Here is a 60516-nt window from a genome sequence, read left to right on the forward strand (position 1 = left end):
ACTCTTCATTATTATTTTTATTCTACTTTTTTTAAAAAAATTGGAATTACAGAGTGTGACAAAGAAAGAACATGAATCAAGGGAAACACACACGACACAACTCTTTCTTTCTTCTACTTTTATCTTCTTTTTATGCTCTCTCTCTGTCTCTCTCCTCTCTCTCTCCCTCTCTCCCTCTCTGAAAAAGTGAAAAAAAAACACCCCAATTTGAATGCATACCACAGAGAAAGTAAGAGAAAGATGTGACATGGGGACCTCTCTGTAGGAGCTTTCTTTCTTGTTCAACAGGCAAAACCATCTTTTTTATCTCTCCAACCCAAAAAAAATGTATGTTCATTCAATTCTCTAATAATAATATCATCCATCTTTGACTGTATATACAGTTATAAACCCCCACCACCAACCTAGTCAAATTTTGAATCCCTTCCTTCTTCAGCAAATATATACGCATATGAATATGCATTTTTCTTTTTCTATTCCCTATACACCCTTCTCTAAAACCCATAATCATCCACACAAAAGTGGTACAAAAATAAAAGAAAAGAAAAGAATATCTCATCACATGCCTTGTGATGATGATGATTGCATTACATCTACAAACTAACTGTGACAACCTCTACCCCTCAATATAATAAAATAAATTAAGCACCTTGCATATTCCACCATATCCAATTTGCAATGGCTGAGAAAAATTTAGCCATCAACAAGCAAGGCCACCTTTTTCCAATCTTTGGATTTTAATGTTAGTAACACCAGCATCTACGATTGAACTTTAAATCACATCCATATTTGCTCCATATCCATATTTAGTGCTAAAGTGTCACTTTGCCAAAGTTGGTCCCTGGTGGCCGGTTTGATTCCGACCATCTTTCTCTTTGAGCATGTCATTTGTCCTCTACAAAGATTCTGTGTATGAAATCCCTAAACCTTTTAGAGTATAGCTTTGGATCAACGGCCGAGATAGAGGAAGAATCCACTTGTAGTGACTTGTATGCATGCTCTAGTTTTTTGGTGATATCGTAATCTTGGAGAATGTCAATGATACCAAAGTAGAGAATTACATCAGATATCTCGCCACTGCTCTCTGGAGGGGTAGGATTAATGCTTCCACTACCTGTGTGCTGAAGCTGATCCAATCTAGCTTTACATACTCTCTCAGCTCTCGCAGGTGTGTTCGTTCCTAGCCGGATTAGAGGTCCCCTGGAATATAGAGAATTGCAATATATTATGCAAAAATCAGGATGCAAACATATACTTTAGGAAGATAGCAAAATTGAAAGAAGATTACTAAAATTAATAGGTTGATTTTGTTTTTGTTATAGTTAATTATTGATTTCCTTTTTTGACTAGACTACATAACAAAGTGCATTACTTGTAAGATGGAACTATATTTTGTAAAATAATACGAAAACTACATGTTAACAACTAAGATTCTAATCCTAAGTTCCTAACAAACACCACTGCTCCATTAATATCACTGTCAACTTAACAACTGGCTCGAAAAGGAAGGTTTTCCCCAAGATACTGATTAAAATGACCCCACAAGCATTTTTTGTCAATAGAACAGCCTCAAGTCATTTTCCGGTCCATCTGAACAAACAGAATCAAATTTATGAAAGGAGATCCCCAATTCGACCACTACTAAATCGCGGATGAAAGGGATTGTAGAATGCAAAAATGATGCACTTCCAATTGTATACACATGTGTCATAACGAAATTTATTTTAGACGCATGCAATTTGCTTGTTTGTTTTATGCCCTGGTCCAGACACACTAATAAAGTTCAAGGACAGGGCACATGCAAAGAACTGAAAGCAATGGCCACCGATGGGTCAATAGAGACAAAAATGACATATCACCTCTAAATCTATTAATAATAACGATGTAGCAACTAAGGCTGGTACATGTCTGCACAAATCCAAGTTCCCTTAATTGAATTGATTTCTGCCAGAAATGCCGGGTCGGAAAATATTAACTAAAGATGGTCCATCTCTACGCAAATCCAAATCCCCTTGATTGAATTCATTTCTACTGGAAATGCCAGGTTGGAGTTTAGGTAGTGGCTTAAGCCTCATACTAACATAACTGTATCCAGATTTCTATGCACAATCTTTTGAAAAATGCAAGCAAAACTATCATAAAATAGTTCCCTTTTGAAAATTCATCACAATTTATTCTATACTCTCTTACTAGGGCAGTCAGATACAGAAGTGTTAAGAATTATTAAGAGGAAATGGCATACCGGCCTATGGGAACCCATTTCATATCCTGCACCTCATCATTTTGCATGTCTCTCTTGCCTGCCAAATCCATAATTCCACAGATTATTTATCTCGTCATGATCTAATAATAAATTCATATGAAAAGGAAAAACAAAGCTTGTACCTGAACACAACTCATCTTTTGAACTCTTCATTTCCTCAACTGAGTAATCGTCACGGAAATGAAGACCAATTAGAAGACTATAATCCATAATCCCCTCTGCTTCCAGGAACTCACAGTCTCTATCAAGTTGGCTGAGCAGAAGTTATCAAAAGAACAACACTAAGAACATCATAAAAGAAATGTTGAAAAGTAAAAGCATCATGCAACTTGGCTGCAGATTCTGTACCATATAAGCTCTTGAAACCAAGATTGTTCCAGGCGAAAGACAAAGTTAAGATCAAGGTCTTTGAGAGTGGTTGTCTCATCAATCTCCTCCTCGGGTTTATCCGTAGTACGACCATGAGAAGATCCTTTGAGATCAAACCGCTTATGAATCCGATACTCCGAACAAAATACATTGCCCATTATAATAAAGCGAGTCTGATTTTTCAAAATACCACATGTTCATTATCTTGTGTCAAGCATTTGGATAGTATATCTCAGTTTACAGCAAAATTCAATTTGAAATCATACCTTCTGACCTCCAACAGGTTTGACGCAATGAACACCAAGAAATTTCGTGACCAGGGAGTTCTTGTACTGGCAAACATGTTGATAGTAACTTGGAAGCATCCTGATGAGTACCTAAGAGAGACACAAAGTAATTATTACAATGAAGAGAAAATAACATTGTTACCAAAAGCTGAAAGTGAAATGTCACCTTACACAACATAGGTTTTTGTAGTTTTTCATATCACAATGCATAAAAATTGTATAGCAAGTGGCCACTGACCTTGACTTCAGCCTTCTTCAAGGTCTTGATCATAAACCGGTCATCTTGAGTGAGGTAAAACAAGCTTCCACTTTTTCCAGGGGAAGACATCTCTCTAAGTGTGTCATTGCCGCAAATAGCAAGCATGTAATCCGCAGGATCTATGGCGAATAATTCCCTTAGATGTCTAAATATCCAATAAGACAAAAAAGCACCCACCAAGACATAGACATAATTAGTACACTATATACAAGATTTTCCTTTGCCTAGAAATTACAACAAAATCAGTCAACAGAAGAAAATTGACATAGCCAAAAAAATATATTGACACCTGAACACCATGGGGCAGTAATCTTTCCACCTGAAGTCTACGGATTGATGCGGGGGCGTGAACTTAGACCCTTCTAGTGGAAATCTTGTCCAGAACTTCTCCTTAGGATCAAAATCTCCCGGCCTAAGCTCTCGCCGTCCTGAAGCATGCTTCCCAACAGAGTACCTATAACAACAAAAAGAAACAGAAACAGTTCCTCAAAACACAGAAATCCACAACCATTCCCAAAATGAACTAACCAACAATTACCAAAAACTGTATTATTGCAACGGCAAAGAAGATAAGACAAATACCTTATACCCAATTGAAGGTTAAGCATCAAATCATAACTCCTATGCCCTTTAGACACAGTGTTACCAGGTTTCTTCACATCCCCATCAACTAAACAAGGACTCCTCTGCAAGTTCCAACCACCATCATCGCCACTGCCATTGCTGCCACCACTCTCAAACTCACTCCAGTCTTTATAGAACATAGAAGCCTCCACATTATCCACAATATCACAGGTTATATCCCCAGCTTCACCATCAAGCTCCCAAATGCAAATCCTTGGAAAACTCACACTCCTCCCACCAAGACCACCATCAACAGAGACCCTCTTCTTGACTACCATCTCCACACTCCTCCTCCTACTCCTACACCTCTCTTCGTCGCTCACAAACTCCTTCCCCCAATTTCCGGAGCACGTGCTCCCATCACGCCAGGTAAACACACCTTTCCCTTTAGGAATACCATTCTCCCAAAACCCTTCATATCTGTTCCCATTCTTCCAAACCAAAACACCCTTCCCGCAAATTGCCCCGTTCTTCCACTCTCCAATGTACTCGTTCCCATTCCTCCATACATACTTTCCCTCACCTACATTGCACAAATACATATACGAGTATTCAATATGATTTCAATACATTAGTTATATACAAAAATTTGATGGAAAATCAGTCACAGGTTTAAGAAACTTTCGAACTCAAGATAGAAGTAAATAACATAATACGCATTTGTGAGGAAAAAATGAACTAGGTGAGCTTCTTTGTCCTCACCTTCTTGCAAATTGTGCGTCCATGAACCTTCATAGACATCACCATTAGCGTAGCGTTTCTCGCCGAAGCCGTGTTTCTTGTCGGAGAGCCATGATCCTTTATACGTGTCCCCGTCAGCTCCGACGAATGTTCCAGTGCCGTGCATTTTTCCGTCGGAGAACTCACCTTCGTAGGTTGCTCCCGACGGCCACGAGAACCGTCCCTTGCCGGAGGCTTTTCCGTCGCACCACTCCCCTTCGTAAATGCAACCGTCCGACCAGAGATATTTTCCGGCGCCGTCGGGGACGTTCCCAGTTAGGGTTCCAGCGTAGAGGTCACCGTTCGGTAGCGATCTGACTACAGAACTCAAACCGGAGTCACTGAAGGTGACGGCCGGCGTCACACGCCGTGACCCTGGAGGTACTCGCGGCGGCCGGCACGGCGGAGGAAGCACCACGAGCTCGATGACATCATCTCCTTCTTCATTATCTTCTTCTTCGTCTGATTTCTTCTTCTTTGTAGTGTGAAGCTGTTCAGACACAGTGAGAAGTGTTTCCTGCATTTTACTTTATTCCTTTTTGAGCCTCAGAACTTTTTCCCCTTTCTCTGTTTGTTTTTTTTTTTTTGGAGTGTTCACCGGCGTTGGAGTAGGATCGCCGGGGAACAGATCGGCGGCAACATTTTCCGGCGGTATTTTGTCTTGAGTGGAGTGTGTGTATGAAGCAATGATGGCGTTGTTTTCTCTTCTTTTAGTTTGTTGTTTTGGAGAGAAAGAGAAAAACAGAGCTTAGGGAAATGAGAAATAATGCGTAGGGAACATTGATGTTTTCATTTGGAAGAGGAGGGAAAAAGAAAAGCAGAGAGCACCTCCACTTGCTATTACTGCCATTTTATTTTTCTCTACCAAACATAAAGCCAGTGACGCTCTTAGACTAGAGTCACAGTGACGATTAAAATCAACGACACATAATTTGCATTAGTTTAATTTTGGCGTAAATGAAAAAATATTCTCAAATTATTAGGCTTATTTTTTATAATATGAAAACATTATTTGTGTTTTTAATGAAAATGGGTGTATTTGGTGTATTTGCTTGGGCAGTTTCAACACGTGAGGAGCGTGATGTCTGCATGTCGTATTTTGATTTGTTGGCAATACAACATATGACACATGGTCTACGTGTTGAGTGCTCTTTTTATATAAGGCAAAGTTCGGGACTATTTTATTGTGAAGAGGAGAGTTATTTGAGTGTGTTTCTAGTGTAATGGAGAGTACTGTAAATTTAGTGGTGTATCACAACGGTGATATTATACGAAATACTCACGAGGGAGTGAACTTTGCTTGTGAGAATCCGTTTTTCGTTTGTGGTTTCAAGCATCATGACGTTCATTGAGTTTTAAAACGGTCTCTGTCAAAGCATAAAAAATGATATGTTGAGGAGAGTGAGCAATATTCAGTACCAGAATTTCATTATAGTTTTTGGTGGTCTAATATAGTTTGATATTATGCTGATTGTTGCCGAAGCAAGTATGTAGAACATGTTCCATATTCACCGGCAGACTCAAGTGCGATAGTCAAAGATTGAGCTGTACGTTGAGTTAAAAAATATAGAGGCATATGAGATTCAAAATGATTCAGATATAGAGGATGATAGAGTTGAAGTGAACAATGATAGCGAAGAGGACTTTGAAACTACTTATGAAGCCGGCGACGAAGACGAAGATAGTGATGTGGGACGCGTGAGACAGCAGTGGAGAATGTAGTGGTTCCTCCGATGGACGTTCCACCTTTTATGCGTAACTTGTATATTGACGCCATGCATACATCAGAATTCTCCAAATATGCAAATATAGGTACGTGATGAGTGTTACGATACGTTTTTCTTAATTTATATTTTGAATGGATCAATGAGTGACGATTTTTGTTTTGTGTAGGTGTTCCTGATCCTAAGGACGGGGAGTTCAGGATTGGAATGAAATATAGTTCTAGAAAGTCGGTCGTCACAACAATTAGAAGTTACACTATCTTTATAGGAGTCGACTACAATGTTTATGAGCTTAAGCCACAGACGTTCTATACAAAATGCAAGACATATGGGCGTGGGTGCGACTGGCTTATCCGAGCCAGCTTGATACGGAAAAAAGGTTGTTGAGAGATACGCAGATACAACGGTAGGTAGGGGTGGCAAATGGGGAAGCTCGCCCCGTCCCGCCTTGCCCGCCAAAAGTCAGCTATCTGGCGGGTTGGCCCCCCTACCCCACCTAGTGAGGCCGTTCTGAATTCCTCCCCCGCTATCTAGCCCGCCAAACCTCTTTTAAAAAAAAAAACTATTAAATATTAAACAATATATATAATTTCACAACTATTTTAATAAATTTATAATTCTAAAGACATAAACAAATTATAATTTTTAAATTCACAAATATTAAAGTCTTTATAATTATAAATATGTAATAAACATAATCATAAACCAATTTTTTCGAAACAAAATAATAAAATCAACATTCAAAACTCCAAAGCAAAACAAATATTATATTGTCCAAAATATAAAATATAATCCAAAATATAACTTAGAACATCTTCAATTATCATCTTTATCCTCTTGTAGATCAATAACATCATAAAAATTTGTAAAAAAAGTCCTGATAAAAAAAAAAAGCTGGCCTGCCAGGAAAGCCTGTCCCGCCCCGCCAAAACCCACGGAATAGGCGGTGCGGGTTAGGCGGGCTTTTTAAGTTTGACAGTTTCAAATTTCTAGCCCACCTTTTTTGGCGAGTTACGTGGGTTTTAACCCGTTTGCCACCCCTAACAATAAGCACACGTGCACCATGGGAACAGTTTCACAGGATCACTCCAAGTTGGACTCAGGCACAGTTGCTGAGTCTGAGGCTATAAGATAATTGGTTGAGACTGACCTGTCCATCAAGGTGAAATCTATAATTGTGAAAGTCCAGTTAAGATTCAACTACACCATTAGTTACTAAAAGGCTTGGTTGGCAAAGCATAAGTCTATAGCCGAAGTTTTTTTATGGTTGGGAAGATTCTTACAAAACTTTGCCATGGTGATTCTCGGTCATGGTTCAGAAAATGTCTGACTCAATTGTCCAAATAGAAACGCGATCCCTGTACAACGGAAGTGAGGAGGCGGACGGTGTCAGGATACTTCACCGTATATTTTGGAGTTCAATCCATGCATTAGATCGTTCAAACATTGCAAACTTCTGGTTCAAGTTGACAGCACACACCTTTACAGAAAATATAAATGTGCATTTTTGGTTGCTGTTGCACAAGATGAGAACTAGAACACTGTGCCTATCGTTTTTACCCTTGTGGAGGAGGAGACCGCTGATGCGTGACACTTTTTTCTCAGTAATTTACGAAGATATGTTGTTAGAAGAGATTGTGTGGGTATAATCTCAGACCGACATGAGTCAATGCGGGCAACAGTAAATCGTTTTGGAGGGGATTGGCAACCTCCAAGAGTATGGTGGATATTTTTTATTAGGTACTTCGGTAAACACTTCTAAGGGCATTCAAAGTCCTGCACTTACAAAAACTTGTTGTTAACATATAGTATTCAAGGACGGTGGAGGAGTACAACATCAACTATAAGAGGATGCAAGAGCGAGACGAGGCATATGCACAGTGGTGCGATGCCATTGGATTAGAAACAGGGTATTGGCATTTGACGAGTGACATCAATGGGGCCACATGACGACGAATTTTGTTCAGTGCATTAATTTAGTGTTGAAAGGTGCCTGAAACCTGCCTGTGTTGGCGCTCGTCCGAGCAACATATTATCGGTTAAACGAGCTATTTACGCGGAAGAGTACCGAGGCTCACGAACGCAAGCGTGCTGGATTTACTTACTCTATATTTTTACAACAGGGAATAGAAGCAAATATGCAACGTGTTACAAATATAGTTGTTCCCGATTTGATAGACGAAACGAGGTGTTTGAGGTGCGTGAAATGCCTAATGAAAATGTGTTGGCAGTTGATCTTGCGCAGCGGACATGCGACTGTGAGCACTTTCAGGTAAAAACAACTACCATGTCACTATGTTATTGCATGTTGTGCTAACCATCACCTCGATTAGCAATTGTATGTGAATGATGTGTACAAGATGACAAAGGTTCGTAAGGTCTACAGATTTGAGTTTGTACCATTAGGCAATCCAGAGACATGGCTTACTTGCTTATCCGGGACCGACATTGGTCACTAATTTCCCCTAGCGGCGAACGTCGAAAGGTCGTCATAAATTGACCCGATGTTTGAATGAAATGGATTAATGAGAAATGTGTGGTTCTTGGATATGCTGTCTCTATGATAGATAGTATCATAGTCGGAGTCGATATCCTCAACGTATTAAACCGAGTGGAGTTGGTGATGATGGTGGTCCCTAGATCTTTGTTGGTCGTTGTGTTTGTATGTTTAGGTTAATTTTATCAATTAATCTTTTTAAGGTTCGTCGTGTTTGTATTTTTAAGTTAATTTATCAGTTAATGTCTATGTGAGTCGTTGTATTTGTATTATTAAGTGGTTAATTTGTGTGAGCTATTACAGTTGACAGTTTATGAGATGATAAATTCAAATTTAATACAATAATAACCTTACAAAAGATTAACTAAAAATTACATTAACTTAATTCTAAAACAATAATTTAAAGTTCGATAAGGTAAACTTAGAAAAGAAGAAAGTGTTATATTTAATTGTAAATTCAAAATAGGGATAAGTACCTTTTTCGTCCCCAAGATTTGGGGTCAAAATTAATTTCGTCCCTAATCTTTTTTTGTTATTAAAATCATCCTCAACGTTACAAAACGTTATAAAACCGTCTTTTTGTATTTTTTTTACCAAATTACCCTTAACTATTAATAATATTAAAAAAATAAAATCCCACCCCACCCACACCTAGCATCTCTTTGTCTCTCCCCCCACCCCAAACCCACCCCCAATTTCCCTTCCTCCTACTCTCTGACCCTCCACCCCAAATCCCATCCCATCCCATCCCATCATCATCATCATCAGTTTCCACCTTTCATCTTCTTCTTCTCATATATTCTTTCTTCTTCATTTTCTTCTTCTTCTTCTCATTCACAACAATAACTCTTCATCTTCTTCATCTTTACTTCCATGCGGTGCAGAGAAGATCAAGCCCATTCACTATCGGAGCGGCCATGGCCTAGGATGCAGATCTTCTGGAAGAGCCAACCGGTGTCGGAGCCAAATCTGTGGGTTATGAAGACAGTGGCGGTGTGTCCCTTTTCCTCTGCTTCTTCGCTCTCTCCGATTCCTCCCTCCGCACATGCTTCTCTTGCTTCGTTCCTATCCATCACCTTCGCGGACTCGCTTTCGGCACCAAAATTAAAACTTTGAGCCCTGGCCCTCTGCCTTCTAGAGGTCGTGCGCTCCCACATCTCCGCCACTGCGAGGTCTACGGGATCTTCACATGCAACTGCATCCTCTTCAACCACGCGCAAGATCGCACGGGCCGTTGGCCGGATCAAGTTCGAGTCTGTAGAGAAAGCTCTTATTGTCAGCGTCGAGCTCCATCACCCACAGCTCCGACAGTGCCAGCGCCAGCAGCAGTAGAAGATTTTTTTTTTATTTTTGTCACTTCCTTCCTCTTTTCGTTCTTCTTTTTTTTTATTTTTTTTTATTTTTGAAGAACATAAAAAATTTCTATTATTGCTGATTTTGATATGAAGTTGTAGCTGATGATGATTGTTGAATTGTTAAATCTAAAGTTTCTGTTGATTTATTTTATAGTTGTTGTTGAATTGGCTGAAAATGCTGAATTTGTTGTTACTAAATCTAAAGTACTTAACTCTTGAAATTTATTTTGTGGTTGTTATTGTTGCTGAATTGGCTGAAAGGGAAAGGTTTTTTGTTTAAGTTGAGAAGAAGAATTGGGATTTGGAGAAGGGGAAATTCGTAGAGAGTAGCAGAAATGGGATGGAGAGAGAACATGGAAGATATATCTTGGGCAAGGGCAGGGTTGGAGGGTTTGTTTTTGTTTTGTGGTTGTTGTTGTTGTTGCTGCTGAATTGGCTGAAGGGGGAGGGTGTTTTATTTAAGTTTGAGAAGAAGAATTGGGGTTTGGGAAATGGGGAGTTCGAAGAGGAATAAGAGAAAGGGATGGAGAGGAAATAGGGAACAGAAAACACGGGAGTTCGAAGAGGTGGGGGTGGGGGCGGGTGCAGGTGGGGGGTGGAGGTGTTTTTGTTTTTTGTTATTATTTTTTAATATTATCTTTATTATTTGTTAAGGGTAATTTGGTCAAAAAAATAAAATTGATGTAGAGAATGACGATTTTATAACGTTTTGTAACGTTGAGTATGATTTTAATAACAAAAAAATATTAGGGACAAAATTGATTTTGACCCAGACTTTAGAAACGAAAAAAGTATTTATCCCTTCAAAATATAAAAGTGTGTACATAACTGAGTGCAGTCCTCCTATATATACACTAATTATACTTGCATTTTAGATTAAAATTCTCTAGGAATTATTACTTTAACCGACTGAATAGTAACTCTAACTAACTGCACAATGCATAACTCACAACTCACTAACTGTAATTGAATTTTGTCTTCATCCTTAATATTTCTCTCAAACTAAGATATGGACTTCGGAATACCCTTAATTTGCGCTTGTATCTATCAAACAATGTTGTGACAAAGATTTGTCAATGAGTCTACCACTTGGGGTGTGTTTGAAAAATTCATTGAAAGAGAAGAAATATGTTTAGACTTCTTGAAAGCTTCAACTTTTGGTTTGGTAAATTTTTGTTCTCATGATGAATGCAGAAGTATGTTTTTACTATTCATTTTTTTAACGAGCTTTTAGCCTTGGATACTAACCATTTATTTATCTTTTACCAACTTTATGCTTGATGTATGTTACTGTATTATTTATAGAATTCTTGTTAAAAAATTTCTATTTATATGAGTTCTATTTTTTATTATTTATTATTTTTATTTTTTTCAACTGTTTGTTTGACATTATACAGTTTTATAATTGTGATTTTTGTGTATTATGTTTGTTATTATCTTTTTATAATATGATTTATTGATTCTATTAGGTAAATTAAATTGGATTTGGATCTTCTAAAGTTTGAATTTTACTTTAGAGAGTAAAGTGTGATCTTCTCTCCTTAAATAGTTTCTCTTTCATATTTATCATAAGATCACACTTTATTCTCTAAAGTGAAATTCAAACTTTAGAGGATCCAAGTCCAATTAAATTAAACAAAAAATTAACTGTAAATAATAATAATAGTAAAAAATTATAGCATACTAAAAAAAGAATACTAAAAATATACTATATAAAAAGATCATCAAGAACTTTTAGATTTGTTTCAATTACTACAAAGTAAATATTTAATTTTTTTATTATTTTTAGTACTCTCTTTTATAATTGTAATTCTCGTATACTATGTTTTAATGTAATTTTTTGTAATATAAATTATGATTCCATTAAAAAAGATAAATTAAATAAAAAATTAATCGTAGATAATACTAAAATCATAAACGTTGGATTCCAAGTTAATATTAAGAATAAGATTATTGAGAATACTAGAATAAGAGTACGATGTAAAAATATACTAAAGTAACATTCTTACGTTAATACTTAAAAAATGTAACATATTTGATTAAATATTCTTTTATATATATATAAAATTTATATTTTTTTTATTTAAAAATATATTTTGTCTATTTTTATATGTTATTTTTATTTTAGTAAGTAAATATTAATTTTATTATAAAATTAATTAATAAGATCTATTTAAATATCTAAATTAAAATGATAGGATAATATAAAAAAATTATTTAAGTTAATGTCCATTTTAATAATTTTTTATCTAAAAGTGATTTTGAATAGTATAAGCCAAACAACATTTATTTTTCTATAATAAATTTTGATACAAAAATTACCAAACATAAATCACTTTAACACAAACTTACTTTTTATCAAAATCAAATTTGCAAAATCAATTTTATGCAAACTCCCGTTTATAAACTGTAATCCAAACACACACTTGGTCTTAAGAGAGTATGTGAAGAATATAAAGTGATTTTTGGTTCACTAAATCTTGAAGAAAATGAAGATCTAACTCTAAATATTTGCACCTACTATAAAGTATGGAATTTGCAATTAGAAGATATGCATTTTGATTGTATCCATACTTTTAGATATCAAACAACTTTATTTTTTTAGTTTTTCAGTTCAGCCAGAAATATTATTATATCAACCATTGTCAAAACAATATACAAATTTAATAATTAAATAAAATTATGTCTCATCTGCGATTGCTTTACAGCACTCTCAAATGGGTTATGATGTTATTAATCTATGTTTCACTATATTATCACAATTGAATAATCAGAGTATGTAACTAATTTAAAGTTTAATTATTTTATTGGTTCTTATAATTTTACTAAATTTTTTATTAAGTTTTTGTTTTTTTTTTAATTGGATCCTTATACTACTTTTAATTTTATAATTAGGTCATTTTCATGTCAAAAGTATTAAATTAAATATAATATTTTTCTCAAAATACATGTGATTAAAATTTTAATTAAATTTTTAATTATAAATATCTTCAATTTGCAAAGAAATATTCAGTTAACTCTAATATTTTTTATACTAAAAAGAACCTAATTATAAAATTAAAAACAGTACAACTACCGAATTGAAAAAAAAAATATAAAGACCTAATTATAAATTTGATAAACTATAGGACTAACAGAATAATTAAACCTTAATTTAACTAAAGGAGCTCTAGATAGGATAAGCAGGATACCTTAGAATCAGAGAGTATTATAGACAAAAATTATCAATATCATTCTCCAACTCATTGGAACACAAGAACACTTATGTCAAGCTTTGATGAAAGAGCAGAGAAGTGAGGCAGAGAGTAGCTAGAGAGTGTAATATGTATTACTATGAATGAAGATGTCTTACAAAAGAGAGGTGCCGAACTTATAAAAGTAAAACTGATAACATGAACAACTTTAGAATATCTATACTATAATATAAAACAATGTTCCCAAAGATAAGTGATAAGCCAAATTACTATAGTTGCTTCACTTTGTTGATAAACACCAACATTCAACAAGATAATAAATAAATAAATAAATAAGAAAGAGGAAAAAAAAGCAATATAATAATATACCAATGCTCTTGTTCAGTCCAACAATGAACTATTTTCCGTTTATTGTTCTTCCTAGTAGCCATAGACAAAGGTTTGTGTGAGATTATGTTGCTTTTGGCATCCATGGCTGACGACGATAATATAATCTCCATTGGCGCTGCCTTGTTCGCTGCAGCCTCCACTACCTCCGTCCTGCCATGATAGAAGAGAGATAGAACTATAAGATTATGTTATTGAAATCAAGAATTGGAATTGTGTACATGGCCAGAAAAGAGTTTTGCTAGAAAGGAAACCAGAAATAACAGAACTACTTTTAAAGGTATTGGAAGTGTGAGTAGTTGCACTTTCCTGTGAGAGAAAACATAGAGAAAGGCACAATTGCAAAATACTTGAGAGCATCAAATGGTGAATCACACTTTACAGGTGAGTTACAAATACATACATATACAGCACCTACACTATACTTTAGCTGCACTAGATCAGCACCCTTCTAACAAACTAATAATCAACTTGCTGAGGTGTCATCTAATATAATTAGCAACACGACTAACTAATCCTTCACATATCAGCTCCTAACTTACATTAAGTGACAACTACCTAACCAATATACCAATCTTAACTAACTTTAACTAACCCCAGTATCCAAATTCTACTTGCTAATTAGATTGTTATCTTGATGCATAATTGCAATCTTGGCAGTTACAATGTTGTGGGATAAACTCATAAGAAAAAGTATATGAACCAATTGTGTGCATTAAAATTATCTACTAGTGTTAGAATAAAAAATACATACTAAAAATGAGCTAAACAATACGTATATTTATATAGTTAATTTTGGTGTCTGATTTTAACACACAAATAATATTTTTTATCTTTAATTAATCAGCATTAGTCCATTTTAGTATTTAAGTTTATAATTTAGGATTCAAAGTTACAATTTAGAGTCTTGAATTTTAGATAAACAAAATAATTTTTATATCAGCCAAAAAGAATTGACTATCTAATCTAGCATTACTGAATGCGATTCTTTTCAAAATAGAACGAAAGAGATGTTTGTGTTATTTATTAACACCTTGCAAATTCCATTCTGACATCTCCTGATGGCATATTGCAATCTTGCCAAACTCATTTTACAGAGTCTTTTTTCTACAAGTTGTATATTTAGAATTTACATAACAGAGGATGCCAAACACCTATACCATATACATGTACCGGCAAATAATAAATAAAGAAATAAAAAGAGAATGAAAATATTAAGAATTTACCGACCTGTGATGATGATGATGAGTCCAATAAATTGGTGGTGGTATTGTTCCATTGATGATGGACGAGTCATGTATATTAACAAGATAACCGTTTTGGATGAGACTGATGTCATTCAGAAGCTTCTGGAAGCGCTCTTGCAACTGAGCCGGAGTCTTCCCGGGGAGACGAGCAGCCACGGCCTCCCACCGGTTCTCTATAGCTTCCATAAAACATTGAGCAATAACAATCTCAAACTGTTCGTTCTCGTCCCTAGTCCAGATCGGCCGAGGCAGAGGCGGAGACTGAAACTGTGGTGGTTGATTACCGCCGGTGTCGTCAGCAAACAGCTCTATGATCTTCTCCATATCCATCATTAAAAGAGTATCTAATTCCTCTTCACTCATTCTTGCATTTTTTACTTCTTTTGCACTCATTCTTCTTCAGTCTACAGTAGACCTGTAAAACCTGGATCAAAATCTCAAAAATTATTTTGTTTTGTTATAACATTGAAGACAGAAATAAGAAAGATGAGGAAACTTTCAAGCGTCAGCGATACAGCGCGAACCAGATTACACTGGCAAACCAATAAGGGTAAATATGGCAATCACCATTTCACGTATTTTCCTTTCAATTTTCATCTGTTAATTTGTCTTAAATTTTAGCCTAATTTTCCAAATATTTTTTAATTGAATATTTTAGTCTTTTAACGTAAGTTATGTTGTAAAATAAATAAAAGATATATAAAATAAAGATGTATAAATAGAAGACTCTATTATTAATATAATTAGCTCAATAATTGTTATATATATATAATAATATTATATGTTGTATTGTGTATATATATACAAAGATAAGGAAAAGTATTAAAAATAAAGAGAGAGAGATTTGCATTTGATACTATCTCAATATAATAAAGATGGTTAATATTGCTATTAATATTATATGTAAAGAGTAATAGAAAATAGAGTTTAAAATACTTATAAAATAAAATAGGAGAAAGAATTGTAGTAGAAATATAAGGAGAATAGTATTTGATTGTAGCATAAAGAGGGAATAGATTTCTTATTACTTGCTTCTGTGTAAGAAAGAAAAGAGAGAGTATTTTTATTTCTTGTTGTGTGTAAAGCCTCGTACCATACCCCCCTATTTATACATGCATGGGGTCTTGATTTTCAACACATATTTAATATTCATTCTCTCTTTGAAAATATGAGTCTTGCATGGGAATGGGCATCCACGTTGCTCATTCTTATCACAACACTCCCCCTTGGATGCCCATTTAGGATTATTGTCTCATTAAAACCTTACCAAAGGAAAACCCTGTGGGAAAAAAAACCTTAGTGAAGGGAAAAGAGTACAATATCCTTTGTGATGGGACTGCCTCATTAAAAACCTTGTCAAGAAAAACCCAATGGGAAAAAAACCTGACCAAGGAAAAAAGAGTACAGTCTCCCCCTCTTGCCGACATCATTTAACGTCTCGAAATCGGCGCATCCCAATCTCATGTACCAATCTTTCAAAGGAGGATTTTGGGAGTGACTTTGTAAATAAATCTGCCAGATTGTCACTTGAACGGATCTGTTGGACATCAATTGTCCCTTGATTTTGAAGGTCATGAGTGAAGAAGAATTTGGGAGAAATATGCTTTGTTCTATCACCTTTGATGTATCCACCCTTAAGTTGAGCAATGCATGCTGTATTATCTTCAAACAGGACAGTTGGAGCTATCTTATGATCAATCAGTCCACATGATGACATAATATATTGAATCAGACTCCTTAGCCAAAAACACTCGCGACTAGCTTCATGAATCGCCAGTATTTCAGCATGATTAGAGGATGTTGCAGCAATTGTCTGTTTCGTGGACCTCCAAGATATAGCTGTACCACCATATGTAAACAGATATCCTGTTTGAGATCTCCCTTTATGTGGATCAGACAAGTAGCCAGCATCTGCATAGCCAACTAGTTGTGACTTGGATCCATAGGGGTAAAACAATCCCATATCAACCGTTCCATGAAGATATCGAAAAATTTGTTTGATTCCACTCCAATGTCTTTTGGTTGGAGAGGAACTATACCTTGCTAGTAAATTCACTGCGAATGATATGTCAGGTCGCGTATTATTAGCAAGATACATTAGTGCTCCAATGGCACTAAGATATGGTACTTCAGGACCAAGGATATCTTCATTTTCTTCTTTAGGACGGAATTGATCCTTTTTCACATCCAAAGATCTTACGATCATTGGGGTACTTAATGGATGTGACTTATCCATATAAAATCTCTTCAAGATCTTTTCTGTGTATGTTGTTTGATGAATAAAGATCCCGTCTTTTATATGCTCGATCTGCAGGCCGAGACAAAATTTAGTCTTTCCAAGATCTTTCATCTCAAACTCTTCTTTTAGAGTTTTTATAATTGTTGGAATCTCTTCAGGAGTCCCAATGATATTTAAATCATCAACGTACACAGCAATTATAATGAACCCAGATGTAGTTTTCTTTATGAAAACACATGGGCAGATATCATCATTCTTGAATCCGTTTTTGGCCAGATACTCAGTAAGACGATTATACCACATTCGTCCAGATTGCTTTAGACCATATAAAGATCTTTGCAATTTGACTGAGTATAACCCTTGCGAATATTCATTGGATGGTTTAGATATCTTTAATCCTTCAGGGACTTTCATATAGATATCCCGATCTAATGAGCCGTATAAATAGGCTGTTACCACATCCATTAAATGCATATGCAGTTTATGATATGCAGATAAGCTGACCAAATAACGCAAAGTTATCGCATCCACTACAGGGGAATACGTTTCTTCATAATCTATACCGGGCCTTTGTGAAAAACCTTGTGCCACAAGTCGGGCTTTATAGCGCACAACTTCATTTTTCTCATTTCGTTTTCTCACAAATACCCACTTATATCCAACAGGTTTTACATCTTCAGGTGTACGGACTACAGGTCCGAAGACTTCACGTTTTGCAAGTGAGTCTAATTCAGCCTTCATGGCTGCTTCCCATTTTGGCCAATCATTTCTTTGTCGACATTCTTCGACTGATCTTGGCTCAAGATCCTTACTTTCATGCATGATATCTACTGCCACATTATATGCAAATATTTCATTGACAATTGTCTTATTTTGGTCCCATTTCTCTCCTGTAAAGACATAATTTATCGAGATCTCGTCATTTTCACAATTTTCAGGTACCTGAACGTCTTCTGGCGTTATATCAGAATTTTGGACAACTGCAGGTGTCTCTACTATGTCTTTTTCAACAGGAATAATATTTACCTCTTTTCTCTTTCGAGGATTTCTATCTTTGGAACTGACAGGCCTGCCACGCTTCTGGCGTGTATTTGCTTCAGTGGCAGTTTGTCCAACTGGGACATCAATTCGAATTGGGGCATTTTCCGCCCTGCCACGCTTCTGGCATGAATTCGCTTCAGTAGCTACTTGTCCTACTGGGACATCAATTCGAATTGGTACATTTTCCGCTGGTATATAAGATTTGGTTATCCTCTTTGTATCGGAAAATGCATCAGGCAATTCATTTGCTATTCTTTGCAAATGTATAATCTTTTGAACTTCTAGTTCACATTGCGCTGATCGAGGATCTAAATGCATCAACGATGATGCATTCCAATTAAGTTCCTTTTCAGGAAGCTTATTCTCTCCCCCTAATGTTGGAAATTTTGATTCATCAAAATGACAATCCGCAAACCGGGCTTTAAACACATCACCAGTTTGTATCTCAAGATACCTCACTATAGAGGGAGAATCATATCCAACATATATCCCCAATTTTCTTTGGGGTCCCATTTTGGTGCGATTAGGTGGCGCAATGGGAACATATATCGCACACCCAAATATTCTTAAATGGGAAACATTTGGCTGCTGGCCAAAAGCTAATTGCATAGGAGAGAACTGATGGTAACTCGTTGGCCTCAAACGAATAAGTGCTGCAGCATGTAAAACTGCATGCCCCCAAACCGAGGTTGGGAGATTTGTTCTCATAAGCAAGGGTCTAGCAATTAATTGGAGACGCTTAATAAGTGATTCTGCTAACCCATTTTGTGTGTGAACATAAGCTACTGGATGTTCAACACTTATTCCATTAGCCATACAATAAGCATCAAAAGCTTGGGAAGTAAATTCACCAGCATTATCAAGACGAATTGCTTTAATTGGATTTTCTGGAAATTGTGCTTTTAATCGAATAATTTGAGCCAGTAATCTCGCAAACGCCAGGTTGCGAGAAGATAATAAGCACACATGTGACCATCTTGAAGATGCGTCTATCAGGACCATAAAATATCTAAAAGATCCACATGGTGGATGAATAGGTCCACATATATCACCTTGAATCCTTTCTAGGAATTCAGGGGACTCAAATCCAATCTTTACTGGTGATGGCCTTAAAATTAACTTCCCTTGAGAACATGCAGCACAACAAAATTCACTAGTTTTAAGAATCTTCTGGTCCTTTAGTGAATGTCTATGAGAGTTTTCAATAATTCTTCTCATCATGGTTGTTCCCGGATGACCCAAACGGTCGTGCCAAGTTATGAATTCATTTGGGCTAGTAAACTTCTGGTTTACAGTGGCATGTGATTCAATTGCACTAATCTTGGTATAATACAACCCAGATGAAAGAGATGGTAATTTCTCTAATATAACTTTCTTATTTGAATCATGAGTTGTGATATATAAATACTCATGATCTCCCTCATTCATAGTCTCAATATGATATCCATTTCGGCGAATATCTTTAAAGCTCAACAAGTTTCTTCGAGACTTGGTAGACAATAGTGCATTATTTATTATAAATTTTGTTCCTCCAGGAAACAAAATTACAGCTCTTCCGGAGCCTTCAATCACATTGCCTGAGCCAATGATAGTATTAACACACTCTTCTTTTGGCACAAGATGGGTAAAATATATATCACTTTTGAGAATAGTGTGTGAACTTGCACTATCCGCAAAGCATACATCTTCATTACATATCCTTGCCATTCTTCAAAAACAAATAATAATAAAATGAGTAGTATGCATAGTTAAATTGAATACTTGATCAGAATTATTTTCTAAGAAATACTGTACATAAAATAATGTCATATATTAAAATTTTATTTTAAAATTTGACACATTTAATAATTTCAAAATTCATTAATATTTCATTATTTATGTACATCACATTTGAAACTTAAATACATAGAAAATAAAACTTAACAATTATTTATTTACATATATACTTCACAATCCCACATATTAAACTATTCCATCATTGATCAAATGACCAATATTTCCTTCAGGATCCTCAAAGAAATCAGATACATCATAATGAGTGGTGGAGTTCTCAGCATCATTTGAAACAAAATTTGTTTCCTTTCCTTTGTCGTTCTTTTTCAAAGATGCCTGGTAAAGATCGACTAGGTGCCTTGGGGTACGACAGGTACGAGACCAATGGCCCTTTCCACCACAGCGGAAACACTTCTCCTCGGTTGATTTATTCTGCCCGATATTCTTTTCTTTGTCCCACTTCTGGTGAGATCCTCTCTTTTGAACATAATTCCTTTTCCTTCCATAATTTTTCTTGTTATTAAAGCTTGCCATTTACCTCTTCTGGGGTAATGATTTGCCGCATTTACTTCAGGAAATGGGGCGGCGCCAGCTGGACGCGCTTCATGATTTTTTAATAACAACTCATTGTTGCGTTCGGCAACAAGAAGGCAAGAAATTAACTCAGAATATTTTTTGAACCCTTTCTCTCGATACTGCTGCTGCAGGAGCACATTCGAGGCATGGAAGGTTGAGAAAATTTTCTCCAACATATCATGATCAGTTATTTTTTCCCCACACAATTTCATTCGTGAGGTGATTCGAAACATTGCAGAATTATATTCATTTATAGATTTAAAATCTTGTAAACGCAAATGCGTCCATTCATATCGGGCCTGAGGAAGTATCACCGTTTTCTGATGATTATACCTTTCTTCAAGGTCTTTCCAAAGATCTGCAGGATCTTTTAATGTAAGATACTCATTTTTCAATCCTTCGTCAAGATGACGACGGAGAAAAATCATGGCTTTAGCTTTATCCTTCTGGGATGCATTATTTTCAGCCTTAATGGTATCTCCAAGATCCATTGAATCAAGATGGATTTCAGCATCTAGTATCCATGATAAATAATTGTTTCCAGATATATCGAGAGCATTGAATTCAAGATGAGAGAGCTTTGACATAATGAAAATTTGTTACCTGAGTCTTCCTAAAGATTTGATCAGAGTCTCGTGCTGATAACGTGTTGTAAAATAAATAAAAGATATATAAAATAAAGATGTATAAATAGAAGACTCTATTATTAATATAATTAGCTCAATAATTGTTATATATATATATAATAATATTATATGTTGTATTGTGTATATATATACAAAGATAAGGAAAAGTATTAAAAATAAAGAGAGAGAGAGATTTGCATTTGATACTATCTCAATATAATAAAGATGGTTAATATTGCTATTAATATTATATGTAAAGAGTAATAGAAAATAGAGTTTAAAATACTTATAAAATAAAATAGGAGAAAAAATTGTAGTAGAAATATAAGGAGAATAGTATTTGATTGTAGCATAAAGAGGGAATAGATTTCTTATTACTTGCTTCTGTGTAAGAAAGAAAAGAGAGAGTATTTTTATTTCTTGTTGTGTGTAAAGCCTCGTACCATACCCCCTATTTATACATGCATGGGGTCTTGATTTTCAACACATATTTAATATTCATTCTCTCTTTAAAAATATGAGTCTTGCATGGGAATGGGCATCCACGTTGCTCATTCTTATCACAACAAGTTAGTCTTCAATTTATATTTATTAAACAGATTAAGTTTTCACGTCAATTCCATTATCATTTAGAAAACACATAACAGTTATAAATTTTTTTTACAATATTCAAATTAGTACTTGCATATTATGAAATAGTTTTCATATTAGTGTTAGAGGTTTCTTCATACAGTTATTATATTTATAAATAATAATTTAAGAAATTTCAAAACAATCCTGCTAGGTTACTATTTCTACACCTTTCTAATAAATATCCGTTTAACACCAGTATTTTCTTTATAATTAAATATGTGTTTTTTATTTTATTAATTAAAAATTAATTTAAATAAATAATTAATTAGTAATAACTGTATTTTATACCTATGTTAACAGTATTTGGTATATAAATAGTATTTTTAATTTAAAAAAATAAAAAAGTTTAGGGGATAGCACTTCTATTAAAATCTGACCAACACTTAACTATGAAAAAGAAAATAACTAATCCTACACTATTAGATGTCATCTCACACCATTAAAAATATTGATAATGGCTAATTGATGGCTAAACATCACAAATTCTGCTTAGCACTCCTCTACATTTACGATCAAAAGTTAGCAAACTTAATAATAAAATAACTAACTTTTTTTTTATGTTGTATTTTTTCCCCTCACTTTTCAATTGTTGTTCACAAATATGAGATCAAAGGAGGACAAGTTCAATAAATTAAGGTTCATTACCAATCTCGTTCCCATAATTTTAATTTGTTAGAGGATCATTTAATTTTTATTCAAAAATCTTAATAGGGAGAAAGCGAACAAGAATGTGTTCCAACACTCAGTCTTTTACAATTGCTCAGTTTATTTAGAGCAAATTAGTAGATACTTTGAACCAATACATGAATACCAAGTGAAGGAGAATGTGATTTAAGAAAATTATATTAGTTTAGCTCAAAGAATGATGCTGCAGATGAGATCAGAGCAAAACAGAAAAAGAAGAAAGTGTTATATTTAATTGTAAATTCAAAATATAAAAGTGTGCACATATCTGAGTAGAGTCCTCCTATAGATTCTCTAAGAATTGTTACTTTAATTGACTGAACAAGCCCCTCTAACTAATTGCACAATGCACAACTCACAACTCACTAAAGATATGGACTTTGGAATACCCTTAGTTTGCGCTTGTATCTATCAAACAAATGTTGTGACAGAGACTTTGTCAATTTGAGAGGGTACGTGAACAATATAGAGTGATTTTTGGTTCATTAAGTGTGGAAGAAAATGAAGATCCATCTCTAAATGTTTGCACCTACTACCAAGTATGGGATTTGCAAATAGAAGATATGAACTTTGATTGTCACAGTAGATAGCAGGGGGCATAGGCTAAGGAATATGCAATTCTCCAATAATTGCTACACTGACATGATTTTAGTTTGAGCTGAACTTACTTTAGTGCTATATATGACTTTAGTATTCTTGTTTCAAACCATATATGACTTTGTTGAAGTCAGATTGTATGGTGTTTGGTTTGGTAGTTACAGCTATAGTGGTAGGTTCAGTGGGGGTTTGGCTTGGTGATTTTGGACTGCTACATTGATCAGAAGCAATTGAGGTTGCAGGAGTATTTGGTGTTGGTTCAATTAAATGAGGTGAAGTGATTTCTTCTATCCGAAACTTAGTGAGATAAGTAGTAGATGAAGTATTATCCGTTGTAAAATTGTTAGAAGAATTAGAAAATATCATCTGATACGGAAATATTGTTTCAATAAATGTAACATGTCTCGCGGCAATAGATTCCATGGTCCAACAATGTTCGGACTAATAAATAGTCGTGGGTCAGTTTGGCTAAACTTCTTAAATAAGTTCTTTTAAAAAAGGAGCTTAAAATATAAGGACTTTTATTAATATTAACTTTTAAATAAGTTATTTTGAGTTTGGAAAGTTATTATGGAAGTCATTGTTTTAAAGTTGTGCATTAAATAAGAGGGCTCAGGATTCGGTGGTTCAGGAACTTTTGGAACACTTAGTGGTCCAAATAGAAAACATGTTTTTGGAGTTTTTTTATCAATTGTTACGTAGTCTTTGAACTAATTTTAATTACAAATCAACCCCATATATTTTATTTAATTATAAAAATAGTTTTTTATTTTATAAATTATTATTTTATCAATTATCTATTATATTTATTAACAATCAAATACAAAAATAACAACCAATTATATCCCCCATTCATCCTAATAATTCCAATTGATTAAAAAATTAACTTTGATCTCGTTACGTTCGTCCATGGCTTCCAAATCGTGTTTTCTTGAAATTCAATCGATTGGTTTACACTATATCACAAAACAATCGATTGAAAGTTGTAAGGTAGAATGGTAAAAAGCTTAAACCAATCGATTGTTTATACTTTCCAATCGAATGAATGCCTCAAAACAATCGATTGTTGTTGTTACTCAATCGATTGAATTCACGAAAACAACATGGATTTGACAAATACAATCGATTGGAAAGTGATGACATTGAAGTTTCAGCCAAATTCAATCGATTGGTAATGTAATCCAATCTATTGGAAGGTGATGAAGTTGAATGTTTTGCCAATTTCAATCGATTGGTAATGGAATATCCATCTACTCAATCAATTGGTAATGTTCTCATTTTTTCAGAATTCTGTAGGATTTTGCACAATTTATTCTATTCTACTTTCATAAATCACAAATAGTTTGTACAAATCCTCATTAATCCAATTTTTTTTCAATCACTATGATCAGGATCTTATTATCTTCTTGCACCAATATCAATGTATTAATATAAGAACAATTTTTATCACTTAACTTAAATCATTGATCTTGTAGTTTGGTCTAGTTTGGACGAAGGAAATGTATTTCTACTAGTATTAATTAAATCCGTGATACTACATGACGAAATTATTTTGGTAACCAAGTTTAATCAAGTTGGTTCAATAGCTTATTGGTATAATAAATAGGTTGTACAAATCCTCATTAATCCAATTTTTTTTTCAATCACCATGATCAGGATCTTATTATCTTCTTGCACCAATATCAATGTATTAACATAAGAACAATTTTTATCACTTAACTTAAATCATTGATCCTGTAGTTTGGTCTAGTTTGGACGAAGGAAATGTATTTCTACTAGTATTAATTAAATCCGTGATACTACATGACGAAATTATTTTGGTAACCAAGTTTAACCAAGTTGGTTCAATAGCTTATTGGTATAATAAAAAATAATTGATTGAGTAGATGGATATTCCATTACCAATCGATTGAAATTGGCAAAACATTCAACTTCATCACCTTCCAATAGATTGGATTACATTACCAATCGATTGAATTTGGCTAAAACTTCAATGTCATCACTTTCCAATCGATTGTATTTGGCAAATCCATGTTGTTTTCGTGAATTCAATCGATTGAGTAACAACAACAATCGATTGTTTTGACGCATTCATTCGATTGGAAAGTATAAACAATCGATTGGTTTAAGCTTTTTACCATTCTACCTTACAACTTTCAATCGATTGTTTTGTGATATAGTGTAAACCAATCGATAGAGTTATCATTCAATAGATTGTTTTGAAAAACCAATCGATTGAATTTCAAGGAAACACGATTTGGAAGCCATGGACGAACGTAACGAGATCAAAGTTAATTTTTTAATCAATTGGAATTATTAGGATGAATGGAGGATATAATTGGTTGTTATTTTTGTATTTGATTGTTAATAAATATAATAGATAATTGATAAAATAATAATTTATAAAATAAAAAACTATTTTTATAATTAAATAAAATATATGGGGTTGATTTGTAATTAAAATTAGTTCAAAACTACGTAACAATTGATAAAAAAACTCCAAAAACATGTTTTCTATTTGGACCACTAAGTGGTCCAAAAGTTCCTGAACCACCGAATCCTGTGCCAAATAAGAGTAATAAAATAGGAGAAGTCACATTTTTTAATTTCTTCAAAAGCTCTTAAATAACTTTTTGAAAAGTTAAAAATTTATCTAAAAATTTGTACCAAACACATTAATGTAACTTTCTATAAGTTAAAAGTTGAAAAAAGTAACTTTTTGGTATTTTCCAAACGGGCCTATTTAAATATATTTTTTAATAATTACTAAATAATGTTTATTTAATTTTAATTATTAATTAATTTTTTATTTATTATTTAATTATAAAATTTATTTTTTATTTATAAATATTATTTTATTATTCATCAATCATAGTCTGTTATATCTTTAAAATTTTATCATTAAATTCTATGAATATTTATCTTCAATCTTTCTTTTCTTAATTTTAAAAATTCTAATTTTATTTTTTTATTTTAAGATTATTAATTTTTTAATATATTATCAATTTATTTTTTAATTACCCAATTTTGATGAATTGTCTATGGATGTGGTTTATAAGTGAAAGAAAAAATGGTATAGTAGCTGATCTTGTTGGTCATATGTGGAACTATATATAAACATTTTAATTTTTAAGTCCAATGATTGAAAAGGATTTAAGATTTTAATGGTTTGTCAGTCAGCATTATTATTGATAGGATTTGATTATGGCGGCGATTGATTATGTATGTTGCAATTGCTATCTTCAATTGAAGGGTATGCAATTTTATCACTAAATGTTGATCTACTGATTTGAAATTGTGGATTGATCTATCTGGTATGTGTTTCCATGTCAATGAATTAATCTAGTTGATTTGTGTCAATGTGTTGAAGAAAAAATTAAAAAAGAAAAAGAAATTCAGACATTATAAAATTAGATAATTAAAAAATAAATTGACGATAGATTAAAAAATTGGTTATCTTAATATTAAAAAAAGAAAAAATTAAGATTTTTACATTAAAATAAATTAAAAAAATTAAAGATAAATATTTATAGAATTTAATGATAATATTTTAAAGATAAGATAGATGATAATTGATAAATAATAAAATAATTATTTATAAAATACAGGATAAATTTTATAATTAAATAATATATGAAGAATTAATTAATAATTAAAGTTAAATAAAAATGAAAAATGATTACAAAATTTAAAAAATATATTTTATTATCAAAATCATTTAATAGTCCAGATATTATTGGATCATAAAATTTTTTGTCATGTCTCGTAAGATACACTTTATTATTCTTTATCATATACTTGTACTCTTTATGATTTGAATTATATCTCAGAAATAGATATAGATCAGATTTATAATTAAAATGGAACATTTATCTATAGCATTGTGTACAATTTTTATGGCAGAATGGCCAAGTTTTTTGTGCCAATGAATTAGATAGAGTGATTTTTATGATTAAATTGAGTAAGGTAATGCAAAATTAGAGGCTCTAAATACTATGAAAAATAATGTGATTTAAGAAAATAATATTAGTTCAGTTCAAAGAATGATGCTGTCACTGATATGAGATGAGAGAAAACAAAACAGAACAAAAAAAAAAGAGTAACTTGAGAAAGAAGAAAGTGTGAGTTTTTTAATTTTGATATGGAAGTAACGATTGTGTATAATAGGCTTATGGGGGAATTGGGTGTATCATCGAGTTGTGATGGCGGCATAACTGAAATCGGACGGACCGATTTAGGAGTCTGAAATCGGACGGACCGATTTCTAGTAATTGGAGGGAAGCAAATCGGTGGGTCCGATTTGCTACACCATGCCAGGTGGCGTGCATGCAAGCCATTCCTCCGTCTGTTTGGTTGAAAGGAAGCAAGTTAATATCCCAACTTCATAACTTCACCTTTCCTTTTCACCCTCATCTCTTCTTCTCTCTCTTTGTTCCCCATCACTCTCATCTCTTTTCTTCTGTGTTCCCCAACCCCACCACCATTGTTGGACCACTAGAAACACTAGAAAAATTTGGAAAAATATCCAAAAGAAGAAAAATCAAAGATGTAAATCAACCAGAGCTTCATATTGCTAATTATCTTGGACATCCTAATTATGTAAGTTTCTATTTTTTAATAATAATATATATATATATATATATATATATATATATATGTATATGGTTGCTGTTAATGATATATATATATGATATGGTTATGATTACTGTTAGATATTAGACATAGAAATTGAACTTGAGTTAATTAGTTAGTTAGTGTTTATCCCTTTAAAGCTTTCACAATAGATAATAAATGTTAGGTTTTTTATTTGATTTGAATTTATTGAATAATATGTTAAAATGAAATGAAGATCTGTATATAAATTTAAAATTTAAAATTTAATTTCTTTTATTATTATTATTATTATCCGTGGAGTAACAGTAATGAAAAATTTTATTATTTTTATATTATTATTATTATTATTATTATTATTATTATTATTATTATTATCCGTGGAGGTTAATGAAAATGAAAAATATTATTATTATTATTATTATTATTATTATTATTATTATTATTATTATTATCGGTTTATTATTGTTATTATTATTATTATTATCCGTGAATAATTTTAATTAATTATTAGCATGATTATTATTATTATTAATGATATTACTATTATTATTATCGATATTGTCCATAGGTAATGTTAATTATTATTATTATTATTATTATTATTATTATTATTAATTGAGTATAATTTAGACAAATAATTAGGCATATTTATTAATTTGTATGTTTATAAATGTATGTATGTTTGATAGGCAGATTATATTATTATAAGTAGGGACATGTAAGAGAAATGATATTATTGTTAATATACTTATTATGCTGGAATTTGTAAAGGAACTGTGATTTTGTAGGGTTCACGCTTGTTGGTATGTGATCATTTGAAACCGCACGATTCGTACAACCAAATTGTTGAGGCTCACTTACGGGAGACGGGTTTCTATTATGTTTCTCAAATTGGGGTAATTCAGTGTCAGTCAGCAATGATTAATGCTCTGATTGAAAGATGGCGTCCTGAGACGCACACATTTCATTTTCCAGTTGGTGAGTGTGCGGTGACATTGGAGGATGTGGCAATGATTCTCGATCTCCCGACAAATGGTCTTTCGGTTACAGGACCAACCATGAGTTCTTTTGAGGCGATGGAAGCTGAGTGCTTGCACCATTTTGGAGTTGCGCCGACGATAAAAGAATGTAGAGGAAGTTTTATAAAGTTGACTTGGTTTAGGCGTTTGAAAGAACGCATAGTGTTGACTGATGATTTTCACATTCAGATGTATGTAAAGTGTCACATAATGTTGTTGTTTGGTACTATTTTGTTTGGAGATAAGTCTGGTGCAGCGGTGCACTGAAAATTTCTGCCGTTGCTCCGTAACTTCTCGGGGATCATACAGTTTAGTTGGGGTTCGGCATGCCTTGCGCACCTGTATAGATCATTGTGTAGGGCAATTCGCGTCGACTGCAAGGAGATGGACGGTCCTTTGACACTTTTGCTTACATGGGCTTAGATTCGGTTACCATTTCTTGCGCCGATTCCTGGCAACCCCCGATTATTTCCGATTGCAAATAGGTAAAATGAATTGATGTATGAATTGACACAAGCACTAGAATAGTTAATGAATTGCTGTATGAGTTGACAGAAGCGGTATGATATGATGTATGAATTGACAAAAACAAGTTAATTAAGAATTTGTCTTAATGCAGGTGGCAAAACTGGGAGCGTGAAAACTATGGTTACCGGTATCATTCTGTTCCCCACTATAGGAGGTTGTTAGATGATATGCAAGAAGGACATGTATGTCATTAAAAAATATTTCATGCATTTGTTTTGTCAATGAATTTATAGTTGTTTAATCATCTGATACTGTCGGTGTGTCCAGTTTGTTTGGCAGGCTTATGGCATTGGACACGTTGGTCCAGACCTGATTCCCTTAGACATCCGTCATAATTCTGTTATTTGGAGTGCCAGGGTGCCGCTTATATCATTCGAATGCGTCGAGTGGCATGCAACTGATAGAATCAGGAGGCAATTTGGCTTGAATCAGGGTGTCCCTGATCAGCCGCGGGATCTAGGTGCATCACATGGTGAAGTACTAACTGGGCCTAAAAATCAAGATTGGGCAAATATGCACTCTGTCTGGGTGATGGAGTGGACCAACCGGTACAGTCACGTTCTAGTTGATAAAATGGGTCCTCCACATTATTCCTTGGACACTTACATGCATTGGTACCGAGGAGCTTTCGGTGATCACTTGCAATTGTCTGACCTTGTAGCACAAGAGAATCCAGAAGGGCCTCGGTTGATATTCAAGAGAATCAACAGGAACAACCAGCGCCACAGCCACATCCACCTTCACCCCCCCGTCACCTCCACCGCCACAAGCACAGCAGGATGTTGAGTATTTTGCTCCATATGTTCCTCACACGCAACCGTCTGATTATCTTTCACCGTCAGTACCTATACATCAGCAGTATTGGGGTGGTCCACAGTTTGAGACAGGGGAGCAAGGATCGTTCTCCCAGCTGCTTGGTTTCATGGGTAGTTCAGGAGTAGGTCACTCATATTCAGGTAACTATGCGGACATCCCCGCCGACCACTGGGCACGTTCGGGTGGTGTTACTCAACCTAGGAGGTCATTGGATTTGAGACCTCGGGATCGCACTTCCTCTGATAATTCTAGAGACAGAATGTCTGTTGATTTGAGTAGGAGTGCTGAAGCCGCGGGAGGAATTATACAGACTCGAAACAAGGGGCATATTCCGATGAGTCTAATTCAGGAGAGTAATATGGGAGTTGATGATGACATTGATGACTATCTAGTAGACCATCCGGAGAGTGATGGAAACCATGATGATGAGGATGAGGACGAGGATGATTCCGAGGATGACGATGATGACATCGCTGATGATCCGGCCGACCAAGCTGATGAAGACCGCGCTGACAATCCAACGGCTAGTGCAGGTAACGTAAAATTTTGATTATATATTCTTATATTTGATTAGTTCCAGTCTCCATGGGTTATACATTGATGCTGAATTTATATTTGATTAGTTCCACTCATTGTATGTATTGTATTTTGATAGGTACAGCCACAAGTGAAAAAGGAAAAGGCTACAATCTTAGAGAAGATCCGCCACGTCGGAGTGCTAGTCGGTATACCCCTCCCCATTTAACAAGCTTGCCAAGAAGTGCAAAAAGTTATGCACAGGTTTAAAGTGGGCAGCGAGAAAATGATGTGTTTCATGTTGTTAATTAAGGTTTATGGGTTGGTTGTATTACTTAGGGTGTTGTTACTATTTAATGTTGACTGTGTATAAAATTAGGGACATTGTATTACTTAGTTTAGTTAGTTTGCTGTTAGTATTTAGTATTGCTATTTTTGGATTGGTTCTATTACTTACATTGTTGTTACTTTGATTGATGTTACTTTGCTATTTTAATTAGGTTGTAATGATCGATATTTTTATTCATGCTGCTACGACTATTATAGATATTTTTATTTTATTTTTTATAATTAAAGAACTATTATTTTAATAATAATTAAATATCAATTCTTAAATATAATTTATGGTGCAAAATGAGATAATAAATTACTAATTACTCACTAGTACAAAATACTTTCTCAATTTAATGAACAAAAAAAAAATATAACACAATCAATATCAATATATTAATATATTTGTATACTATATGTTGTTACTATGTGAATCCATATTTAAAAGGATAAAAAAATATAAAACTTCGAATGTCAAACTGGTTTAAATTTAATACATCTAGCAATAAATATAACAATAGTCACTTCCTTACGATATATCAAACTGTGAATGTCAGGCAGCAACGTAAATTAAGATGAAATATAACAATAGTCACTTCTACTCTCCGGGTGCCCCCGCACTTGGACCACCTCGCTGACGACATCTACTCCGGCTGTGGCCCTCAGCACCGCATTGCTTGCATCTCCTAGGACCACGCAACATGCAAGTGTCCATCTCATTCAAGAAGCGGGTCATCTTAGGCCGACCTTTGGCCACCCGTCTGAGGAACGGATTGCCAACGAATCGTGGACCACGATAAGCAGGCCACGTTGTAGGATTTCCCAGTGGTCTAAACCTCGCCCTGTATACTCTTTGAATTGAATCCATCTTGTATACGTCATGAACATATACTTGCCAATCCAACCGCTGATTTGCACAGCAAGCTAGAACATGTCGACACGGAATTCGGTCAACCTGGAATTCACCACAGTCGCACCGCTGTTGGCGTAGGTCAACTGCATACTCAACCCCATTAGGCATCTCATGAACTTCGAAGACTTCATGTTCTCTGTCAAAACAGCTCACCTGTATGTTTCCCGATGCTCGCTGGTTTGCATGCAGCTTCGAGGTGACCATCTCAGAGAACACATGTCCAGCATTAATTCGAGCCTCAGCCTCGGCTCTTTTCCTAGTGAACAACTCATTTAGTCTGTAAAATGTAGCCTTAACAAGCGCAGTGACCGGGAGATTGCGTGCACCCTTCAGCACGGAGTTGATGCACTCCACAAGATTGGTGGTCATATGTCTCCATCTGTATCCACCATCGAATGCCAAAGCATACTACTCACGTGGGATGCGGTCAAGCCAGTTGGTGTAAGCCTCACCCCGTTCTTTTAATCGTTCATAGCGCATCTGGTACTCCCGTATCGTCTTCGAATACCCTACGATAAAAAACCATCATCAATGAATCACGTTCTATCGACCCAAATTTACTTAGTAAACAGTGGACTAGACCGCGTAATTAAACTTACCGATATTGACGATGAGTTTCTGCAAGTACGGTGCCTTGAACTTCCTCAAGAAATTCGACTCAATATGCCGGATACAGAACATATGAAAAGCTCTGGGAGGAGACCAAGCCCCATTACTCCGATCAATAGCTGACCTGATAGAATCGTGTCGATCAGAGATAAGTCCGACACTATCACGTGTGACCACATGTTGACGAAGGTTACTTAGAAAAAAGTACCATGCATCAGAGGTTTCCCCCTCCACTATGGCAAATGCAATAGGCACGATGTTGTTATTACCATCTTGTGAGACTGCAACCAATAAACAACCCTTGTATTTACCATACAAATGAGTCTCGTCCACCTGCACTACTGGCTTGCAATGTCTGAAGGCCCTAATACAAGGGTAATAACTCCAGAAGACTCTATGTAGTACACGGATATCAGGAACCAAGTCATCCCCCTGGTACGCATCCATTGTTTCAAAGTGAACCACTGCTGACGGCTCCTTGTGACACATGGCCTCAAACCATATGGGTAAAGCTTCATACGATGCCTCCCAACCTTCGAAAATTGACTCAACCGCCTTCTGCTTTGCTAACCAAGCTTTCCTATAGCTGATGGTGTAGTTAAACTTTGACTGGACTTCTGTAATGACTGATTTCACCTTCAAAGATGGGTCAACCTCTACCAACGGCTTAATTGCTTCTGCAACTGTCTTGGAGTCCAGTTTCGAATGGTCTTGAGAAATTCTCGACCGGGTACAAGTGTGACTACCATTGTACCTCCTTATCTCCCAGCAGTACTTCTTCTGCATTTTCGTAACCCTGATAAGCCAATCACAACCTTTGCCATAATGTGTACATTTAGCATAGAATGTCGTCGGTTTCGACTCATAAACCCGATAGTCTACCCCTCTACGGATGGTATAGTCTTTCATTGCCTTGATTACTTCCTCCCTTGAATTGAATTCCATCCCCACCGTAAATTCACCGTCGGCCACAACAGGAAGCTCTGCCACAATCACACCGCAGGAAATATATATTCATAAATAATCATTAAATACATACATACATACATACATACATACATACATACATACATACATACATATATATATATATATATATCTTAACAAATAAAATCCTCCTATAATAGTCTTTACATTCCCTATTCTATCTACATAGAGAACTAGTAATTAATATATGAATCAAATGGTATGGTAACTAACGGCATACCTGCATTCATATATTGCGGAAACTCAGCTGCATTCATCGCTTCCAAATCCAACGACCGCATGAAAGAAGGCTCCTGAAACGGAAGCGAGTTTGCTAGTGCATTAGCAACCTCCGCCACATCTGGGTTCATGGGGCCGTCAGCTCCATCTTCGTTTTCACCTGGACCAACGATCTCATAGTTACTTTCAAAATCCTCATCGCTACCACTATCATAATCTTCGACTTCAATATTTCGGTCCACTTCAAATTGCTCGAACTCAATATACAACTCGATGCACGATATTCGCCGGCGATTCTCAATATACATTGAAAACATTTCCTGCATACTCGCTTCATTTGTCACGTATTTCGTCTGAAAATGGACGAATCCACCAAACACAGGTAAAGGATACCTGTACAAAATACACGATATTCTTTCTGATCTTTCTGAATGTATCTTCTCACAAATCACACCTTTCAATTCATCAAATGACAATGTGAACGGAATAACAATATCTACTAGATTTTGACATACAAATTGAACTCCCTCATATGTTTCTAACAAAATCTGTCCATAACAATAAATTTTTAATATAACTCTATCATCCATAATATCAAACTACTTTAAACAGTATCACTCTCAATAAAATCTAATATACAAAAATAAAGAAAAATGAAAGAAGAGGAAGAACATCACCAGGTTGCAGACACTCACGGATTGAAGAAGAAGAAGAATTGGGGTTCTGGGTACAATCTTCGTTTATGTATGCATGAGTCGCTTAATTGAACGGACCGACCGGTTCATTCACAAATTTCCACGCACTAGAAATTGCTGCCACCGATTTCTCAGCAGCTGATTTACCTTGCAGCAAATCGGTGGGTCCGATTTAGTTTCCTAAGGATCAAAATTTTTTGCTGACCCACAAATCCCTGGGACCGATTTGTGGTCTCTTGGATTCGAGTAGCAACAAATCGGTGCGTCCGATTTTATGAATCATATACAAACCAACCCAAAATCGGTCAGTCCGATTAGACTATCTTTCCCTCAGAAATAAATCGGACGGTCTGATTTCATCCCCACTAACTTCAGCATTCTGCCGTCACAGCCTTGTATAACACCCACAACTTCCATAACGCTGCGTTACTCACATTCCGTTATCATATCGAAAAAAAACAGCCAGAAAGTGTTGCATTTAATTGTAAATTTAGAATACAAGAGTGTGTACACAACTGAATAGTAGAGTCCTCATACATATAATAACCGCCATACTACTCAAACTAACTCCACAATGCACAACCCATCCACTAGCTATTTTGTTATTGAATTTTGCCTTCACTCTTAAATAGAGTTGTCAATGATTTGAACAATGGTTTGTGAGTAGCTATATTCATCCTCTTATACAATTGAAGTAATTAATAATAATAGTAAAAAATTTATAGAAAAAATTATAATTAATTTCTATAAAACAAATACTTTTAAAGAGTTATTACAAGTTTGTTTAATGAATATATTTTAAAAACAAAAATATTAGATGTCCAAATATTTTGGATAATCAAATTTAATCAACTTGTTTAAAAATAAAAATTTATTTATGTACTTCTTTCTTCTTTAATATTGTCACTATTTCTTTTTATTTTTATATTCTTTTTTCTTTTATCACTGATCCAACAGTCGTCGTTATCGTCATTGTCACTAGGGTTGTAATTTTCTTAATGTTGTTTAATATCTTCTTCTCCTTTTATTTTTCTCATCCTCTTTTATTATCATCATCATCATCATCATCATCATCATCATCATCATCATCATCATCATCATCATCATCATCATCATCATCATCATCATCATCATCATCATCTCCTTCTTTTCTTATAAATGTTTAGAAAATTAAAGTATAAAAATTTTAGTATACAACACAAAAATTTTTTAAGAACCACAGGCCCAAAACATTGACATCTAACTAATAAAATACGTACAATACATAAATTTTGGTATACAACACAAAAATCTTGTTGCATAGCATAATTTTTATACGTAGCATAGAAAAATTTTGAGGATTACATACACATAACATTGACTCGTCTAACTAACAAAATATATTTACAGTAAAAATTTGTGCTATATTGTAAAGATTTGTGTAATGTATGCAAAATTTTATGTGCTATATTAATAAAGTTTTGTTCTCTTAAAAAACAGTAGTGACATATACATATATTCTTTCACTAAATTTTGCACCAACTTAATTGAACTTAATTATAAAAAAAGTTGTATACTAACATTGCTTCTTTAAAAAAATGTATTTCATTCTCACTTAAATTCTATTTAACATAATCATCGACTTTAGATATGAAAAAAACTAGAAATTCAAATATTATTAATCAGAAGACTTATCAACTACAATTAAATTTAGGATATTCTTGTTCATTGTCAAGACACATTCTTAAATCATTATTATTAATAGATGTATATTATCAAGTCACACATTCTTATATTATTACTTTTAGATGAATATTCTTTTTTTTTTTTTGAAATAAAAAGCTCAACACAAAAAGGTGGAGCAATTGTTCTGAAAACCGAACCGAATCGACCGATTCAATCAGATTAATCGGGAACCGGTCATTAGGCCGGTCCGGTTAGGCTCAAAAATCGATTGACAAAAAATTGGTTAAATCGACAGTTAACCGGTGAACTGTTTGGACCGGTCATTTTTTTTTTCGGTTTTTCTTATCTGACTACTCCCCCAAACGACGTCATTTTACCCATTTAGTTTTTTTTTTAATATAAAGGAAACAGATTCCCTCTCTCTCAATCTCAACCCTATTTAACCCATTTAACCCTAAATCAGAAGCAAGGAAGCCAAGCCCCAAATTCAATCTTCAACACTTCAGCAGCAACAACCAGCCGTCGCAGAGCTCTTCTCCTTGCCGTCACAGAGCTCTTCTCCTCGCCGTCGCGTCTCGTCTCACTCTCACCGCGAACGTCTCTCTGTCGTCACCTCTGTTCCATTGCTCGGCCGTTGCGGAGCTCTTCTCAACAACCAGCCGTCGTAGAACTCTTCTTCTCGCCGTCGCAGAGCTCTTCTCCTCGCCGTTGCATCTCGTCTCACTCTCACTGCGAACGTCTCTCCGTCATCAGCTCTGTTCCATTGCTCGGCCGTTGCGGAGCTCTTCTCCCCGCCGTCGTGTCTCGTCTCACTCTCACCGCGAACGTCTCTCCATCGTCACCTCTGTTCCACTGCTCAGCCGTCACCTCCTCTCACCGAGACCTTTCCTTCACCTCTGTGGAACGCTCGAGCAGTCGAGCTTCTTCCCTTATTTCTCCAAGTTCTCTCTTTTTCTGCTAAGTTTCTTGATGAGGCTGTGGGCATCTTCAAGGCTAGAAATTATGGAATTAGCCCTTTCTAGTTGATTGTTGAAGACCTTTGTATTTTAATTCTTTAAAAATAATTTTGTTACTTTTTGTTGGTACTTATTAATTTTGTTAATTGTTGATTTAATTAGCTAATTGTATGGATTCTGATTTCTGAGTTTGTTTTCTGAACTTTTGATGCCTAATATAATTGATAATTTTCTATTCTGAACTTTTGATGCTGCCTGCATTGTTGGCTTCTTGATGTGATTAGAAATTTTCTGTAGATATGTTCAACAATCAATATTTAGTTATTGGTCATATTTAATTTGTGTAAATTTGTGTTTGTAAATTGTAGTTGTTACTAATCAAAAATTTTTATTTTTGAAGATAGAACAACTAGATGGTGATCAAGCATTACATATATTAATTTTTAATAATTTTATTTAATATTTAATTAAACCGGTTGAACTCCGGTCGGACTATTAAACCAGTGAACCAGTTGTCTTACCGGTTCGTTGACCGGTCCGGTTCTCGCAACCTTGGGTGGAGCATCAACGTCTCAACAGAAAAGTACTAAATAGATAAAATAAACTAATTCCTAATCATCTTCGACAAAAGCCATCAACAACCCAAAAGATCAAATAATTTTATTTATATTTTTAACCTTATTTTATAAATGAAGGAGAATTAATTTATTTGTCTCCAATTTTTATTTAATTAGCATTTAATCGAAACTAATTTATAAATTTGTAATTGAAAGGTATTTTAAAGATGAATATTTTATATTTAATTTAATATAATATCTCTTAATTTTATTAAAATTTAACAAAACTCCAATTTGTCCAAAAATTCCTAATTTCACATTTTTTTCCAAATTAAACCCTAATCCTAAAATCAAATACACAAAACCCTAACCCCTTTTAACCTAACCCTAACAACCGCCAATGTTTCCCTTCTCTGACCAAACCCTAGCCGCCACATTCATTTCAATTTTCCTAATCTAACCTGCGCAAGGAAGAAACAAAAGAAAAGGAAAGAAAGAAGAAGGGGGCACGGGAGGAAGGTAGAGCTGAGAGGATGAGGGGGAATGGAAGGGGACGGCGCCGGCGGGGCTGGGAGCCACCGTCACCGTCGAGTCATTTAGAAAGAGAGAGAGAGAGAGAGAAACCGCGACTGGAAGGAGAGAGAGAGAAGCTGCCTCGTGTCTTGCTGCCGCCGCCGCCGACGCCCTCATCCCGAATCGCCATCATCGCTAGTGTTGGAAAAGGAGTCGTCGCGCCACTGTAGCACCGCCGCCGCTGTTGGGTCGTCGTGCTGTCATCTGAGAGTAGAGAGCGTGCGCGAGGAAGGAGAATCCCTGCCCTCGCGTCCGTCGTTGTCTCCGCGGGTCCCCGTCGCCGCCGTCCTCCTCGCCATGAAGCCAACGCCGCCATCGTCATCATCACGAACTGCTGCTGCGTGTGACGTTGCCGCCGCCTCTGAGTCCGTCGCCGTCAAACAGAGCACACACAGAGGAGAAGCCGTTCAAGCCACTGCCAAGTCACCGTCGATGAAGCTTCAGCCGCCGCCGTCGATTGTCACTGAGGAACAACCGTCGTACCTCTGGTCGCCGGAAACCGCCGCTGGAGCCGCCACCTTCTTGGTAAACTCTAGCTCTGTTCTGGTTTTCTCTTATTGTCGGTCAAAATCCTGGTTACTATAAGAGTTGTTGCTGAGGTTGTTTGTGCCAGGGATTGTTTATCGTGAGTTGCTTTGTCGTACGCCGCTGTCAGAGCTACCATTTCACTACTGCCGCCTTTGCTCTGAGCCGTTGATTGTAGCGAGTATTATCTTCATTGCGGCTGCTCGGTTTAGTCGCTCCTCTCTAGTACGGTAAGCTATTCCTTATTTCAATTTCGAACTCTGTCAGTCGCTGTTCTATTATATGTTGTTAAGATTCTACGACGTTAATGCTTTAGGATCGAGATCCGGTTGCTGCACGTTGGTGAATTTAAGTTACTGCTGTGGGTGCGGATACCGTGGAGCTGTAGTTGCGGCTGTTACCAATGTCGGGCCGAGAGGAAAAGAGTTTTAGTGACGTGTTTGGTCTATAGTTTCGACTTATTGAGGTAGGGTTTTTTTCTAAAAATCTATTTTATATTACAAAGTTGTTATAAATAGATATTGATGCAAAAAGATATATTTCTGTGATTATACTTGTCCTGTGGATGGGATGGTTTGTTAGACTGAATTGTTGGTTGCTTGATTGCTTGAGTGGTGTACGGTTGTTGATAAGAAATTGGTTTGAAAATTTATTTACTTGGTTATGATGAAAAGTGGTTTGAAGAGGTTTGATTTTGAGTTAGTCTGATTTTATATGATTTAATATTTTAGCTGCTTTGATTTTAAAAAGAGTTTATTATTGGAATTGATTCGATTTGAAAATAATTTGATATTGGAACTAGTTGAATTTTGGAAAATGATTGAGATTTGGAAATGGTTGAGAAAAAAGGTTTGAGAAATGTTTGGATGGGACCCGAAAAGGGTGGCGGTGTTCGAGTTTTAGAGGAGATGTTGCTGAAATTTTAAGTTTTATTTGAAGTAATTACTTAAAAAGATTTGTTTTTAAACATTATACGTTTTAAGATTGATTTATTTATCAAAGAAATAATTATGTTTTGAATTACGATTGTTAATGGACAGGATGGAAAGAAGGATGATGATGATTGATGAGGATTTTCTTTGAAATATGGTTTTTGAATGAATTTGAAATATCTGAGATACGAGGTTCCCTGGATTAAGTGCCGTGGCATGCCACCACGTGTACCAGGTTGAAAACTCGATACTCTGTTGACCCTACGACGTAAGTGTGATCGGGCACTATATAAATTCCCGGGAATGTTACCCCATTGAGCAATATTGATTATTTGAGAAAAAGCTATGCATAGACTCTTGGGGATGCACGTCGGGGGACAGTCTAAGGACAATTCAGACTTGTCGGGTTGGTTGGATAACCGACAGATGAGCCTTATCAGCCATAGAACAGGCATGCATCATATGCATTTGTATGCTTTGCTTGGGTTTAAAATTGTTTTGGTCTGCCTAATTGCTAAACTGTTTGTAACTGCTACTTAAACTATTTGCTGTAACTGCTACCTACTTGTGCTTTCCTTGTCTGTCTTGCCTCTGTTTATCCTGGTGTGCTACATTTGAGAATGAACTTTGATGCTGAGTTAATGATTGTGTTGTTTGATTACGTGGTTAGTTTCTGATTGAGATTCTCTTATAAGAAAGGAAAGGTTTCGGATTTTTGAAAAATTAGACATTGCTTCTTCGAAAAGGTTTTGAACGACTACCTATTGGTCTTTAAAAGATTCATAAGGCAATGATAATCACTGAACTTGAAAACAGTTTTCTTATTAAATATCTTTTTATGACAACTTTAAAATTCCGTGGTGAGACCGTGTGGTTAGGTTCTCACCCCCCTACAACTTTACTTTTTCAGGAACCGGAAGAAGAAGCATTAAGAAGAGTTAATTTGCGTTTGGTTTTATATGTTGTTGTATTAATTGGATTATTTTTTTCCCTCGTCTTTGTTATCACAAGTTTGTAAGAGAGATAGGAGTTGTATGTTTTATATGTATATTATATTATAAGATATTATGTAAGGAGTCACAGGTTCCTATTTTAATATTTAGTATGTAAAGTAGTCGTAATACTTCTTGCTATCAGAGTGGCGCAGCCGGAAGCGTGACATTCTGGTAGTGAGGGTATTACACCTCATATTCCACAAACTAAAATCATTTAAAAACTTTATTACACACCTTATTTCGGTTTTTAGGGCGGCACCTTCTTACTTTTTCTTTCTGTTTTGCTTGCCTTCTTTTTTGTGCCAATACTTCATTCTGAGCTTGGAGAATAGCCATAATGTCCTCATCCTCGTCGTATAAAATAGCTCCTGATTCGACAGCCAGATCCTAAGCAGTCCTATTTTTAGCCATATCTTTATTCCAACTTCCTCCGTGTTCATCTTGATTAGTTTCACCGTCTGCATCTTGCTTCGAGTCCTCCGAATCTTCCAAGTTCCTTACAGCCCTTTCATCATCCAACCCAATTTTCTGCACCACTGTATTCTCATCTTCTAAATCTGAATCTTGCACGGCATCATCCCTCATTAGACATATGCCAACATGCTGCTTACCACTCTCGTCCAAACTAGCGTGGATCTCATTAACTACACCTGGTGGAATATTTTTTTTCGCTGCGCTGTTCGAACAATTCTCCGCATCTCCGCCAATCTCTTTTTCGGCTTGATTCTACTCGTTGGATGTATAAGGGGCTTCACGCTCCTCCTTGCCCTCCACGCCATCAAATTCAGCGCGGACATTATCACCTCCACCACTAGCCACTGACTTCCATACTGCTCCTAGATCTGCCTCCGCCACTAAAAAGTACGCAATTTCTACATAAACTGATAAAAATAATTAAAATAATGTAATTATATTGTATATATAATTAAAAAAATTTAACTAATTAAATATTTATTAAATTAGTGAAAATTATATTAACTAATTAAGAGCGAAGAAAAGATGTATGATAATAGTGGTTTTGAGCTTGTGTTTTGACCGAAACAAATATAAATAATTGAAGAAATGAACTGTACTTAGCCAGGTCCAAAAATTTTTTGATGAACAAGCAACATGGATAAAAGGAAATAAACTTAACCCAAAAAAACATTTCCATGACAAAAAAGACATTCACTCAACGCCTTTCTTTTTCCCGCCTCTTCCAAATGAAAACGGCAATGTTCCCAATGCATTATTTCTCATTTCTCTAGTCACTGTTTTTCTCTCCAAATGAAATAGAAGGAGGGGTGTGCATGGTGGTTTGGTCCGGTTTGAAGATTTGGTCTGGTTTCGAACACTTTAGGGATTAATTTAGTGTGATTCCATCGGGTCTAGAATTGGGTATGGGTCTCAAAAATAGACCCGGTCATTATTTCGGGTCGGGTCCGGGTCATAGCTCGGGTCACCCGAAATCGGCCCGGTAGCCCGAGCATCATACATAATTAATATTTTGTGTTATTAGTGATGGATAATGGCTATTATTATGTGAAATTTAGGTGTTGCAAACCTTAATATTTTGTGTTATTAGTCATTATATATAAGACTATAAATTAATATTTTATATTTAAAATGAATAAGACTTTAGACTAATGCATAATCTTATGTTATTTGTATTGATTTAAATATTTTGTGTTATTAGGCAATATTAGTATTGATTATGGTTATGCTTTAATTTTAGAGAATAGTGGTTCCTATTATATTTTTCTAAGTGAATTTTACCATGTCAAATAATGATTGGAGTCTTGGAAATTTAGATATTTTTACATGCTAACTTACAAGAAGGTATCAAGGTAATATAATGTTAACGGCCCGATTTTCACCCGGTATAATCATGGCCCGAAAGTGTATAGGTTTCATCGAGTTTAGGATCGGGTTCGGGTTTAACAAATAGTCCCGATATATATTTCGGGTCGGATCTGAGTCACATCAAACCCGGTTTCACCTGACACATGCACACCCCTAAATAGAACAACAAAAAAGCAACGGCAACATCATTGATTCATGCATACACACTACTTCAAAGATAATACGGCCGGAAATTATTGCCGCCGATCTGAAACTCAGAAAAGAAAAAAAGAAGATGCAGTAAACGCTTCTCACTGTGTCTGACTCTGAACTGAACAGCTTCACACTACCAAGAAGAAAAAAATCAGAAGATAATGAAGAAGGGAATGACGTCATCGAGCTGGTGGTGGTTCCGCCCGCCGCGAGCACCGCCAGGGTCACGACGCGTGATGCCGAACGTCACCTTCACAGACTCGGTTAGACTTCTGTAGTCAGATCGCTCCCAACGGTGGCCTCTACGCCGGAACCCTAACCGGGAAGGTAGCCGCGCTGGAAAATAGCTACGGTCGGACGGTTGCATGTGCGAAGGGGAGTGCGGATGGTTCGGGTGGTCGTCGGAGAAACCTACGAAGGTGAGTTTTCCACCGGAAAAATGCACGGAGCCGGAATATTTGTCAGAGCTGACGGAGCACATACAAAGGCTCGTGGACGCACAATTTGCAAGAAGATGAGGTCAAAGAAGCTCACATAATTTACTTTTTACTTCTATCTTGAATTTGAGAATTTCTTAAATTTGTGGTTGATTTTTTCATAAAATTGATTATTATTTCTGTTTTTGGGGTTTTTGGGGTCTTCTGGTTCCTTTTTGGATTATTATCTCTGTTTGATCTACTTTTGTCATTGGAGACAATGGTTTTTCTTTCTGATTTGACCAAACTGCTTTACACATCGCTCTCATGTATGCTCAATGTGCTTTTTATACTCCTCTTTGCACCTACTTTTCCAGCATTCACTAGCCACAGGTTCCTTACCTGTTCAGTAGAATATTTGCTGGTGTTTTCACACTTCATGATTACAAATTTGAGATGAAGCATTTCTTGATTAAATACATCCAATTTTGAATATTGACCCCGGCAATTTTGATATGATCCCCAGTTGTTACCTAAACGTTACTCTCTTATTACACTTTCAAACAATGTTCTTCATCTTACTTTTAACATCCCTTTTATCCAGAATTACTCTCAGCTTCTCAAATTTAAATATGGACCTCCCAATACACGTTAGTTAAGACCACGTCACCATCTTCTATGCCACGTAGTAATGAATTTTTCAATCTGAGGCGCGTAATACTTGGATTTATAATTCTAAGCTATCCTTTTCCTTTGTTAAATGACATTGTATAGTCCGTCTGAGAAGCTTGTTTTTCCAATATGTTCTAATATTTTCTATTCTTTAATTACAGGTACAGAGAAAGTGATTTAATTAAACTTGACATATTGATAAATGGTGACAGTGTGGAGCCATTGGCTATGATTGTCCACAGAGATAAGGTAATTATTTTGCAGTCTATACATGGTTTGGAGATAAATATCTGACCCTCTAGAAATTTTAATTAATATAAATTGATTCTGAATTTATAGATATATTAAGGGATCAAATTTGATTGGAAAAAATAATTGCTGTGTTAATTTCACTGCCTATTTTTTGGGTTGGAGAGGGAAAAAGAGGAGGGGAGGGGAGAGGGAGGGAGTTAACCATTCATCAGGTGCATTGCAGTTGTTTAGCTGCACGTGTTCAAGCACGTGAAAGTGAAAAAAAAAATATATATCAAGTAATCCTATGAGTTTCTGCACTACAGTTTTAAAGAATACCTTCAGTAGTTGAATATTTTTGAGATTCTGTTTAATAAATTTTGGTGTTTGATCTTGACATGGTATTACATATTTCATCATGAAATAGTGAGTGGTTCAAGTTTTTCAGCTTCCATTCTTCATAGTTAAGCTGAATTATCAGTGTTGACAAATGAGCTTGTCCATACTGTAAGCTGAAGGGGCTGATATGATATGAGTAAACTTTTTCTATATGGGCACTTTAGTCCCTAAACTTACAAACTGTAAGACAGATCAATTGTTTTTTGTGAGTTTTGGTTGTTTGGAGGAGGGACTTAAATATCTCATTTTGTAAGTTTTAAGGACTGATCTATCTCGTAGTTTTTAAATTTAGGAACTACCGGTTTAATAAACAAAGATCCGGGACTGAAGTGGTCACTCAAGAGAGTTTGAGGACTACTTTGATATAGTTGGTCCTTTATATTTGAACCCTGAATCCAAGAGTATCGAGTCCACTATTTAGCAAATAAGGAGGCTTAAATAATTTGCAATTTGAATTCTGATTGTGTCAAGTCTCTTCTTTAACATGTTCAGGTTTTCTCTATCGTGTTCTCCATTTTGAAAATGAATGTTCCTTCCATGTATATCTTATGAACAATATTTTGCATGACAAAGTTTCACTTTGATTCCCTTGCCTTTCTGGTTGCCTGGGTTGCTGTTTGACAATTTTTTTCACATTCGATGTCATTTTTCTAGGTGGCGACATTTCGAGGAAAAAGAAGTTACTTAAGAAACAGGTACTGCCCGATTGATCTAAGTTGATAGTTTTAGTTATCAATCAAGATAGCATCATGCATTCACCTTAAATAGTATTTCTTCCTGTATCAAAGAAAATGACAGGGAAACACGAAACTGGTTTCATAGCAAGTTGATGTTACTGTTATTTTTTAAGATTGTTCATAATGGTATGATTCTCTTTCTGCTGTCAGGCTGAAGGAAAGAAAAGGATGAAGTCCATTGGTAAAGTTGATGTGCCTCAAGAAGCTTTCATGGCGGTTTTGAAATTGGAAAAGGAGGTGATATGATCACGTATACATGTAACGTAAGTTGCAGCATTATCTGAAATTTGTAAATATAAAGTGAAAATTCAAAACCTTGATGTATTACTGCTTTGGTATAACGGTCCAAGTATTGTCCTTCAATGATTTTAAGCTGCATACAGTGCAAGATTTTGTGATTTTGACTCGGTTCCCTTAAGGGAGGAAAAAAAGAAAAAAGTTGAAACGTAGCACAATTATTCTGTCAGGTAGTGTTGATCATATTAAGATTTTGGTGGCTACTCTGATAAAGTTGTGTTTTTCATTTTGTGGTTGTTATTGATTTAAAAGCGTATCACTAAAAGTGTTGCTTAAAGAGAAAGTGTTATCCTTAATCGTTGACTTGGCTCTGATACCAATTTTTCAATTTCGACTTTTCTTTTAATTTTTCTTTCGAAATTTCTTCTATCTCTTTATATTTTGCTTCGAATAAGTTTATAATTTGTATAGATTTAATTGGCGGTGCTTTATTCAAAGGATTTTGATAGAAATAATTTGCAACTTCATAATCTAAAGTATTAACCATTTCTGCAATTTCTCTTATATTTGTTATATGATTATTTATTACTAATCCTTGATATATATTTATAATTCTGATTTCATATTTATAGTTTTTTAATTCTGTTCTAATTTCTATCATAATTATAATATCGTAATATGTTTTCCAGACATTTATAAATTTCTTAAATTTAATTCTAATTTGTTTATATTTATTCTTATTTCTATCTTTTTTATTATAAAGTTATCAATTTCGATCTGAAAATTATTTAATTCTCTTTTATACTCCTCTATTTTATTTTTTAATTTTTTTTTTATTTTATTTTCTGGTTTTTTAATCTTTTTATGCCTCATGAATTAGGTAATCTTATTATAATTCCTAAAAATAGTTTTGTTTAACATTATTTATTTTAGAATTTCTGCAAACTCTATCATTGATTCATCACTATTTTCCAGAGATTCTATTAATTTTTCTAGCTCTTCAACTTCTCTTTTTAACTTGTTATAGATTATTTTTAGAGCTTTAAATGCTCTTTGATTTATTTCAGAAAACTGTAAATAATTCAAACGATTTTCTCTTTCAAAGAGCTCTTGTTTCTTATCTTGATAAGTTACATATATTTCTTCCTTATTTATTGTCATAATTTAGTATTTAGGGTTTCATTTAGTTTTTCGACCTTTTTTGTTAATTCTTTTATTTCAGAGTTTTCCTCTTTAATCTTTAATTTAGATAAACTTAAAGGACTATTAATTTTAGATTCCCTTGTTTGAAAATTTGATGATCTCCTTGATGGTTCTTTTAATAATAGAACTGGGTTTTCAATAGCTTTATATTTTGGTATTTCTGTTTTTACAATTTTCTGAAATAATTCATCGACATAAATTCTTTCTCTATTTTTAAATATTATACTATGATGGCTATTTGTTAAAGCATAATTTATTGCATATGTAATTGAAAATGGTTCATCATCTTGTTCCATTAAACTTTTTCTATGAAATTTATAAGCTAAACTTATAGATCTTCCAAGATTTTCAGTTGATAAAGGTATAGCATATCTAAGATGGGCATTAAATTTAACATTTACATTTGCCAAATTTCCATGAACAATTCCAATTATTTGATCTATTGGGTCATCAGTAATTCTTTTGTCACAGATTGCTAAACTTATTGGTGAATTAATTCCTTTCATATATGTAGATTTAATTAAGACTTGTATGGTACTAATATGAATCCATCCAATTTTAGATTTTTTTGTTGATCCTTAATTTTCTCAATCTGTTTACTCAATTCTTCATCATTTATCAAAGCTATTTCAAGTTCTCCATTAGTAGATTTTATTTTTATAGGAGCTTCAAGTTGAATTTTTCCATAGTATATTATATTTTTTCTATTAAAAATTTATTTTAAAAGATTTTGTTTATTAAAATTTTCATTTGATTTGAGATTTAGTTCTGTTTTTAGAACAGCCTGTTTTTCATTATCTAATAAAGCAGTTAATTTATAATAATCAGATTCTTCCGTTAATTCTAAGCTTTCTAAATAATTCATAACTAAGAGACTAGGATAAAGATGTACCTTTCTGGAGAAAAACTTCCTTTATTTAGTATATTTTACATAAGGTGTTTTTATCTCCAGAGGGGAGATTGTAGATATTAACTCCAGAGGGGAGTTTAGAACTATTTTTCCCTAAAGAATTCTTTGTCAGACTACAGAATCGCCTCGGCAGCTTCCTCCTTGCTCTCCTAGCATATGAGTACTCTTAGCCTCCTGCTTTCTGTTTTCTAATGATCCCTACAATTGCCTAAGCAACCTATTTATAATAGTTGGGTCTGATAGACAATTTTCATCCTTACCCTTCTTATGACGTCATTGCTTACGTCATTGTTTATTATCTTGCACCAGCTACATTATTGGTGCTTTATGACCTAAGCGCTTACGTCATTATGCAATAATGTTGAGGGATGCTTCAGATGCACTGTCCTCTTCTTTTATTATGTGGGCTTCAGATGTACTGTCCTCTTCTTTTATCATGTGGGTTGATTTCGTTTCATTATTGCTTTCTTCAGATATTTCTGAGGCACATAGCTGACACTTGTGGTCTTCTCTATCTTTTATCAAATAGCAGAGATTTCTCTTTATCCCTTTAGGGAGCTTTTCTAAAAGTCCAGATAAATTATAGAATGCTGATTCAAATTCCACCAAGAGTCTCATCTCTCTTTCTTCAATTTCATTTCTTTTACTGGACACAAGTAGAGTATTTCTACTTTTATAATTAATCCTTGTGTGAGATTCCTTCGTTATTTTTTGAGTTCTTTCAAAGACCCTTGCTAATGTGCTGGCTAATCTTCCTTCGTGACGGTAAATTGTTAAATCTTGAATTCGATCAATTGGTTGAAAATTTCCTGGGAAGACGGACATGAATATTACTTGGTGTGCTGGAACCAAGCATTCTTCTTCTTCATTAAAAATAGGTTGATTGTTTGTAAATTTTAGGGATACATCCCTTGGATTTACATTGTCAATCATATTCTTAAATCTCTTTACTGTATCAACGAATCCTGCAGAAAACTCACTAATAATTTTTAGATCATTAAAAATTAAAATTGTATCAATTAATCCATACTGGAAAAACTGATAAGTGTCAGATGGGGAAGCATCCGGAAAGATAACCAGCTTTGTTAGCTGTTCTTTGGCAATAGGATAATATCCCAAAATTGCCCCTTTTTTCTTCAGTCCAATTCAGGACTATATTAAGGGTTTCTCTGAGATTTGATCTACAGACCCTTTTCTTTTCCTTGATTTCAGCCCTTGTAGGAATGTTTCTTATTATTCCTGTTCTCTGGGTTTGAATTGGAGCTTTATCTGCTCTTTTTAGGGTTTGCTCTGGATGAAGAGCTTCATATTCCCTGAAGGATTCCTTTACCTCTTCCAGTGTTAAAAATCCTCCTTTATGAATTATCCTTGATTGATGTATGAATGGTGCTGCTTTTTCCCAGGCATCATATACTCCTTTCATGGGGTCATTATAAATTACATAATATTTTTTATCTTGGGTGGATTTTTTAATAATTTCAACAATTGTTATATTTTCTGAATTTTTTTCTTCACCTAATTTGTCCACCATGCTTAGCTGGCTGAACTCTGATGGTTTCGCTTGTTGTGTTGATTTCATTGCTTCAATGGCCTTCTTGAGAGATTGGATCTGTGTTCTTATTTGTTGACAATGCTTGCATTTTTCGAGTTCTTGCTCATATTTTTTAATTTCTTGATCTAATGCGTTGTAGACGAACTCCATTCTTATCTGCAATAACATTTTTGTCACCCTTAATATATTCAATCTTTATTGGATATTGTAACAAAAATAATTGCTATCTTACCAATCGTCCATGATTATAATCAACTTTTAAATTATATCGTATGAAACCTGTTAGGTAACTTGAATCTGTCCTTAATGTAAATTCTCTGGGTAGTAAATCAATTTTCTATTTTTAAGAGATTTAATTGCTGCTAGAGTTTCCTTTTTATGAGTAGTATATCTCTGTTCTGTTGGAGTAAAAGTCCCTGAAATATACCTGCAAAGTAATTTCTTTGGGAAATATTTAGAATCTAGTGATTCTTTTTCTTGTTCTAAACTTTTTATAACTTTCTTAGCTTTTAGACATCCTGACCAGGTTATGTCTGAAGCATCTGTTTCTACTATTAAGTAGTCGTTTTCTTCTGGAATATAAAGTTCAGGAAGTTTTTCACATAATTTTTTGACTCTTTGAATTTGCATACTATCTTTTTCTTCCCATTTCCATTCTTTTTTAGTACTTATTTTTGGAAATAAGCTTTTAGTGTATTCTGTTATATTCTTTAAAAATTCTTGATCAGAAATATAATTTATACATCCTAAAAATCTTTGTAATTGTTTTCTATCTTCTATTTTATTAGGAAATAAATTTACCTTTTCTAAAACATTTGGTTGAAGTTTTAGCTTTCCTTGAGTGGATAAAATTAATCCAAGAAATTCTATTTCTTGTTTTGCTATTCTTGCTTTCTTTTTACTAAGAACTAATCCTTTTTCTTTACATCTTTCTAAAACTATTAATAATTTTTAAAGATGATCTCTTTATCCTGTTTTGTAAAAATTAGTATATCATCAATGTAAACTAAAACAAATTCATTTAACTCTTTTAGATTTTCTTCCATAAATCTTTGATAAATACCTGGGGCTTGTTTTAATCCGAATGGTAATACATTCCATTCATAGAGTAACACACTTATTGATTCTTTTGTTGGGCAAGTAAAAGCAGTTAATTTCTTTGTTTCTTCGTCTAAACGAAGTTGCCAATATCCTGATTTTGCATCAAGAGATGAAAACCAAGTTGCTTCTTTGATTTTTTCTAAAATAGAATCTTTTCTTGGAAGTTTATGAGCATCACCAATAGTTGCTTCATTTATCTTCTTATAATTAATTACCATTCTTCATTTTCCCCTTTTAATTTCATTATTGTTGTCGACATAAAAGGCTGGAGCCGCATGAGGACTTTTACTTAATCTTATAATTCCTTTTTCCAAAAGATCTTTACATTCTAATGAGAAATCTTCTCTATCTCTTGCGGAATAAGGAATTTCATTTGGAACATTTATTTCTTTTGTAGGATCTTTTAATTTAATGCTTACTAATTCTTTATTTGTATTTTTAATATCTAAAGGATTTTCAGCGCAAATTTCATCCAAAAGTTCTTCTATTTTTATTTCAAGATTATTTTTTGGAATATTTATCTAAAAATATAAATTTAAATAACATGTTTCTAATATAGAAAATATTTTAAATTTTAAAATCTTATCTATAGTAGTAGTTGGTATTTTTATACGTTTTGATTTTTGATTTATTGAAGAATCGTGTGGAGCTTTTAAAACTATATATGTTAATTCTTGAATGAATGGATGATATAGCTTTAAAAAGTTATTTCCTATGATAAAATCCATTCCAGAATCTAACATATATATAGATGGAACAATGAACCTATAATTTTGAATAAATATTTCAGCCATTTCTGCTTTTTGGTCAATTTTATGTATTGATTTGTCAGCTATTCTAACTCTTAATGGTTTCTTTAATTTTTTCCAATCAAGTTTTATGTTTGTACTAGCAAAGCATTGTGTTGCTCCAGTATCTATGAAAGCATTTATAAACTTTTCTGTTACTTTTATAGTAATAAATGTGGCATTATTGCTAAGTCTCTGAGTCTGTTTCCGAGACATATTCAAAAATATAGTCTAAGCTATCATCTGATTCTTCTAATGGTTCCATGAAACAAGACTTAGCAATTTCTATTTATTTGGTAAGGTCCTTTTTATCCTTCTTTTTTGGACATTCATTTGCATAATGTCCTTCTTTCTGTCAATACCAACACTTACAATTTTCTTTTTTATTTGGGCAATAGTCATTTTTTTATCTTTTGTTTTTATTGTTGTTTTTTTTTTCTAAAATACCTCTTTTTTCTCCAGTTTGGATAGTATTTTCTTTTTCTAAATTGATATTTTTTTTTCTTTAAAAATTTTTATTAAGACCATATTTTTGAGGTATATCTTCATTATCCTGACAGCAAATTCTAATTATATTTTCAAATCTTTTTTAAGTTGCTTCTTGCATAAACGTTATTTTATTTCCTCTCTTATTGCAGAGGTTGCTCCGCCAAAATTATTTTCAATTGTCCCTCTATTTATTTCTCTTATAAATCTTCCCATTATAAATTCATTAGCAGGATATGGAAGTTTTGTTATATACATACTAAGATAATGGTCTTTATCTTCTTCTTTTAATTTATAATAATGTATTCTATATTCACATATATAAGATTCCACATTACATAAATCATATATCTGAATATTAGCTAAATGATTTTTTGCTTCTTGATATTCTTTATTATAGACTTCTTGTCTATGATCTATAATATTTTTTCCAAAAAATTCTTTATATAGAATCATCATTATATGCAATATCTTATCATAAACTGTTGTTTTTGTTGCTAATTCTTCTATTACTTGGTTTTCTATTGATGTCATATAATCTCTTATAGTTCCTTTAATATGAAACCCTATATAATTCTAGATATCTCTTCCAGACAATTCACTAAGTTTTGGATTAGTAAAGGCTTCTAATAAGAAGGAATTCAACCAGTTTTCGAAAATTTCTTTTTCATTCTTTTTACAGTCTAAATCGAGCATTCTTTCTCCTTCCATTTCCTGGATTTTAGGAACGTATTTTGATGGTATTTTTGTGTACTTTGAATCTTTATTTATAAATCCCTTTTTAAAAGCATAATTTTCAAAACCTGTTTCCCATTTAAATTGAGATTGATTATCCTTAGATGTTCCAACTTCATTTTTTACTTGTATTGAAATTGCTGGTTCTTCATCACTTGAATAATCTAGGATGTGTTCTTCATTTTCTATATTTTCAGAATTTATTAATTTTTCTTCTATTTGAAATTTTTGTTCCATAATATTATTTTCTTGAGCCATTTTTAATTGTTTAAAAAGCATTGTAACTTCTTCTAATTTTTTTTCAATATTCATAATTTCAATGGTGGTTTTACTTTTAATTCTGTTATGTTGATTATATTTTGAAATTTTTCTTCTTTGGGATTCTCTTTTTCCTTATTTCTTTTAGATTTTATGGATACTAATATTTCTTCAAGCATATCTACTATAGAATTTAATTGTGGGTTAAAAGTATGATAAAGATGTGGGGAATCATTTCCATTGTAACATTTTTTAGAAATTCTATGTGAAAAATAAGTTTTTTTAAGTTTTTGAAGTCCTTCAATAAAACTTATAGTAAAATAAAGATTTTGAGAAAAATCATTTTGTATTGATTTTAAGAATTCGGTGTCATTACAATTAACATTAGTTAAAATCATTAGTTTTTGATCTATTAATTTTGATAATTTAATTATTTCTTCTCTTAAATCTTCTAATTTACTTTTTTCCATTAGGTAACGCTTTTCTTATAAAAAGTTATGGTTTTAAGTGTTTTGTAGTGAAAAGTGTGGCTTTAAAATATATGGTTTAGGTTTTGCCACGTAGGCATCTTTAAAAAGGTTGTTTTTGGGATTTTTATTTGAGTGGTGGCTTAAGAGTTATCGTGTTTGTATGCTAGACACGCACACATGCGTTTTCGGGATTCAATCATGTCTTAATACAAATTAAAAAAATACGTTTGAACATAGCTAAATTTCATCATGTATTAGTTGTGTCCAATCTTATTTTTTATTTATATTTTTAAAATGAGTTTAGAAATGATATATTATTATTTATTAATAAAAAATTATTTTTTATAATTAAAAAGATATTAAAAATAATTAAAATATTATTACAATTTATCTAAAAATATTTTATATTTTATATATACATGTTGTGTTTCATGTCTTATAAAAATTTAAAATTTATGTGTGCATGATTTATATCTATATCAGTGTTTGTACTTCAAAAATAAAAAGATAATTACTTTAAACTCTAGCGTTTTTTCAAAAAAAATCCCGGCATTTAAAATAATTATTTTTACATACAACTTGATGTTAAAAAAAAAATCAATTATACTACTCTAAAAATATTTGGTTATTCTAACATAATGAAGTTAATTATTTTACTTTAAAATGTTTACTTATTTATTGGCGAACTAATTTGTTAAAAAAATATATGTAATATATGTATAACATATATACAAATATAAATACGTAATGATTAATTTTTAGTATTCATAGAGTAATTTTATTTTACACTTTTCATTCAATCAGATTGTAATAGGATGTATGTTTACATGAGGGGTGTTAGATTAAAAAGCAAAATCAATATAGTCTAATTTAAACTATTGCGACTTGGATTAATGGTACTATTATGTTTCAAAAAAATTTTTAAGATTTTATTGATAAAAGATAATAGTAACTTTAAGTTGATGAAATCTTTTTAGATTTATCCATAATTTAATTCAACATCTTAAGAAGAAGAAGTAGTATCGATAATCTAATTTAAAATTCTAAGAAGAAGATTTAACTTAAAATCCTAACAAGAAGAAGAATTACTCATAATGTAATTTAAAATTCTAATAAGAAGAAGATCTAAAATGGGGTTTAAAAAAAGAGAGTGCTTATTTATCCAAAAAGATTATAAATTAATATTTAATTTAAAAGATATAAAAATAAATAATTTTAAAAAATTAAAATTTATTATATAAGATAAGTTAAGTAAAGTTTAGAGAACTCCTCATAAATATCATAGAATTGGTCAATTAAAAATTCTAATAAGAAAATTTATAATAGTGTTTAAAAGATAGTGTTTATTTATCTAAAAAGATTATAAGATAATATTTAATTTAAAAATATAAAAATAACTCATTTTTAAAAAATTAAATACTACAAAAAGATAAATTAAACAAAATTTAAAGAACTCTTCATAAATACTATAAAATTGGCTAATTAAAAATTCTAAGAAAAAAAAGAAATACCCATAATCTAATTTGGAATCCTAAAAAGAAGAAGAAGAAGTAGTAGTTAATCCAAGAATGAGTGAAGAAGAATTTAATACTTTCTCAATTATTTTTTTGGTTTCCCACGGTATCCCCCAACCCGACAAGTCAAGGACTAATCCGTCGCGGTACTGAGTTCTATTTAAGGGTTTGCCGCCGGCCAATGGGTTGCTGCATGCACAAGGCGGGATTCGAACCCCCGACACTTGTTTAAGCGGACTAGTGACCTAACCACTAGACCAACCCAACTTGGTTATACTTTCTCAATTATGAAACTGTTGGAGGTGCCTCAGTTTCAATCACTGCTTCCATTGACAGAGGCAGAACTACCGTTTGCCGCCGACATGGGAGCACCTCAGTTAAAATTAAATCTTGTTACAAAGCAAAATTTAGAAAATTCCTCATAATTGGCCAATTGAAAATTTTAATAAGAAAATTTAAAATGGTGCTTATTTATCTAAAATGATTATAAATTAATATTTAATTTAAAAGATATAAAAATAAATTATTTTTAAAATTAAGTATTTATTTAGATGTTATTATCTTGATAAAAAAATATTTTTTTAATAAATTTTTTTTTATTTTTTAACGTGTTTAGCAAATTTCTAATAATAAAAATAAAAATACCAAAAAATAAAAAAAAACATCTTTTTTAAAAAATTATAATTTACATCTTTAATTAATAAATAAAAAGATCTTTTTATCCAAATATAAATTTACTTTACTTTTTTATAATATCTTTTTAGATAACTCGAAAAAGAAAATTTTTAGATAACTCAAAAAAGGAAAGTTTAGAGAACTCCCTCGTACATACCATATAATTGGTCAATATAAATTTCTAAGAAGAAGAAGTAGCGATAATCTAATTTAAAATCCTAAGAAGAAGAAGAAGAAGTAGTTAATCCAAGAAAGAGTGAAGACGAGTTTGATACTTTCTCAAGTATGGAATTGTGGAACGTGATGGACCTGCCTGTCTTCGACATGGGTGATGATCAACTGCCTGAGTTTCAATATCTGCCTCCATTGACAGACGCAGAGCTGTTTGCCGCAGACGTGGGAGCACCTCAGTTTCAGTCGCCCTCATCCTCAAATGTGCCTCTTCCGGAGTTTCCAATTGGCAATCAACAGCCTCTGCCTCAGCCTCTGCCTCTGCCGGAATTTGCAGCCAATGTGCCTCCGCCGCAGTTTGCCGCTGACATGTGTGGCTATCAACAACCTCAGGCACAGCCTGAGACAGTGTGGAGTGGGGATGAGAACAAAGAGTTCGACATGGCACCACATCAGTTTCAGTCGCCCTCTGAGTTTCAGTCTCTGCCTCTGTCGCAGCTAGCCAATGTGGGTGGTAATCAACAGCCTCAGCCTCAGCTTCCGGCAGAGTTTCCCGTCAATTTGCCTCTGCCGGAGTTTCCCGCTTATGTGCCTCTGCCGCAGTCTGCCGCTGACGTGTGTGGCTATCAACAACCTCAGGCACAGCCTGAGCCCTTCTGGAGTGAGGATGACAACAAAGAGTTTGAATTGGTTCTTGCTGAATGTCTTCCGGAAGCTCTAAAGAACCGGTGGGATGATGTGGCTGCTTGTCTCCCCGGCAAGACCCCCGCGCAGATACAGGAACGCTTCCAGAAGCTCATCACCGACATCAATCTCATCCATAACTCTTATATCAATCTGCATCACACCTCCATTGCACCTGCTGCACCTCACAACATGCCTGCACCTCCCACCACATTGGAACGCAATCCACTCTCCCTCCCCGGAACAAGTGAACAAAACCAACCTGCTAACACCAACATAATCGAACACCAACCTTTAACTATGACTAGTGAAAGAAAGAAAACAGTTCATTGGACTCCAGAAGAGAAAGAGTATGTATTATTCTATTGCTTTTTCCTCCTCTTTTATTTATTATTATACGAGCATAATATCGTTTCTTGGACTCAGAAACCAAAAACACCTCAATAAACCAACTATACATTAATATTACTTGAATATCTCAAATCATAAAATCCAACGTTCAAAGTCTCAAGCACATTTTTATATAAATTAAATTAATTAAATTTGATTTAATGAAACACTTAGCAAATCAAATCCAATGAATTTGAATTAAATGAAAAATGTTAATCGAATGAAAATTGAATAAGTGAATTCGAATGAATTGACTTCGAATGTTAAGTGCATGGTTAAAATACTAATAAATCAAATGAATTGGCTTTGATTTACATGTTTGCTTTGTCTCTTATAATTCGAATATAATGAATGTGAACTTTGGGTATAAAGTTTTTGTTTTGAAAAATAATTTATCAAATTAGTTTTTAAAAGATAATTTTTAAATAAACTTTTAGTATTTAAAAAGTTATTATTATTATTATTATTATTATTATTATTATTATTATTATTATATAATCAATTTTTTATTTATTTTGTTCAAAAAGGGTCAATTCATGCATAATAATCTTATTATTGAGAATACCTAAAAAGAGTATAAAAAATTTTTTATAAATATTTATAACATATAAAATAACATATTTTAGTACTCTTTTTAAGTACTCTCAATAATAAAATTATTATGTATGAATTGTTGACCTTTATTGAGATTTGAAAATACTTAGAAAGAATACTAAAAAAGTATGTTGAGTGAATAAGTCAACAATAAAATAGGTATAATATATTTTTATTTCTCTTTCTTATAGAAATATTTCTGTAAATTATTAATTTGTTCTCATTAAAATTAAAAAATTTAATATAACTTTATATATTAATAAATATATAAATTTATTTAATTTTTATATATTTATATTATTATAGTATTTTTAAAATAAAAAAAATTATTATTAAATATAAATATTATTATTTTTCAAAACAAAAACTTTATAGCCAAAGTCTACGCAAATCGAATCGAATCATGGGAGACGAAGCAAACATGTAAATCGAAGCCAATCTATTCGATTTATTAGCATTTTAACCATGTACTTAATTTGAATCCACTTGATTCGATTATCATTCCATTAACGTTTTTCACCTAATTCAAATCTATTGGATTCGATTCAATTCGATTTATATAGAAATATGCTTTGGGACTTTGACGTTGCATTTTCTGATTTTCAATATTCAAGTAATATTGATGTGCATTTGGTTTATTGAGGTGTTTTGCCCGAAAAATAAATCAGAAAAAAAAAGGTTTGATATCTAAAAATATGTTTTTTTTTCTGAAATAAAATAAAAAATTATTATTTTCTTAAATTTTATTTTTCAACTTTAATTTCTTAAATACGATTTTTTTTCAAAGCAAGTTCGCGGCACCCCGGTTAACTTCCCTTCAAATTCTAAAAAAATGGCTAACTCAAATTCTTAAATTTCACAACAAACAATGGCAATAATTATCATCGTCTTCAAAGTACACATGAATAAGTCATATTTTTAATAAAAATAATGGTTTTTTTTTTCAAATTTATAATGAGAAAAAAAATCTTTGTTAAATATGACTTATTCTCGTGTACTGTATATATCTGGAAACGATGATAATGGTTGTCATTGCTGCCAGTAATATTGAACAAGTCATAGTTGTTGTCTATGTATTTTTGTGTACTCATATGTACTCTTGAAGATCATGATAATGGCTTAAAAATTTGAGTTACGTGAATTTGGACAAAATTGAAATGAAGTTCGCCCACGATTAGGTGAACTCGTCCTAAATTAAAAAAAAAAATTATATTTAAAAAATTAAAGTTAAAAAATCATGTATAAAAAATAATTAATTTTTATTCTATTTCTGAAAAAAAATCCTCCAAAATTATCATATACCATTGTAATTTTTTAATAAATTAATAATTATTTCAAAAAATTGTGTCTTGACAGGTTATTTCTTAGAGGATATAAAGAATTAGGGCGCAAGTGGAGAAGAATTTCGGAAGATTATGTCAAAACAAGAACGAAAGAACAAGTTGCTAGCCACGCACAAAAAGTTCTGAATAAATTAGCTGGAAAAAATAGAAGAAATAACATTCGTGATGAATCATAGTAAGTTATCTCTCATTCTTAATTAGTTAATATAATTCAATCCTCACTAAATTAGAAAATATAGAGTAAAGTATGGTTTTTGTTCCAATGTTTGGGTAAATCCTATTTGTGTGCCTAACGTTTAAATCGTCCTATTTGTATCCCTAACATTTGTAAAAGTGATTCAATGTTATCCTGTCGTCAATTACACATCATGAGTGCTTTAGTTTGAGTTTTAAAAATCTCTTCTTGAAGTTAGAAAGCAAATGTCTGGGATAGAATCGATTATCTACTCCAAAAAATAGCTCATCAAATGTTGAAACTAATTCCTACAACATTAACATAATTCACTTTTCCAGGGACATAATTGAATTTAAACACAAATAGTGGATATAATATTAAAATCGAACACATCCAAGTGATACCTAATTGAGAATGAATACATCCAAGTGAGAATAATTAAAAAATATAATATGATTTGTTAGTATAATTGATAGTAGGATATTGAATCACTTTTATAAACGTTAAGGATACAAACAGGACAATTTAAACGTTAGAGACACAAATAGGACTTACCCCAAACGTTGAGTACAAAAACGATACTTTACTCGAAAATATATAATTGATTATTTTAAATTCTTTAAATTATTTATACACGGTAGTTACACTATTATAATTATTTTTTATGTAGGAGCTGTGACATCATGTGAGTTTTTAATGGATGAAGAATTTCTTTAAAGGAGATTACTCAAGCAAAAAGAATACTTGAATGAATTGAAGAATTTTTTTTAGGTTGAATATATAGGAGGGTAATATATTTAGTTTGAATTAATTATTAACTTAGTTTTCTTTGATTTCAAAGCATTATAATAATAGCGTAATAGATGACTTACCTAAGTTTGTAAAAAGTAATGTAGAAATGTGATCATAGAAAAATAGTAGATTTAATTATAATAATAATTTATTTATTAATAATATTTTATCTCTTAGTTTTCCGGCTTTGATGATAATGTCAAAAAAGATGGTGAATTAGACTTGATTTATAATTTTAGTGGCTATGCCAAAGAAACTATCAATAGAAAGAAATATCTTTTTAAAAAATTATTATTTAAAATATACTAATTAAACAAACAGTAATAGCTATTTGAAAAAAGTTGAATGTCACTATAAGAACTTAAGAAGAGCTTGGTCACTTCCTTTTAATACTTAATATGGTAGTCATCAGAAAAGGGTTGAGTGTTACTGTGTTAGTATAAGATTACATGCAAATTGCAAAGTATTTGATTGAGTTTTCTATTCATAATGGAGTTACATATTTACAAAATTATCCCAAATCATTGAACTATATTTAACTGATGCCACTTATGAAATTTACTTTATTAATGTTATTGTTGCCCTTTAGAATAAGTGGCTTTTGCAACAGTATCTTGGTTGTTTTTACTTATCATGAAGTCTAAATCATACATACTAATACTATGACGGCTTCAAATAGAAAAATGAAGGTAAAATGTAATAAGTTATTATCAGTGGCGGAGTCATGTTATAGGGAAAATGGTCTCCCCCAAAATTAATAATTTGTACGTATAAGTTTTGAATTTTTCAGTTTGGCTCCTTTTAATTTTTTAATTTTTCTCTCTTATTAATTTATATTTTTTATGTTAGTCCCTTTTAAAAAAATTTCTAGCTCCGCTCCTGGTTATTACCCCAAAAAATATTTTTGCAAACTACTAAAATATTTAAGATTATCAACAACTTTTATTGTGTCTTAGTGTTAAATGCTCGTTGGACAAATTCCATTAATAAAACTAGATCTATCATTATCAACGAGGTAATATTTAAAATACTTCTTAAAATTTTTAGTTCACATTAAATAAGTTTTTTATTTTTTAAAATGACCAAATAGATTCTTTAATTTCAGAAACTAAATTTTTATTAGTCCAAAAATCATCACGGTTAAATACTAAATTGGCAGTTTGATATACATTAATATGGACACACAATAATTTCAATTTAAATTAGTATTTAAAATTTGGTTAAAACACTCAAATTGATTCATTCATATTTATAATATAAACAAAACAGATAACATATACAAAATGTTAATAATAATATAAACAAAAAATTCATAATAATTACGAAATGTTAATAATGCCGTAAGATAATGTTAACAAAACAGATAACATGAATAGTTTTTGTTAGCAATTTCAAATTCCAAAAT

At 33.2% G+C, this 60516-nt stretch overlaps 4 protein-coding genes across 5 annotated transcripts; 2 read left to right on the top strand and 2 right to left on the bottom strand.

Moving 5' to 3' along the window:
- Positions 1-319: 319 nt before the first annotated feature.
- LOC112771179 (phosphatidylinositol 4-phosphate 5-kinase 1) lies at positions 320-5408 on the bottom strand. The gene is made up of 9 exons (XM_025815825.3): positions 4505-5408; positions 3761-4325; positions 3468-3632; positions 3158-3323; positions 2899-3009; positions 2612-2805; positions 2386-2516; positions 2243-2300; positions 320-1200 (listed from the first exon to the last, which is right to left on the bottom strand). The coding sequence occupies exons 1-9, from the start codon at positions 5043-5045 to the stop codon at positions 885-887; spliced, it is 2247 nt and encodes a 748-aa protein (XP_025671610.1). The 5' UTR covers positions 5046-5408; the 3' UTR covers positions 320-884.
- A 26108-nt stretch (positions 5409-31516) lies between these two features.
- Positions 31517-32200, bottom strand: LOC114925816 (uncharacterized). Its single transcript, XM_029294970.1, has one exon. The coding sequence runs from the start codon at positions 32198-32200 to the stop codon at positions 31517-31519; it is 684 nt and encodes a 227-aa protein (XP_029150803.1).
- Positions 32201-37897: 5697 nt separating this feature from the next.
- On the top strand, positions 37898-40645 carry LOC140172954 (uncharacterized). Of its 2 annotated transcripts, XM_072224593.1 has the most exons (5): positions 37924-38617; positions 38706-38847; positions 38934-39083; positions 39658-40000; positions 40460-40645. In XM_072224593.1, the coding sequence occupies exons 1-2, from the start codon at positions 38390-38392 to the stop codon at positions 38787-38789; spliced, it is 312 nt and encodes a 103-aa protein (XP_072080694.1). In that variant the 5' UTR covers positions 37924-38389; the 3' UTR covers positions 38790-38847; positions 38934-39083; positions 39658-40000; positions 40460-40645. The 2 variants fall into 2 exon arrangements, with proteins under 2 accessions (XP_072080695.1, XP_072080694.1); XM_072224594.1 differs by lacking the exon at positions 39658-40000 and having other exon boundaries at positions 37898-38617.
- Positions 40646-42573: 1928 nt separating this feature from the next.
- LOC112772044 (uncharacterized) lies at positions 42574-45499 on the top strand. Its single transcript, XM_025816930.3, has 4 exons — positions 42574-43097; positions 43828-43915; positions 44951-44991; positions 45184-45499. Exons 1-4 carry the CDS (start codon positions 42964-42966, stop codon positions 45203-45205), a joined length of 285 nt encoding a protein of 94 aa, XP_025672715.1. The 5' UTR covers positions 42574-42963; the 3' UTR covers positions 45206-45499.
- The last annotated feature ends 15017 nt before the right edge of the window (positions 45500-60516 follow it).

The sequence above is a fragment of the Arachis hypogaea genome, chromosome 18 (genome assembly GCF_003086295.3).
Source record: "Arachis hypogaea cultivar Tifrunner chromosome 18, arahy.Tifrunner.gnm2.J5K5, whole genome shotgun sequence".
Taxonomy (NCBI): domain Eukaryota; kingdom Viridiplantae; phylum Streptophyta; class Magnoliopsida; order Fabales; family Fabaceae; genus Arachis; species Arachis hypogaea.

Excerpts from the sequence above, each read along its gene's own strand:
- LOC112771179 (XM_025815825.3), bottom strand. The coding sequence starts at position 5,045 with ATGCAGGAAACACTTCTCACTGTGTCTGAACAGCTTCACACTACAAAG. Across the intron at positions 4,326-4,504 it reads GACGCACAATTTGCAAGAAG|GTGAGGGAAAGTATGTATGG; the intron begins GTGAGGACAAAG and ends TGTGCAATGTAG. Across the intron at positions 3,010-3,157 it reads TGAAGAAGGCTGAAGTCAAG|GTACTCATCAGGATGCTTCC; the intron begins GTCAGTGGCCAC and ends TGTCTCTCTTAG.
- LOC114925816 (XM_029294970.1), bottom strand. The coding sequence starts at position 32,200 with ATGACCACCAATCTTGTGGAGTGCATCAACTCCGTGCTGAAGGGTGCA.
- LOC140172954 (XM_072224594.1), top strand. The coding sequence starts at position 38,390 with ATGAAGCCAACGCCGCCATCGTCATCATCACGAACTGCTGCTGCGTGT. Across the intron at positions 38,618-38,705 it reads CTGGAGCCGCCACCTTCTTG|GGATTGTTTATCGTGAGTTG; the intron begins GTAAACTCTAGC and ends TGTTTGTGCCAG.
- LOC112772044 (XM_025816930.3), top strand. The coding sequence starts at position 42,964 with ATGGTTCGGGTGGTCGTCGGAGAAACCTACGAAGGTGAGTTTTCCACC. Across the intron at positions 43,098-43,827 it reads ACAATTTGCAAGAAGATGAG|GTACAGAGAAAGTGATTTAA; the intron begins GTCAAAGAAGCT and ends CTTTAATTACAG. Across the intron at positions 44,992-45,183 it reads AGAAGTTACTTAAGAAACAG|GCTGAAGGAAAGAAAAGGAT; the intron begins GTACTGCCCGAT and ends TTCTGCTGTCAG.